The sequence below is a fragment of the Eulemur rufifrons genome, chromosome 16 (assembly GCF_041146395.1).
Source record: "Eulemur rufifrons isolate Redbay chromosome 16, OSU_ERuf_1, whole genome shotgun sequence".
NCBI classification, from domain to species: Eukaryota; Metazoa; Chordata; class Mammalia; order Primates; family Lemuridae; genus Eulemur; species Eulemur rufifrons.
Genome location: NC_090998.1, coordinates 86860396 through 86929675, shown reverse-complemented (window position 1 = coordinate 86929675; position 69280 = coordinate 86860396). Strand labels below are relative to the sequence as shown.

Below are 69280 nucleotides of genomic sequence, written 5' to 3'. Positions count from 1 at the left end.
GCAAAATCATGTTGCATTTGTAGTTTACTAGTCCCTGTTTTCCCCCTACCCAGGAAAATTAAATGGGGTTTTCAGTAAATGACTCTATCTCTTATTCTTTCCTCTTTCTGGCCAAATCCCCAAATGACAGAGGGAATTGGCCATGTGGGTGACAGATGAGACTGAAGTGATTGTCTACTGCACTCGTTCTCAGCTGGAATTGTGCATTACAGTGACCTGGGGAAAGTTTTAAAAAATCTACAAGTCTGGGTCAGGCACAGTGGCTCACACCTGTAATTCTAGCACTCCGGAAGCCCGAGGTGGGAGGATTGCCTGAGGCCAGGAGTTTGAGACCAGCCTGAGCAAGAGCAAGACCCTGTCACTACAAAAAACAGAAAAATTAGCCTGGCGTGGTGGCACGCGCCTGTAGTCCCAGCTACTCGGGAGGCTCAGGCAGGAGGATCTCTTGAGCCTAGGAGTTTGAGGTCACTGTGAGCTATGATGATGCCACTGCACTCTAGCCCAGGTGACAGTGCAAGACCCAGTCCAAAAAAAAAAAAACCCCACAAGTCTAGGGTTTCCTTTGAAGATTTTGATTTAATAAATCTAATAAGGACATGTATATATTTAAAAATATTTCCTTAAAGCCAGGCACGGTGGCATGTGCCTGTAGTCCCAGGTACTCAGGAGGCTGAGGTGGAGGATCACTTGAGCCCAGGAGTTCAAGTCCAGCTTGGGCAACATAGTGAGACACTGTCTCTAACAATAACAACAAAAAATTTCCTCAAGATTCTGCTCCATTCCTGTTTAAGAACCACTGAATAGGTAAGTATAATTTATTAATTCCCATAGCTCAAAAACTTAAGAAATCTCTAGAAGAATTGAAGTTTGATGGTTGATACTTCCTTTAACTCTCTCCTTTCTAAGAATATTACCTTGACTTTTATCTGTCTCTTTGGTAAAATCTCAAACTGTTTTAACTCTGCTCTCGCACCATAACACTTATCATCACAGAAGACTTCTGTGACCAAATGTGGGGGGAGTGGTTTCTCCCCACTACCAAGGAGCCATCAGTTCTGCAGCGGACACGGGGTGGGTGTCCTCTGATTCAGTTCTGACACTGTCTACCTGGAGACGGTCAGATCCCACAGGGTGAGGGCTCAGTCCCCAAGACTGCCCCCTCCCACCCCGACAGCAGCCGCAAGACTGTGCTTCCATTACTGGCCAATGGGCTTCAAGCTGGAGCTCCCGTGACCCCCTCGTGGGTTTGACTAATTTGCTGGAGTGGCTCGCACAGCTCAGGGACCCCCTCACTTGGGTTTACCGGTTTAGAGCAGAGGCTACTAACCATCGATACGCCCTTCAGGAACCTCCGTGTGCTCAGCTATCCGGAAGTTCCTTATTCTTTTTACTCTAAATACTTCTGCAGTGGTTTATTTTTTGAAGTCAATAACTTTTCTGAAGTTAATCATAATTGAAGTTAATATGTATGTGTATACACGCACAGAGAGAAAGCACACAGATCAAAAAGATGGATTTTTCACAAAGTGAACACCCCCAAGACATGGGCTCCTGGTGAAGACCCAGGACACGAGGACCTCGAGGAGCTTCAAGCCCCGGCCGCCCCCCATGGAGGGCTGCAGGGCCAGCCCCTCTCCTGAATTCTCGTCTGTTCTGAGCTTCGTGTGAGCAGACTCGTGTGGTACGTACGTCTGTGTCTGCCTTCTTTCCGTCGGCGACGCGCCTGCGAGGTGCGTTGATGCTGAGTGTAGCGTTCATGTTGGATCATTCTCAGCGCTGTGAAATACACCACAGTTGATTTATTCATTCCACCGTTGATAGACATTTGGGTTAGTTCCAGTTTGGCACCGTGATGAATAAAGCTGGTATGAACATTCTTTCACAAGGCTTTCGGTGGGCATATGTACGCATTCCTGTTGCGTGTAAACCTAGGAATAAATCGCTTAGTCACAGGACGTATGTGTGTCCAGCTTCCCTAGATATGACCAGAGTTTCCAAAATGTTTGTACCAATTTACGCACCCATCAGCTGCCTTGTGGCCAAACTTGATACATTCTAGCCATTTCATTTTAGTCCCTCCAGTGGGTGTATAAATTGCTAATCACTGTGATTTTAATTTGCATTTCCCTGATAATGAAGTTGAGCACTTTTTCCATATCTTTACTGACCATTTGGTTATCCTCTTTTGAGCAATGCCTGTTTAAGCCCTTTGTCCATTTTTCTATTTGGTAATCTCCCCTTGTCTCACTGGTTGCAATTAAGAGTCCTATTGCAAATGGCTTTTTCCACTCTGTGGCCTGCCTTTTCCTTTGCTTACAATGCTCCATGCTGTCCCGGACCCTGGCATCACCCAGGCTCAGGTCATAGAAGGGGCCTTTTGTAAAGTGACTCAAGGCTGCGAAGAGAACAGATGCTCTTAGCATAATAAGCTGCAGGAGGAAAAACAGCTGGAGGTGAATTTTTGCAGCGTGAATGGGCTGGTTGGCTTTATAAAAGGACCACTGTTGGACTAGACCCAAGAGGGCCTCTGCTCCTCCCTCTCCTTCCCTGGGGCCCTGACCCCCAACCCGTTCCCCACTGAGCAGCGGCAGAACCAGGTAAAGCTGTGACTAACAGCCCATGCTGGCAACTGGATGCGTCACTGTGGCATCCTTTAACTGGCCTCCTGGCGTTTGCTCTTGCCCCCTGCCCTCGGTCCTCAACAGCTCTTCTGCGCCAGCAGCCAGGGAGCAAGGTCACGTAAAAGAACATCAGAGCACATTTCTCTCACACTTAAAGCCTCCGGTGGCAACTGCTTGCACTTCGAATTCGTCACGAACAGCTTCCAGGAGTTCACATCCAGGCAGGATGTGATCTGCGGCAGACAGTGTCTCCCACCACTTTCCCGCTTCAGCCATTCGGGCCACCTGTTCCTTAAACAGCCACACGTGCTGCAGCCTCAGGGCCTTTGCACTTGCTGGCCACTCTGTCCAGGATGATGTGCCCCAACCGTTTCACAGTAGCTTCTTGTCACTCAGGCCCCATCTCAGTGCCGCCTTCCCTGGGTGTCTTCCCTGAGCCCTCTTGTCTGGCCTTCCCCAAGTCATTCCCCCTGTGCTCTGGATCATTTCCTTTATGACACTGGTCACGCTGAAATAATCCATCTTCTTATTTACTCGCTTATAGAATGTGAGACAAGAGGACTTGTCTGTGGGGTCCCCTGCTGTGTCCTCGGAGTCCCAGCAGGTGCCTGACCACAATAGGTGCCGATAACGATGGTCCCTGAAGGTCGCTGGAGTCGCCCCTGGGATCCTGTGTCGTCTCCACCAGCTGGACAGTGTGTGCTCGGCAGAGGACAGCAAAGGCTACTTGTTGGGGTTACCTATTATCTGAGTAATAAGTAAAAATAATTATGCAAAATAATGATAATTACAAAAGAAAACTATTAAGCTGGGTGATTTGGATGGGAGCAGGTGGGACGGGGGGTGCATCTCTCACTTCCCGGGGGCGGGGGGGGGGGGAGCACTTAGGCTGCGGCCAGGAGGCGCTGGTGGCCAGGACTTGGGTTACCTGAGTGGGTGGCTGCCAACTCAGAGCCGGGCAGCGCAGTCCTCTCGGAGGCCAGGCAGGAGTGAAGATGAGTGAGGTGGCTCCTGTGACAGAAGGAAGGAGAGCATCTGCGAGGAAGCATTCCTAGTCAAAACAAAGCAACCCAAAACGGGGCCAGCCAGGTTTGGAGCAGGACAGGTATGAGCGACCCAGTGGCAGTCCACTGTGCCGGCTGGAAAGCTGAAAGGTCCGGGTGCACAGCCTGAGACAGAGGACTCTGGGGTGGAACCTGACTTTACAGGTCAGTGAGCTGAGCCCAGAGAGGGGATTGGCCAGCACACAGGCCTCTGGACTCCCAGCCCCGTGCTCTTTCCTGCAAGCCTTGGGAGGAGATGGTGGCGGATGGGGTGGGGTAGGGGCAGTGAGCCGCCTGCAGGCCTGGCAGGACAGGGCAGCGGGAGGAGTGGAGTCCCCGCCAGCACTGGCCTTGTCACCAGTGAGCGGGGAGGGATGGGGCGGGGGCAGGGCCGGGGCATTAGGATTCCAGGCAGCTCCCCAATTTTCCAGCTGGGTGCCCTACCCTGCTCTCCAGCCTCCTGCCACAGCTGGTCTAATTGACAGGAGCAAGGAGGCTGCTGGAGGCTGGGGCGAGGGGAGAGGGAAGCGGGCCGGGCATGGAGGGATTGGGGAGAGAGGAGGGGGAGCAGGAGGGAGGAGGGAGCAGAGGAAGCAGCCTGTCCCCTGCAAAGGGCGGACAGTTGGCAGATGATGCAGCTGGGAGGGAATCGAGGTGCCACCCCTTGTTTGAAACAGGAGGAAGCAGGCCAGAGAGACAAGCAAAGTGACTTACCTGGGCTCCTGGGGCCAGCTGAGGCAGGGGCAGGATAGGGTGGAAGAGCCTATGTTCCTCCCAGGCCCGGGATGGGGGATGGGGTGGGGTGGGGGAGGGGGAGGGCCTTCTGGCAGCTGTTGGAGGTGGGGAAGGAGACTGGAGACCTCAGGGGTCATGGGGGGCACTGCCCAGTGGCGTGGAGCTGGGGTGACTGGAGCTCCTGGTGCCGTTGGTGGAGGGCTGGGGTGGGCCCAGAGCTGCCCGCCTCTGCCCCTCCATCCCCCGTAATTAGCGCCAATGACAGGCCTGGGGGCTCTGTTATCCCACATACACGATCTCTCTCAGCCCTGCAGTGTAGGGAGGGGGCCTGGGTCTCTCTCAAATCCTCTCAGCAACGTGGGGCTCGTTGTGGGCCCGAGTGCCCCCCTCACCCCCAGGTGGCCAGAGCTCACTGAGGCCACTGAGTCTCCTGTGGCCGCAGCCACTGTCCCCTCACTGAGCTGCACACCGTGGTGGCAGGAGGGACCTGCTTCAGGCTGCAAACTCAAGTGGCAGAAATGCAACTTCCAGGAACGAAACTTAATCTTTTCTTGGGCCCCCGCAGCGCTCCTGCCTCTTGCCCTGCTGCTCTGCCCCTTCTGGGCGCGCCCTGCCCAGGTGAAGATTCCACCATCACGGCAGGCCCTCCTTGGACCCCTCTCTCCTGGGCGTGTGTCGGTGCCAGCTGTGGGGCTCCCCTCCCACGAGCAGCCCTCTGTCCCCAGCCCAGGCAGCGCCCACACCCCGCCCCGCCAGGACCCCCGAGGCTGCCGGGTGCCACCCACGAGCACACACTGCCCCTCGCTGCTCTTGTCCCAGAGCTCACAGAGGCGTCTCTAGGGGCCCAGATCCCTGCACCCCCTTAACTCCCCACTGTCCTCAGGAAAAGCTGGCTTCCCTGGGTCCTGTGCCCAGGGGTTGGGCCCCCATCTCCTTTCTCTTGGTGCTGTTCTCTCTGACACAAGTTTTACATTTTTATTTCAAAATTCAAAAGCTGAGCCTTAACTTCTGTGGGCACAACCACACCCTGAAAGCAGTGAGTCTAGAATGTTCTGGGCTGGAGGACGCCGGAGGGTATAAGTTGGTGGTGGTGAGGGTGGGGTGTCAAAAAAGACAGCATGGGTTGCCGTGTGGGCTGGGGCAGGGTCCCTGGGGGCCTCTCGGGAACCTCCACGCATCCTTGAGCAGAATTAGGCCGGACTGCCCCAAACTGGGGCAGGTGAGAGGAATCTGGGCCGAGGGCCTGGCTGGTCCCCAGGGCTGCGCCTCGTGCGCTGGTGCCTCTCTACCGCCTGCCCCTGCGGGAGGGGCCCAGGGCAGGGCTGACGGCCACCCCCAGTCAGTCCCTGGCTCTCATGTGTGCACAGCCCTTTGCCGCCTCTTGGCTCCATTTCTGACCACAGGGCAGCTCAGTGGCAGCTCAGTGGCAGGGCTGGGATCTGTGCCCTCCTTGACGCTGGGGCGTGGCCTTTTTCCAGGTGTATCACATTGCGGGGGAGCCAGAGACCCAGCGCTGCCCATCAGAGTCACCAGCCTGGCCCGGGCCAGGGCCTGGCGCACAGGTGCTCCATAGACTTTTGCGGACCGTTTGGCTGATGACGTAAAGCACCCGGCATGTAGTAGATGCTCAGCAAACGGGAAACAAGCCAGTGGGCCTGAGCGTAAGAAGTGCGGACGCAAGTGGCTCCCAGAAGCCAGGAGCCCTGACTTGGGCAGACCTCCCAGCCCTCTGGGCTCACTTCATACCCATCTCCCCCAGGACTCCCACGTCACCCCCACCAAGAAAATGCCACCTCTCCTGGCCTCCGTGCTCTGCTGCCCACCCTTGGGGCCTCCCCTGCTCCGCCTGGGTAGAGCTCAGCTGCCTGCCTGCACGTCCTCTCCTGCTGCCCCCTCCCCAGGTGTCCCTTTAGCAGGAGGGCTGCGCCTTCCTCAGCTAGGACACAGATTGGTGGGCCCTGGGGCAGCCCCTGAGCACCCTCTCCGGGACAGCCGGTCTTGAGGAGAGAGAAGCCCAGATCGTGGGGAGGGTGGGGACAGGAGTCCTGTGCCTGTCCTGCCTTGAGATCTGGCAGGGCCGGGCCTCACCCTCTGGACCTTGCTTTCGATGTATGGCCAGGACTTGGGCTGACCAGCTCACAGACTCCCCAGGAAGGCTGCCCCTTCCTTGAAGTGGGGTCCTTGTGCCCAGCTCAGCCTCCTTTGTCCTCTCTCTCTTGTCACAGGAAGCCCTTCATCCCTTCCCTGCCCCCTGAACACACAGCGCTCTTCGTCCCCACCCCCCACCCTGGCACACCTGTCTCTGATGAGCTTGGAACCCCATTTAGGACACAGGTGTGCAGGAGGCTGCCTTCTTGCCCTCACTTGGCACTCCCACCCCCTAAGCGCTGCCCACCCCAAGAGGATAGCCCCTGCTCTCCTCCCCAGCCTGAAGTCTAGGTGCCGCACGCATGTGCGCATGTGTCTGTGGACTTCCAAGCTCAACGTGGCCCACAAGGTCCTCTGCCCTTGGCCAGTAGGCCCGGAATGAGGAGGGCATCACAGGTGGACCCCTGAGGCTGGCGCAGCCAGAAGAGGAGAGGGCTTGGAGCCCCAGGGTGGAGACCCAAGCAAGAGCCACGGTAGGAGAAGTGCTGGGGGCCAAAGTTTAGCTCAGCGTAAGGAGGGACTCTAACCTTCACAGGAGATCAGAGATGGGCAGGTGGGAGTGAGCTCCCTGGCCCTGGAGGTGTGCAAGTACAAGCTGAATAGCTGGAGGTAAGAATATTGTAGAGGGGGTTCAAATATCAGAGGGGTTGGACTGGATGGAATTTAGGGCCTCTTCAATCCCCAGATCCCAGGAATTTGGGGGGTTCTCTGTCTTAGAGTGTCAGACATTATGACTTTCCCAGGGGAATCTTGCAGATGCAAAAGGATGGATTGAGAATGACAGACTGGAGCCTCAGTGACTGTGTGAGCCTGTGTGTGCTGCCACCTACCCAATGTACAGCCTTGGGTGAGCACCTCACCCTCTAGCTCAGGTTCACCTAGGACATGGAGGTTGTGGTCCCAGGCCTCAGGCACAGTCCCAGCAACTGCCCAGTCTGTCGGGGGCTGCTGGGGCCGCAGTGATATTGAATGCAGATACGCTTAAGCAGCAGGAGGTGATGCGATCATTGTCCAGCCAGGCAACAGGGAGCCTGTGAACGTTCTTGAGTGAGGCAGTGACATCTGATCCTGAATACTTGCAGCTTCAGATCTGAAAAGGACCTTTGGGCTAGGGGTGGTAGTCAAGGCCTCCCAGAAATAATGAAGATGGGGTTGGTCCTAGAGTAGGATGCCCTGGGACGTGGGGGCAGAGAGCTGGGGTGGAGGTAGTCCGGGCGCACCCCGCCCTGCATTGCTCCGGGGGCTGGAGGGAGGGGCTGCAGATGCCCGTGGGGTGGGTCCAAGGTGCTCCACCGAACAGCGCTGCGTGTGTGCATATGTGTACACATATATGTGTGTCTTGGTGCATACAGTACATGTGTATGTGTGTCTTGGTGCGTACAGTACATGTGTATGTGTCTTGTATGCACGTGTGTGTGGTTGTGTGTTGTATGTGGTATGTGTGCGTGTGTCATGCGGCTGTGCCTCCCTGTGTACGCCTGTTTCCTGCTGTCACAGCAAGAGCACGCACAGGGGCCACAGCATCTGGCCGGGGGCAGAGGAATTCTTTATTTCCATGGCCTTCCAAGGTGATTAAGTTTCCAAACTTTTCCTTAACCATCATTTCTTCAAAATGAAAAACCAAATTGCATCTCCAAGCAGCTTGGAAATCGATTTCTTTCAAAATGAACTTTTGGAGAAGTGATTCCAAAGAGAAATAAGAGGAAGAAGGTGGGAGGAGACTGTGGGGCGGGGACAGAACAGCTGCCAGGGCCACCGGGGGCCTGGCTGGGGGAGGAAGCGGGGCAGGCAGGAGGCACCAGGCCAGCAGGCACTCTGGGTCCCCCGCTGGGCTGGCAGGAGGCGCCTTGCATCAGCCTCAGCTGGGCTGGGCTGCTCCCCTGTATGACGATCCTTCTCTGGGGGCCTGGTCTGGGAGGAGCTCCTCAGGGCAGAACAATAGCGGCTCTCCACTACAAACCCAGAAGTGATGTGGCCACCAAGTCTTGAGCCGGCCAGCTGGGCCAAGTGCTTTCCCACATTATCTCACTTAATTCTCACATCAGCCCCAGGTGGGTGTGATCATCCGTCTCAGTGATGAAGAAACTGTTATGCCAAGTGTTACAGCGCGTGGTCCCCAGGACAAACCGAGCGGCACACGGAGAGTCGGAGAAAGGTTTATTCTCCGGCGGGCTCAGAGGGGTCTCGCCACCAAATTCTGAGCCCCATCTACCCAATTTTTCCCATTTTTATTAAGTTGGGGTGATCCAAGGGGAGGGGTCTCAGGTGAGTAATGCCTGCCAGGTAATAGGTTTAGTGTCTACACCAGGTAATAGGTTTATTGTCTACACCAGGTAATAGGTTTAGTGTCTACACCAGGTAATAGGTTTATTGTCTGCACCAGGTAATAGGTTTAGTGTCTGCACCAGGTAATAGGTTTTGGTGGTCCCAATGTCCCCTTCCTCTTGCTACCAGCACAGGCACCAGGACAAGGACCAGGAACAATTTGTTCCCAAGGATCAAGGATCATAGTAGGCCAGGCCAGGAAGGCAGCCTGTCAAGACAGCAGAGGTGAGCTCTGGTGTAGAACTTCCTGGGTGCACTCAGCCAGGGCCTGGCCTGCTGTCCTGCCTGTTCCCGGCGGCTGGCCAGCGACAATGCTTTGGGGATGCGGTCAGGGCTCCTGGGTAAGTAGTGTGTGTGTGTGTGTGTGTGTGTGCACTCATACGTGCATGTGGTGGATGGGGACACAGGCCAGCCTGCCCAGTGCAGGGGGTGTCTGTCACTCAGTATTGGGAGGGGGCTATGGGCCCTGGGACTGGGCAGTGGGAGGGGTGGTGGCTGCCACCGCTGCAGTGCAAGAGCTGATTCTGACTCTCTGACCTCTGGTCCTGGCGGCCAGGTGGAAGTGGGCAGGTGCGTGTGGGCAGGTGGGTTTGAGCAGTGGGTGAGTCACGCTGTAAGGCCTGGACCCCTCCACCCACTACCCTGGCCCACCCTGTGTTTGGCACAGCCTGAGGGTGCCAGGGGTGTGAGGCAAAAACGCGCTAGGGGAGACTGGGGAAGAGCAGGGGCAGGATGGGTGGGGGGGGCTAGAGGGGGCTGGAGGGAGCTGGAGGGGCCTGAGAGGGGCTGGAGGAGCCAAAGGGGGCTTGGAGACTGGAGGGTGTGGGGGCCTGGAGGGGCCTGTGGGAGGGCCAGAAGGGGCTGAAGGGGGTTGGGGGTCTAGAGAGGCTGGGGGTGGGGGCCTGGAGAAGGCTGGAGGGGCCTGGGGGGCTGGAGGGGGCTGGAGAGGGCTGGAGGGGGCTGGGGGTGGCTGGAGGGAGCTAGAGGGGCTTGGAGTGGGCTGGTGGGCTGGAGGGGGCTGGAAGGGGCTGTGGGTGGCTGGGAGCCTGGAGGGGCCTGGAGGGGGCTGGAGGGGGCTGGGGGTGGCTGGAGGGAGCTAGAGGGCCTGGAGGGGCTGGGGTGCTGGAGGGGGCTGGAGGGGCCTGGAGGGGGCTGGGGGTGTCTGAGGGCCTGGAGGGCGCTGGCGGCTGCAGAGGGTGAGGTGAGCGCTGGAGGTCAGTGGGAGGCTGGACGGGCTGAGGGTCGCGGAGGTGGCGGGCGTGGCCAGGCCGGCTCTGGCAGCTCCCTCTAGCTCCCCGGCTGGCAGCGGGGTGGGTGTGGATCTGGGCGCTGAGCAGCGGGAGCTCTGGGGAGGGAGCAGGACGGCTTGCAGCGAGGAGGGAAGCTGGCCAAGGTGGAGGCGGAGGAGGCGTGAAACACAGACAGTGGCGCCTGGGGTGGGGGCTGAGAGAGAGACAGAAACCTCAGACTGGGGGCGGCCCGGAGGGTGCGGGTGCGGGTGCGGCGGGCGGCACGTCCTCCATGCCGTGTATCCTCACAGCAGACCCAGGAACCGGCTGGTCGGCGCCTATCTACAGTGGGGACACTGCTCAGGGAGGGCAGGGGTCACAGGGCCATCCAGTCAGCTGGGACTATGGAGCCCATGATCTGGGGGGCAGGGGAGGGTAGCAGGGAGAAGGGGACCTGGGGCCCCACCCGCCTCAGTCCTGGGCTTCCTTGGGCCAAGCAAGGAGCTCAGCCTGAGGGCAGAGCCTGCAGGTGTGGCTCAGCCCTGCCCTTGCCTCCCTGTGTGTCTCTGGCAAGTCGCTGCCCCTCTGGGGCCTCAGTCTCCCTGTCTACGAAATGGGGGAGGCCTTGGACCAGACCATTTGCCTTTCAGCCTTTGTGACTTGAACCTGAGGGGACCCTTGCCATCATTAATGGGGTGCCAAGTGGGCATGGCTAAGCTATCCCTTAGCTCCTGTGCAAAACTGGGCAACTCTCAAGCTCTCTGTGCCTCAGTTTCCCCCTTCTCTAACAGGGGCTTGAAACAGGTCTGGCACTGGGCAGTGGGGTGAATGTGGCTCCCTGCCCCCGCCATTCCCTGCTCCCCTTGCTCCTTGCTCCGAGCTCTTGGAGCCTCCTCAGGGGACATGGGCTGGCTTTGATGAAAGGCTCATTTTCCTTTCATTGTGCAGGTGACAAATTCTGCCACCAATAATCACTTGTGAAAAATCAACAGTGAAGCCCAGCGGCTCCCAGGCCCCCGGAGGAAGCTCGGAGAAATGAGTGGATTGAGTGGATTTCCGGAGGAGCTGGGTGGAAAAAACCCAGGGGCAGCTGTGGGACCTGGGAAGGAGGGGCAGGGAGGGACGGGCCACACTCGGGCTGGCACCGCAGGGGTGCGACTCCACCTGGCCCCACCCTTCTCATCACACCACAGAGACTGTGGTCCCTCTGCCTGGAAAAGCCCTCTTCCTCCCGCTGCTCCATAAGAAGATAGGGGGTTGGCTGTGGCCAGGGACTTGTTAGGGACACAGATGTGGCTAGAGAAGAGGGCAGAGAAAGGGGAGTAAGGGAGAGAGGGACAGAAGGGCCACTTCTGAAGGGCCTGAAATGCCTCAGAGAAGTCAGATCATTTATGGGACAATAGGGAGCCATGGAAGGTATCTGAGCAGGAATGGGCATGAAGATAGCTTGGTTTCACCCCCTCTTCTAGGGGCCTCTTCAGGATATGGCCTTCTAGGGGGAAGACCTGGTCAGTCTCCAGGGACCAAACCCTGATCCTGTCTGGGGGAGGCGTGTGAAGCATGCATGGAGGTGGGGGAGGTGGGGCGGCTAACACAGATAGTGTGCCACCCTGTGCCAGGTTATCTCAGGTCAGGGCTCCCACAGGGGTTGCAGGCGCAAGAGGCAGAGCCTGACTTGGGGCCCATGTCTGTCTGGCAACAGGGCCCCAGCAGCAGGAGGATCGTGGCAGTGACCTGCCTGTGGGCAGAATTCCCCTAAATGGTCTCACTGGTGCATCTTCCTCATCCTGAGGGAGGGGCTCCATCCTCACTGACCCATTTTACAGATGAGGAAACCAAAGTCCGGAATTGTCAAGGATTAGAGGTCACTGAAGAAACCAATATTTCTGGCTTCCAAACCAGTGCTTGGCACATGGCAGGTGCTTAATGAAAGGATAGGAGTCAGGATTTGAGACTTTGCATTCCTGAATCAGTTCTCTCCAAATAGTGCCGAAGAGCTCTCTCTGAGCTGGGGCTGTTCTCAGACAGTGTGAAAATCCCAGAATTAGAAGCATCTGGAAAATGTTCAACCATCTTGAAAATATGGCCCAGAGAGGCAAAGTGATATGTCCAAGGCCACACAGCACACCAGTGGCAGAGCAGGGACCAAGACCCAGATCTTCAGACTTTTCCCCTCACTTGGGGCCGAGGCTGGCGGGCACGGTGGGGGCTAGGGTGGGTAGGAAGGGCGGGCTCTGCCCAGCTGTGCTGAGCACTCCCTGGCTCCACAGCTGCTCAGGAGGGCCTGGGATGAGCAGGGGGGACAGCAAGCACCATGACAGCCAGTCACAGTGATGGGGCAGCAAGACTTCAAAGGGGACAGCAGTGGGGTGGCAGGGACTGAGCCCCCTTAAGCCCCTACCCCAACCCCACCGTGCAAGCTGCAGTCAGAGCCCACAGAGGCAGGCCTGGCCCACTCATGACTGCATTTCCGCCCTTCCCTACAGCCACTTGGAGCCACTCGGCACCCAGTTTCCATTTATACTGCTGCCTGAGGCTGCTGGTGGACAGTGGGTACCCATCCCCACCCTCCAGAGCCTTCTCCCTCGCGCTCTCCCTCTCTCTCTCCCTTTCTCTCCATTCCTCCCTCTCTCTGTCTCTGTCTCTGTCTCTCTGGCCCTCCCCATCCGCCTATCTCTCTCTCAGGCTTTAGCGTCAGACAGATGTGGTTTCAAGGTTCCAGCCTGGGCACTTCTCAGCCATGTGACCTTGGCCGTGTCCCTGTGCCTGTTGCCTCGCCCGGCCTCACTTTTCTCATCTGTGCCGTGGGGTTCAAACCTGTGGTTCTGGCCCCAAGCTTTTCCGTGTCTGCAGAGGCCCCTGAGCATTCAGCAGGTGCTCACTCAGCGGTAGCCGCCAGACGCGGAATCTGTGATAGAAATCACTGGACGCCAAGCCGCCTCCCCGCCCACCCGCCACCTGACACCCGCCTCGCTCTCTCCATCGCCACGAGCAGGCCCGGCTGGCTCCCCACTCCCTGCTATTTCTTCTCTGAGCTTCCCGGGGGGTAATAGCAGCTTCTCACCAGGGTATTTGGCTTTTTTAGGCGTCTCCTCTGCCTCTCTCTTCTCTGTGAGGATATTCTCAGGGCGCCTGCGGTGGACAGGGAAGGAGGGGAGACTCCCGAGGCGCTTGCCAGCTAAGGGGGGCACTTAGGGGTGGGTGGGAGGCCAGGTCCGGGCAGGACTTGGGCCAGGCAGTGCCCTGTTTCCAGAACAGCTCCCAGTGCGGGGCTGGGCTTAAATGCAGTAGAAGCAGCTCCGGAGTGGGCGGGGTCACAGGTCCCACCTCGAGACGGTGGGGGCATCTCCGAGCCTGTTGGGCGTTGGTCTCCCCTCCTGGAAATGGGTCCAGCCACCCATGGCCGCCTCCAGAGGAAGGGAAAGAGCTTCGCTGAGTCGCAGATGGAGGTGCCGACAAGGTGAGGGGCCGGACGATGGGGGAGGCCAGTGGAGCCCCCGGGACCCCTCTGGCTCCACAGGGGTCCCTGGGCTCTTCTGCTCTGTCCCGCCCTGAGCTCTGGGCTGGCCCAGCGCCAGCAGCCCTCCCACCACCGCTGGCTCCGCACAGCTCCTGGCGCCCTCCCTGGCAGGACCCCAGCAAGCCTGCAGGGTGGGAGGGGACACCTCTGTGTGTGTGGTGGGGAAGGTGGCAGGGGTAGCTGTGTTTTAAGTTGTAGTCAAATAGAAGTAACGTGAAAGTTACCACATTAACTTACGTATGCAAGTCAGCGGCGTTAAATACATTTCCACTGCTGTGCAGCCAGCACCACGAGCCACTTCTGGAGCTTTCTCTCCGTCCCAGACAGAAACTCTGGACTCAGGAAGCCATAAACACCCCCTCCCACCCCAGCCCCTGGTAACCACTGTTCTTTGTCTCTATGGATTTAACTGTTCCAGGTACTTCACACAAGTAGAATCGTAAAATATCTGTCCATTTGTGTCTGGCTTATTTCACTTGGCATGATCGGATGACCCTCTTTTAACATGCAGTAAACCGAGGCACAGAGAGGCTGTGGGACTTGCCAAGCCGCGCCCTTCTCTCATCCTTTGCACCCCTTCTCTGCTGTTTCCCTCCACCCTGGAGGGTCAAAGCCCTCCTGCCGCACTCCCACGTCACTGAGGGAGAGGGGCCCTGAGGCGCTACAAGCCCCCAGGGTTGAGACTCCAAGTTGGTGCTCACACATTCAGGGGAACCCCGCAGCTCTGCCAGTGAGGGGCCAGGGCTGGGCCAGTCCCCAGGTTTGATGGGGACCATGCCAGGGACCTCCATGCCTCTTTGCAGGTCTCTCTTCTGAGGCTGACCCTGTGACCAGGCCCTGCAGGCTGCCTTGGGCTATGCTGTCGTCACCCGCCCTGGGGCTCTCTGGGTAAGGGAGGGGACAGGCCCAAAGCCAGAAACATGGCCCTAGAGGCCACCTGGGGCAAAGAGGAGCCTGATATAGGACTCTGGCCTCCAGGTGACCCACACTGCCTAACACAGCCTCCACCCCCACAACCCCTACTGGTCTCCCAGGCTGTGTGTGTGTGCTTGGAGAGGGCCAGGGTGGCTCGGAAGCTCTTAGGCCATGGGAAACACATTTACTGTGCTCTTGGTATATAAGCCTGGGGACACAAAGTCAGGCCTCTGGTGAGAGACCGGAAATTGAAAGATTTTCCCTGAGCCTCACTCACCTTCTTACCCTAACACTTAAGGTCTTTTGTGATCTGGCCCAGTTCATGTGTTCACATGCAAATCCTGCCACCCGCTCACTGATCCTTCCACAGATTCAGTAGTATTCACCGGGGCGGCTATGCCCTGGCACAGCGTCGGACACTGGGGCCACAGCTGCAGCTGTGAGGACAGATGTACCCTGTCCTCTTGGAATTCCTGAGCTGGGACTCGATGGCAAAAGCCAACATTAAGCGCATAATCAGATGCTGCGTGACTGCAGACAGTGCCCAGGACTTTGGGGGCGAAGTCCGGCCTCACGAGGCACTGTGAAGCAAGCTGGATTGAGACTGGCTCCCCTGAGGGGCTGCTGTGCAGAGGGCTAGGTGAGCCCACCGGGCGAGGGCTTCCGGAAGATCCTTCCAGGCAGAGGTAACGGCATGTGAGATGGCCCAGAGGTGTCAAAGATCTCGGTGAGACTGAGGAGCCCAGAGAAGGATGGGGAGCAGCAGACATGGTGAGGCGAGAGCTGGGGGCAATGGGGGGCGGGGGGCAGGGCGTCCCGCTCAGGGCTACTTCGTATCACTCGGGGTCAGGCGAGGAAACGGAATCAGCAGAGTGAAACGAAGGGACTTACCATGGGTGGTTGGACGCACAGGTGACCAGAAGAGTTAGAAGGGGACAAGGAGGAGAGATTAGCACAGGGAGGAAGTCGCTGCTTCCCAAGGCCAGGGGGACAGAAGGAGAAGGTGGTATCACTGGACTCTCAGCACCACGGAAACAGGCTGAGTCATTCTGGCAGGAACTGGCTCCATGAAGGCGGCAGACAGAGAGCGGGAGAGACCCCCGGGCTCGGGCTTCTCCCTTCCTCCTGCCCTCCAGGCTCCCACCAGGGTCTCCCCCTGGCCAAATCCAGCTGGGAGCCCGCTGAAGTGGCAGTCCAGAAATGCAGCTCGTGAGGTCTTGGAGAAATCACTTTCTCTGAGTCTCAGTTTTCTCATCTGTTAAAGGGCCCATCACAGTGCAGGTCTGTGGTAGAGGCTGAAGCTTGGGCAAGAAGGCTGTTTCCTGTGGGGACGGGGACGGGTGCTGAGTGCTGCTGTACATCGGCATTGTGCTCAGCTTGAGGTTTGACCTGCAGAACCTGTCGCTCCCCTGCCCTGCAGAGCACCCTCGGTCCCAGGGACCCTGAGGACTCAGAAATGGGTCAGGCCCTGGCCTCTGTGTTCTCCGCTAGGCTAGGCTGTGGTTGCAGAGTGCTCAGCGCTCTCACAAAAGGCAGGCAGTGAGGACTTGCAGCTCCCAGAACGGAGAGGAGAGTACAGGGGTGGGGTGGGGGGTTGGGCCTCCAGAAGGGAGGCTGAGCCTCAGAGGCCAGGGAAGACCTCTGGGCAGAGGAAGCAGAGAGCATATTCCAAGAATCGGGAATAAGCGGGTTTGTGTGGGGATCAGGGTCATGTAGACAGAACTATAGATGATGCCAGGGAGGGGTCTGAATGCCAAGCTTCCCGGTCTGACGTGGTCCTCAAGAAGGAGAGAGACGGTGGGGCTAGCAGATGGGCAAGACCTGCTGAGGCTCAGCCCAGTATCTGGCCAGGAACAACTGGCAGTGGGGTTGGCGGCTGGAGGGGGTGAGGCAAGGGACAGGAAGGCTAGTGAAGAGGGTCTTTCTAGGTATCCCTGGACTGAAGTCATCTGGGTGCCCAGCCAGCCCCACCCCTTGGACAGGCTTTCTGGGCTGCTAGAGTGATCTCCTCCCCTGCCACAGAACACCTCCTCCCAGTTCCTGTGTGCCTTGAGCCACACTGCCACAGCCTCAGACTGGCCTCAGGCACTTGTTGCCATCTCTGGGCACCTCCTTGTCAGGACCTGAAGCTGAGAGCTGGAGGAGATCGGGAGGGGAGGGGCTTGTCACTGAGAAGAGGGCGGGTGGCTCTGCAGTGCGCAAGTGGGACGGGGTCTTGAGTGATGCTGCAACTGTGTGTGCCTGTTGGGGGCATATGTTTTTCGGGGAGAGTGATCCACTGGGGGCTTCACCTGCCATTTTCCACTACCCTCTCCCAACCTTTCGCCCATCAAGGGTTAAATTTGGATGCCACAGATGTGAGGTGGGGGGTCCCTGAAGTGGACTGGGCATCCCCTACCAACTGGGGTCCCAGGGACTGGCAGGAGGCTCAGCTGACACCCCCTGCTGCAGCCCTGCTCCTCTTTCCTGCGTCCTGCCACCCTCTGAGCAGATGCGGGTGGGCAGCAAGGTGCCCCAGCGCAGTCCGGACTGCAGGGAGGGGGAGGGGGAGGCATGAAGGAGCCGGGGCGGAGGGGGACCGAGAGAGCTAGTGAGCAGGGACGCTTTAAGGAAACTTCGTGAGCCTGTCTGCTTCACACACAGTATCTGCCTTAACCCTCACTGGCATTATTATTAAAGTTTAGTTTTGTAAATGTTTGTGTTTTATTTTATTTATTCATTGGAATTGTTAATGCATTTATACATTTCAATACTTAAAAGGTGCGTGCGTGCGTGCAATACCGAGCCTCCGTCTCCTCCCTCCTCCCCCGAGACAAGGCTCCCTCCCTGGAGACAGCCAGCTTCCCTTCCAGGGTGTCTGCACAGAGACGCGCAAACACAAGCATGGAAAAGCAAATATATACACATACATTTCCCCCTTTTAACCCGTTAAGGGGTGGCATTCCATCACTTGGGGCTTCTGATTTTTTTTTCCCACTGGAATCTAGGCTCGGAGAGGTTAAGACACTCATCTAGAGCTACACAGCAGGGGTGGAGAGGTGGGCAGAGACCGCAGTCAGCCGGCGGGGTGAAGAGAGGGGACCGGATCAGTGTCAGGAAGAGGAGGCGGGAGGAGGCGGGGAGAGCGCCGGGAGCTGGGAGGCGGCGGAGGCGGAGGCGGCGGCGGCGCGGGGCGGGCCGCGGGGGGATGGGTGGCCAGCCGGGCGCGGAGACTGGAGTGCGGGGAGGGGAAGCGGCGGAGGCGCGGGCCGGGCGGGGCTGCGGCTCCTGCTGCCCTAGCTCTCGCGGACGCAAGTGGGAGCAGGCGGCCCCCGGCGCCCGGGCCCTTCTCAACGCCCCCAGCCGTCCCTTCCGTCAGGCAGCGGGTGGGGGCCCCTTCCAGGGTGCCCGCCGCTGTCCCGCGCAAGTTCTCTGCCAGGGGCCTAGCAGGTGCTCACTCATCACCCCCCAATTTCCAGTGTCTCAGTCAGTCCTGGAAACCGGGCGGGCGACGACCGGGTGTTAGCACTGCCCTGGTCGCCTGACCCTGGGCATGCCACCTGCAAAATGGGTGTATAGTGTGTGCAGGTGGCGGGGCAGTAAGGGGGAGCCGGGGGTGTGTGTAGGGGCCGGGGAGGCTTCTCCCTCCGAGATTTTGGGGCCGTTCTGTGACGTCGCCCCCACTCCAGTTTGATGCTCCCCATCCCCCGAGTGCACTCGCGCCCCTTCCCGGCTGTTCCCGGGCGGACGCGGGTCTGGGCAGGCCCGGAGCGCCCAGGCGGGGCCGCCGCGAGCAGTCTCCGCGTCGCTGAGCTTTAATGAAGGCCCCCGCGGCGCCCGGCTAATGAGCTCAGGGCCCTGTGAGCGCCGCTCCGCTGGGTCTTTTGTGCGGCGCCGGGTCCTAGAGCGCGGCCCCCACCGACAGATCCTGGGTTCGAACCTGAGCCGAGGCTTTTCTCGTTGATCTCCGGCATGCGACATCTGTAAGCCGGGTGGAGTGGAATAAGAGAACCCCGCTTAGGATGGTGGAATCAGTAGAAAGAAGTAATCCATGCTGATGGCTTAGTTCAGTTCCAGGACTTAGTAAATGCTCAATAAATGTCTTTTATTATTATTTATTTCTGACTCCAGCTGGACTGGCAGGAGGATTCTGGAACCAGAATGGACCTTGGAGAGACCTCCTTCAAATCCCAGCAGCCCCCTGTTTATTTTTAGGGATGGAGGGGTAAATTACTCAAGGTCTACATCTAACACTGGGGAGGCAACGTGGCTCCCAGGTAGAAATTCTCTGCTCTAGATCTCTCGGCAACCCTTTCCCTCCATGACAGGGGGTGCTCCCCCCACCCGGCCACCTTCATCGTGTATTCACCTGCTTCTCTGAAATGTCCAAACTGGAAGGGCTGTTAGCCATCATCTGACCTAACTCTGGTTTGCTGTGTGACCCTAGACTGGCTGCTCACCCTCTCTGGGTCCACATCCACACCTGTCAACGGAGGGGCTGCACTAGCCCGGCAGTTCCCCAACCCCAGCCGCACAGTAGAGTCATTTGGAGAGCCTTTGGAACAATGCCAGTTCCTGGCCCCTCCTCAGACCTGGAGATCCAGAGCCTGGAGGGGAATCTGCAGCCAGCCCAACCCTGGCCCCTGACCTGTGCCTGGGAACACAGCCTCTCGGGCTCCTGACCCTGAGCCCCTCCCCGGGTCCCTCCTGAGACCCAGAGAGGGCAGATTTCCAGCAGAGCTGGAACTGAAGCCCAGCGTGTAGCAGTCTAGCCCCTGTCCCCTCTTGCAGGCTGAGGTGCAGCATCTAATGACCAGACTGTGACCAGGGTGTGAGTAGGGGTGGGGATGCAGGCAGCCGGACCCTGCCTCTGGCAGCCAGTCCCTGTGCCCTTGCCATCTAGTCCCACCCCAGGGCTGGGGGCCGGCCTCACTTTTCTGAGCCCACAGGGTAGAGCCTCTTGGATGCTCCTCACGCACTCGAGCCCTTGTGGCAGAGGGACGACAGGCAGGCAGGAGGGGCTTATCTGTCTATGGCCTTGAGGGGCTTGTGTTCTCATCCTGGCTCCCGAGGAGGAATGGTTTGGGAGAGGAACTGATTGAAATGTACTTTTCGTTTCGGGAAATTAAAGTCCTCAATTTGAGAGCGTGGCGGCAATTAGTGTTTAATCATGGGAGGATGGAGCAGGGGGGAGTATGCCCAGGCTGGGAGGACGGGTGGGCTGATTACCGGCCCTGCCTCCTGCTGGGGTGCTGAGGCCCATCCCTCCCCTTTCCCAGGACAGATTAAAGGTGTAATTTGATGAACCAATTTGTTTTCTGGAGGAGAGAAGGGGAAGCAGAAATATGATAATAGCTGGGAGCACTTGCTCCATGCCGTCCTGCAGGAGTCATCAGAGAGGGGCTGGGGGAGGAGGCAGGCCCAGGAAAGGTGGCCCCAGTGTCTTCCTTTAGGTATTGCCTTGGAGGTCTCACACACCTGAGTTCAAATCCTGGTTCTGCCATTTACCGGCTGTCTGACCTTGAGAAATCCACCTGCCTCTCTGTGCCCGCATTTGTAAATGTGCCCCATGCAGTGCCAGCACTTAGTAGGTGCTCAGTAAAGAAGAGAGGAACCTGGGGCCAGGGAGGGTGGGGCTGAGCTGGGCTTGGGGACACGGTCAGAGGGTTCTCTGTACAGCACCCTGTGTGTCCCGGCAGACAGGGCACCGTAATGGGGGACTTGCTGGCAGAAGGTGACAGCTCCACACAGTGAGCAGCAGGACCAGCTGCGTGGTGCTGGAGCTGGTCTAGCCTCTTCCTTCCAGAAGTCCTCCCAGTATCCTCAACCAGGTCAGGTCCCCCAGCGTGTCCCAACATCCCCTCAACTTCCCTTCTGCAGCTCTGTGAGTGGTGGGCACCTGCTGAGCCAGGTACACAGCAGGTACTCAATGTTGAGCACAGGGAAGAGCTGGGCAGTAGTGGCCCAGGGTGACAGGCTCTGGCTGGAGCAGGGCTGGGCCAGGGGAGGCTGGACCGTGGCAGAGAGAGCTCAGGCCTCAGTCAGACGGAGCAGGGTGGGAATCCCACCCCGTCCTGGCGGTGCCGGGGCGCGGAGCCGCCCTTCTCTAAATCTCACCTGTAATTTAACGTTTCCTGGGCTGGTTATTAAGAATAGTAGCATTTGCCTTCTGCCTCCTCTAGAGGATGAATGCCTTGGGGGAGCCTCAGCTCAGCTCCAAGGGACAGTTTTGGGTACTGGGAGGGGACAGAGATAGGGAAAGGGGCCTCACCTTTACTAAGCACGAGTCACATACCGGGCCCTGGTGTTAGGCTGTCTATGCTCTTTGACTCCTCATTACTCCCCTATAAGGCAGGGACTATGATTCCCATTTTCCAAACAGAGAAACTGAGGCTCAGAGAGGTTGCCTGGCTTGCTCAGACTCACCAGGGAGGAGCCAACTGTTGAACTCGGGGCTCTCTGACTCAGAGGCTGGGCCCTGTCCAGTCCTGGCCGGCAGTGTGGGGAGGAGGGGCCTGGAGCAGGAGGCTGCAGCTGGGCGTGGGTGGGCAGGCAGGCGAGCCCATAGATCTTGGCTAATGGTCCCTGGTGGGCCCGGAGCTAATCGGCACTGGAAGTGCCAGGCGCAGACTTGGGAAGGCAGGTGCCGGCTGCAGCGGGGCCAGGGACTCTTCTGCCCTCCCTTTCTTGGCCCCCATTCCTCAGGCCAGGGAGGAGGGTGCGGGGTGGGGGCTCAGGGAGGGGCATGTGCCCAGCTTTGCTGCTAGCTCTACAGCGGGACCTCAGCTGTCCCTTCTGCCCAGTGAGTTAATGATCCCTCCTCTCAGGGCTTGCCCTGAGCACCGAGAGCCACAATGTATGAGGATGAACCTTATACACATCAGGGGGGCAACTGGAGTGGTCACTTCCCCCCACCCCGGAAGAAAATGCTCTCTTTTGGAGGAATCCCAGGGCTTGGGGGATGCAGGCAAGTGCTCCCAGATTATGCCAGAGACTCCTTTCTCTCCTCTCCGCCCCCCACCCCCAGTAGTCCTAGGTGAGGGACCTGCACAGCCAGGCCTGAGTGGGTGGGTAGGTGGCGCTGGCTCAGCTAAGAAGTACCTGCTTCTGATTGGAGGGCTGGTTTCCATGGCGACCGATTGATTGCCCGAGCTGCAGACTCAAGGGGAATGAGCAATGGGCCTTTCTCCCAAGCTGGACTGCTCCGGCTTGCGCCTGGACGCCAAGGCAGGGGCGACACCTATATGTCCTCTTGGGGCTGAGTGGCCCCCCTAGGGAACAGGAGGGAACCTCTGCTCAGCCCAGAAGCCACTGTTGGGCACCTGCTGAGTGCAGGTCCTGAGCTCCCAATGGAACAGGGGGAGAGGGCCTAGCATTTATGAAGCATCTACTACATGAAAATGAAGCTGCTGGGACTCGAAGCTGGCCCAACAGAGTCCTGAGCCTGTGAGCTTAACCACTAGGCTACGACGCTTCTCTAGGATGTTTGTGAGGACTAGGCACGTTTATGGGGCACTGGCATGCACCCCTGGACCACCAGAATGTAACCCTGGTTGCATCAAACTCTGAGGGTGAGGGAGACACAGTCATTGCTGAGGGATTGGAAGGGTGGGGGACACAGCTGGGATGAGTTAGGCTTGGAGGGTGAAATGTTTGGGGCGGAGGTAGGGAAATAAAGACAGCCCAGGCGGGGCCCTGGCTTGGGCCAAGGCAGGGAGGTGGGAAGCCCAGGGCATGAGGCAGGAGTAAGCCCCTGCACCTGTGATGCGGACTTGAATGACAGGGTGGCAGTTGTCTCTCTGGTTTGTTAGCCACAGGTCTGTGCCAGCCACACCCTGCCTCCCATCTCACCCTGTCCCCAGGCCTATCCTCCTGCCCCCCATCTGGGTTTAGACACAGGGCTTCCTCGCCATCACTGGGGCCTGGGTGAGTCCTAGCCCTCTCTGGCCAAGTGGTCCCACCTGCCAAAGGAGAAGGTTGGCGCCGGTGGGACTGCCTCCAGGACTCCAGCGTGGGTGGCTCCCATCTCTCCTCTCCCTGCTCGTGCTCTCCCTGGATTCCTGCTTTCTCTGCAACTCCTTTGCAAACTCCCTCCCTCCCTCCTCTGGTCTGGGACATCCCTAACTCTCTCATGTGCTCTCTTCCTGCCCCTGGGGGTGATTTTGTCCTGATCCCTGTCCCAGCCCCATCTCCATCGTGAACCCCAGCCCCTGGTCCTGCCTGTTATGGCTCCTGCCCTCGCTCTGTTCCCATCCTGAGCTCTTGTACTAGCCCCTGCCCTGCCTGGCTCTGCCCAATCTTCATCCCAAACTCTGACCCCAGCGCTACCCCTCCTACCCCTGCCTCAGTCCTGCCTGCCCTGTCCCTGTCCAGACCCTCCCCAGCCCTGTCTTCATCTGAGCCTCTGCCCCGGCCTTGGGTTCCCAGATGAGCTCACGTAGGTCGTGGCCTCATTGTCATTCTGTCCACGGCAGCATCAGTCGCTGGCTGCAGGCACTGTCGGGGCGAGGGAGGGAGTGGGAGACGCTGGGGCTGCAGGTCGGGAGCTGTAGGTCTGCTCCCTGAGCCTCCTCTCTGGGCGGGAGGGCTCCGGCCAGGCTGGAAGTAGCAGCCCATTATTGAGCACCTACTGTGTGCCAGAAACTTCAGATAACAGCATAACCCTCCAGCAGCCCCCTGAGGCAGGTGTTACTCTCCACTTCACTCCAAGAGGTGAGGTGACGTGTCTATAGTAGACTTTGGCAGGATTCATTCTGGATCCATGTCCTCCTGGCCAAAGCGCCTGCTCACTGCCTTTTGCTGCGGGGTTTGGTAAATGTGGGAGTAGTTGACCCCCTACTTCAGGTGCCCCTGTAAGATCTGTAAGATCAAGGATGGCCAGGGCTCCCACGGGTGCAAATGCGGCTGGGTGAGGAGGATAAACAGGGCGGGGGAACCTGCCTGGGCACATGCCGGGAGGTCGGGACAGTTTAGGGAACACGGGCCTGGGGTTTGCGATGAGGCTGGAGCTGGACCAGAGCCACTTCCTAAAGGGCTTGAGGACTTGATGACAGGCTGGGTGGCTGGCCTTCGCAGAGCAGAACCGGGGAGGCTCTGAAAATCGTCGAGCAAGGGAGGCAGACAATTCCATCTGTATTAATTCCTTCCTTCCTTCTTTGATTCATTTCTTAAGAATTGATTAAGTGTCTTCTCTGGGCCATGCCTGCTACATGGGACTGGTGACTCGGAAATACCACTCACCGTCCTGGCCTTCGAGGGGTCACGGGCTCACCGGGAGAAACTCACGCATCTTCATAAGGGCACCGAAGTCCCACTGGTACCAGGATAGCTTTGCACGCTGGGGCAGTGGGAGGCAGGGGAGAGCTCTGGAAAGGTTTCATAGAGTCAGGGCCTAACTGGGTCTTGGGGGGTCAAGTAGAGAATGCTGGGCCCACTGGACTGGGAATAAGGAAGAAAATTCCAGGCAGAGGAATGGCTTGGCAAACACCTGGAGGCTTGATGCAACCTGTTGGGTTCTGCCAGCAGTGTGGGTGTCAGGTAAGAGAGAGGGTGGTGGTAGTTCAGTGCCTCGTGTGGCCCACTGGGGAATGTGGCCTTAGGGGAGAGGGCAGTGAGGGGCCAGGGAGGAGGCAGGTCACGCTGGCTGCGGAGTGGGAGAGGCGATGGAGAGAGCGAGAGGGAGACAGGGAGACTTGGCAGGAGATGATGGAGGTCGGAGCAGAGGGCATGGAGAAGGGGAAGACTGCAGAGTACCCACCTGTCCGTCCATCTAGAAAGCGTCTGCTGAGTGCCAGCATGTGCCAGGGACAGTGCTGGGTCCCGGCGGTTGAACCCGTCAGGCTTGGTTACTGACTGGGGAGAGGGCTAGAGGCAGGGCTGGAAGCATGGAATGAGGACCAGCAGGGCTGGGGGGCAGGAGATGAACATTTTGAGTTCGAGGTGCCCCCATCCCCGTGGCTGTGATTGCGGGGAGGGGCGGCAGCAACCGGCAGGGGCTTGGCAAAAATAAAAGTATTTCCAAGGGGGAGTGCTCCAGAGCTAACTTCTTGGGGCTTCACCAGGCTTTCCATTGAATCCTCATTTAATGGTATTCCCACTGTCCAGGTGAGGAAACTGAGGCCCAGAGACTTCAGCCGTTGTCCCATTAGTGCAGTAGTGGGCAAACATTTTCCGGAAAGGGCTAGGTAGTGAATATTTTTGGTCTCATGAGCCATACCTCTCGGCCAAACTACTCACCTCTGCCCAGGTAGTGGCGAAGCAGCCGTAGACAGTACCAGAAACGGATGGGTGAAGTTGTATCTTAATGAAACAAGGTAGATGAACACGGAAATTCAAATTTCATATAATTTTCAAGTCGGAAATATTCTTTTTCTTTCCTTAGTATTCAAAAATATAAAAAAACATGCTTAGTTCCCGGTTGTAGCAAAACAGCCAGTGGACAGGATTTGGAACTCGGGCTGTAGTTTGCCCCCCGGTGGGGACAGTTGGGCGGTGGCAGAGCTGGGGTTCAAGCTCGGCTCTGCAGGCCCGCGGACTCCCCGGCTAAATCAGCTCCAAGTGCAGCGCGCAGCGCACGGCGCACAACCTCAGCCCCCTCCAGGTGGCTTGGCCCTGTCTGCACCCTGGTCTGTCCCTTGCCGTCTGGTTCTCTCATTTTGGGGTGCACAGTGCACCGTGCTTCCAAGCGGCCAAGCGCCGGGAAGAGGCAGTGTGTGTGTGGGGAAGGCCACCCTCTCTGGATTCGCCAGCCACGCACCAGCTGGGGAGATCTGAAACCTCTCTGGGCCTCAGTTTCCCCATCTGTAAGGTGGGGCGTAGTGGAGAACCCACCTGCAGGATCGCTGTGAGGCCGCAGTGAGAACGTGCCTGGAAACGTGCGCCCCCTTTGGCTGCCTCAGTTTCCCTCCTTCCCTCCTTGTCTCTGAGCCTGGTCTACACGTGTGCCGCGGCCTGTCCCCGCCTCCCCGCTCCGTCGGCCCCTCCTTCGCGGAGAGAACGACGTCCTGGGTGTCTCCCAGTCGCCTCCCGCGCGCGGAGGGTTTCTCGAAAGCTTTTAAAAACGAGGCTTTCTCCCGGGCGGCGGGGGGAAGGTGGGGAGGGGGGCGCCCGCCTGCAGGAGCTTCCCCGGTGGGCGGCGGCCGCTCCCAGCCTTTTCAGATCTACGCTGATTATTATGGAAATCAGGCCCCGGCAGCGCGCTCAGGTGGCGGCGGCGCGGGAGCCCGCGGCGCGCGGGACGCTCTGCCAGCCAGGGGGAGATGCGCAGGGGGCGTCGCAGGCCCAGGCGCTGCCGGCACAAGCGTGGCCTGCTCTGGCCAGGGAGCCGGGGTGCCACTGTTCCCCCGCAGGGCTGATGGCCTGAGCTGCAGCCGGAGGAAGCCAGGGCGCATGGGAGCTTCGAAGCCCTGGGGTTCTTTCCGCCGAGCCCTGAGGACTTGGGGCTCGCGGGGCTGGACATTTTCAGTCCAAACAAAGGCAAAGGCTGTGGGGTTCACGCCAGAGCCCTGGAAACAGAACTGGGCACAACAAGCCCTGTTGGTAGATTTGCTGGGCGTGTACGTGTCCCCAGCACTGTGCAAGTGCACTGGTGGCTGTTCTGCTCCTGCCCTTGACTTGGACGTCATCAAGCCCATTTTATAGATGAGAGCACAGAGACTCGGGAGAGGCAAAGCTCCCACAAAGCAGCGCAGGAGAGACCCGAACGGGGTTGTCCAGCTCCCACGGCCAGTTCCTACTCCCTTGATCACCCTGTCTCCATTCTGGGGGCCTCGTCCAGCTGTGGACTGCGGTGGCCTCTCTGGAGGGGCACTGCAACATGGCTCTGTCTGGGACAGAGCTGAGGGCCCCGGTTCCTGATTGTGCCTTCTGTGGTGACCAGAGGGTCTGGGGGGAGCCAGCACTCCTCCCACCCCCCAGCCCGCAAAAATCCATTTGCTTTGTATTTGTTTGTCACCTTCTGGAGAGGGCTCCAATCTAAGCTTAAAAGTGACAGGGGAAATAAACATGGGGAAGTCAGACGGATTTGGTCATTCTGAAAGCCAGAAAAATGGCCCCAGCAGACAGGCAGGCAGCAGCCTTGGAAAAAACTCTGCAGAGAGTGAGAACCACCTTGGGATGGTTCTCTTTGCTCTGTGATGAGCCCAGGTGGCCACCAGGAAAGGCAGAGAGACCCTCAGGTGAACAGGTAAGGGCAGGAGAGGATGATTCACTCTAGAAACACATGTGCTTAACCCGCACATGGAAAAACTCCATTCCCACTCAGATATAAAAGGAGTGGAAATTTTAATAAATGCAATTCCATTCAAATTAACAAATATTTAAAAACATGAAGTTATTTAATCTACCGCTGAATAACTAACTATGTCTAACTGAACTCTCATTACAGGCTTTAGGAGTCCTTCAAGAGCTCTACGACTGCTAGTCTTGCTGATGCTCTCAATGGCTCCAATTCACAGATAGGAAACTAGGCTAAGAGAGGCTAATTGCATAACTTGCTCAAGGTTAGCCAGCTGGTGAGTAGCTGAGCGGAGACACCTGTCAGGTTCAAAGCAGGGGCATTTGACCCCTGGGACAGTCGTTCTTAAAGTGTGGTCCTGGAGCAGCGGCATCAACATGACCTGGAAACGCCTTAGAAATGCAAAGCTACGGGTCAGAGAACTACTGCTTTGGGCTCCAGGTGAGTATAGAGAAAGTTGGCACTTGCTCGTTCCGCGGAAGGCAAGTCGTGTTGGTCCGACTGTTTTGAATTATGTGTGGACAACAGGCATCCCGAACCTGAAAACTGGCCAGTGATCGTGGACAAGGTTTTCTTCAGGACGATATTTAACACAAGGTATTTATAAACGGGTAAAACTGGAAGCAATCTAAGTCTCCAGCAGGAGGGGACTGGGGAGAAAAGCTATGACTGGTTTTCAGGATGGCTCCTGTGCAGTGTTGCAGGTGAGTTTGTGAAGACGCATAACCTGGTACGATGAGAGCCCGGGCCGCCCAGGACTTTCCCAGTTTTAGCACTAGAACTGTTGCATTCCAGAAAACTCCTTGATCCCGAGCAAATGGGGACAGTTGGTCACCCTAGGGATAATTGGCATTAAAGCTGCACACCGAGCATTCTGTTCTCCCTTCTTGCGGGGAAAGTGGTAGGATGGTACTTCCTCTCCCGTTGAAGTGAGGTGGCCCTGTGACTTGCTTTGGACCATGAACTGTGAGCGTGATGCGTCACGTCCAGACAGTCCTCTTGGCAGCCCACGCCAGGATGGCGCCTCCTCAGCCTGGGTCCTTGAGTGACTGTGATAAGCAGAGGACCCCCATCTAACAGCACCCCCCGCTGGACATACGGTGTGAGCAAGACATGACCTCTTGTTACATGTGAGGCTCTTGAGATTTTGGGGGCTATTTGTTACCACAGAGTAACTTAACCTTCCCTGACTGGTACACATGGGGACAACTGGATTCTATGGCATTAAGGCAGACACAGGTCACAAGATTGTATTTGTAGTATCATTGCAGAGAGGTGGCACGTAAAGCATATAGACGTGCTGGAAATATTCTGAGATGTTCGTAGTATCTACTTGAGGAATTCTGGCTCTGAGTTTTTTCTTCCTCTTCACTGCGTTTTCCAATTTTGTACAATGAGTATGTTTTAATGTTTTTTAATTGGAGACATTCTACTAAAAATAATTTCTTTGCATCAAAGGTAGATTCTCTCTGGGCTCTTATTTATTAACTGAAAATCCCTGGGGGAGGGAGAAAGAGAGGAGAGTCAAGCTTTAGCCACAAAGGATCAAAGGGGCTGGAAAGGTCACAGAGCTAATCCTCCACTTCTGCTGGAGCCACCCTGCCAGTTGCTGGGTCCTCCTGGCCTTAGCAACTCGATCAGATGCCACTTCTTGGCCGTGGGACTCTGGGCAAGTCACAAACTCTCTGGGTCTCCAGATCCTCACTTGTTAAATGGGAATAATCCTGTCTGCCTTGTGGGCTGCTGGGAGGATGAGCGGAGATGGAGGACGTTCAATCGATGTTGGTGCCTTCTGCCTCGGTCTTCCTCATGGAGCCCCCGTGTTGGGTGACCTGGGGCATGTGCCTTAGCTTCCGTGGGCTTCAGTTTGCTCATGAAGGAATGGGAAGGTGACTTTACAGGTCCAGGTGTCCCTGGATGGGGCTGGAGGTCCCTATGCAGAAGCAGAAGAGGCGGAAAAGGAGAGGGCTTATAGGCCTTGGAGTCCAGTCGCAGAGCAAAAGCCTACACCCTTCCTGGAGTCTGGCAGCCCCAGACCACGAAGCCAGCTCTCCAAAAGCCAAACTGAGAACACTTAAGACTGGAACAAAATCAGGTGCCGATTCTCCTTTAGAGGTTCCGGGGCTGGCACACCTGTTTTTTTGAAACCTCTGGAGTCTTAAAGTAGCCCTGGGAGCTGGAGTGGTCAGGGAGGGCTTCCTGCAGGAGGAGGGCTGCCAACTGCTCCTGAAAGGATGGGATGGACAGCCTCTGTTACCTTTGGTGGTTCTGTCCAGAGCCCTCCCTCTCAGCCACCCCTCACCCCCAAGGGAGACTCCATCAAGAATATAATAGTGACAGCTAATATCTGCTGTGGGCTGTGGTAGACCAGGCTGGCTGAATTCACTAGCAGTCCGTACAACGCCACTTTGGGGCAGGACCAGGGGAGACTCAGCCAGGAGAAGAGTTCACTGGAGTCGGGTGGGGTGGAGGGCTGGATACTGCAGGTGCCCTTTGCTTCTCCAGGGTGAAGCAGCCACAGGTCACATCCCTTCCAGTCCACAGGGCCACCCGGATGACCCTGTTTCCTTGCTGGGCTCTTGAAGATCTGTCCTATCTCCAGGGCAACCATGTGTCTTGGGGTGTGTGGGGCAGTCCCGGTTTGCCCCTGTCATCCCAGCAGCCCCTCAAATCCAGCATTCCAGCACTCTCAGAAAGGTCCTATTTGGGACAGCGAGTTTGTGGCCACCCTAAATCTATACAGGTTTCAGGTCAGACGGCCTTGGCTCCATGCCGGCTCAGGCCCTTCTTGGCCGGGTCGCTGGGAGCCTCGGCGTCCTTATCTGTGAAGTGGGGCCAGTCCTACCCACCGTGGAGGGTGTCAGGAGGGTGGAAGCAGCGTTGGCAGATGGCCTGGCGTTCCCAGTGCTCCGTGGTGGGCAGCTTTGGCCATGACATGTCGACGCTAGGCGTGGCGGGGCGTGGGCAGGGGTGTCCAGGTCAAGTGTGGAGCACTGGGTCTTTGTGGGCTAGTTCCGAGGGTTACCTGCTGCTGAGAATCCCAAGAGAGAATAAAAAGGGACCTCGAAGGTTAAGTGTCTCATTTGGGGGCCAAGGTGCCTGGTTTCCCACTCTGGTCACAGACCCAGCCCAGCACTGCAGGCCCGGGAGAAGCCAGGTGGGTTTGGGAGGGGCAGGGACTTCTGTGACCCATGGAAGTTTCCACCGCTTCCTCCAGAGCAGGCCCAAGGTTCCAGTAGCCCCCTGCCTTCCAGCCATGCCTCAGGTCACCCTGGAGACTCTGGGACCGTGACTGCTGGTGGGAGCCCTGGCGGGAGTCACCACCCACAGCTTAGAGCTGAGGAAATGAGGTCCCGAGACGGCGGAGGGTCTGGCCCGGAGCCACACAGCTGGGATCGGAACCCAGGACTGCAGCAGACACCAGGACTCAGGTGCTTGCCAATATACCACTGGGCCGGGACTGGGTGACCAAGGGGCAGGGAGGGGCCAATAGGGCGAAGGGACAGAGGGGCATGTGGGAAAGGGGGAGGGGGAGGGGAGGCCGAGATGAGAGGGTGCAGAAGGGGGAGGTAGGGAGGACCTTCTACCCAGCCTGGGGCCCTCGTCTAACTTGGAGGTGAAGACTTTTCCCCGGGGTCACTCAGTGCGGTGACCTGTTCCCCTCCTCTCTGCCCCACACCCTCCCTCCCACCTGCCTTCGCTGGGCCGTGAGGGACTGCCCTCACCTCCTCTGACCCTACAAGCCTCTTTCCTCTTCCTCCCCTCCCAGGTACTCTGCTCCTGCCCAGCCCCCGCAGCCCTCCCTCCCCTCCCCCAGCCCTGTGGCTGCCCCTCTATCCCCTAATCCCATCCCGGGCATTTCTAGCCACAGGGCTCTCTTCCGCTTTGAACTCTACCCCGCCTCCATTGCCATCCTGGTGGAGGCTGCCGTGGGCTGGCCAGTCTGGTCCTGCTTCTGCTCCTTTCCAAGTCCTGCTGTTCCAGGTGGGCCCCCTCCAGGCCCCCCACAGAGTTCAGTGCTCCCCAAATGTGCCAAACTGCTGTTTGGGGGCCCCATGCATTTCCCTGAGCCATCCCTCACAGCAGCAATGCCCACCCCACTGCCTGGCAGATGTTTGCCCCACACCCTCTCCTCTCTTCTGCTCCCCGGACCCCTCAAGCCCCCTTCCCTCATCCCTGCTGTAGCCCCCCAGTGCTTTCCCCACGGTGAGGTCATTTCGCTCTCCTGTGTCTGCCCCGCCTCTGGCCTGCAGCCTCTGATTCATCCAGTTCCTCCGGAAGCCCAGCGCCTGGAACCGGACTGGAAGAGCATGTTCTCCCCCAACGAGGCCCTGTGGACTCTGGCTTCTCTCCTGCAGTCAGTGGATTTGGATTGTAGGCAGAGGAGGCTGCGCTCTGCTGTCTAGACGCTGAATGGGAACAACACTGCCAGGCAGGGAGGGGGAGGTGGGGCCTGGCTTGGTGGGGATGAGTCCCCCAGTGAATGTGGGTCCAGAGAGGGTTAGCCACTTGTCCAAGATCACACAGCAGTTTGGGGCAAGGCCAGAATTTCTACCCAGATGCATCTCAGTCTGAGGCCCAGCCATTCTGGGTGAAGCCTGCAGGGGTTGTGGGCGTGCAGGCCAGAGTGGCTGGGTCTCCGGCGCCCCTCAGAGCCAGGCTCTCAGGCCACTCGGGGGTGGTCGGTCCTCTCATTACTGGAAAGGAGGGGCTTGAGGCTGGCAGTGCCCTGGTTGGGGGAGGCCTGTCTTTGATTCTTTGATGCTCACACTTTCGGACCCCTGGGGAAGGAACGCCTGAGTCATCGCTGAGCCGGCAAACATATTTAGCTCCTTTCATCGTCCCTAATAAATCAATTTCTCCAGGTCTTTCACACCTGCCGCCTGACTCGGGCTGCCCGCCCCCCATCTCCTGCCCCCTGGCATCCGGGCAGGGCCCCAGTGCCAGCTCTGGGTGCCAGGCCTCAGGATGGAGGGGCTCCTCCTCCCAGGTGCCTGGCAGGGATCCACCTTGCCTTCTCAGAGGCCCTTGCCCCCTCCTACCCCGACCCAGGCGTCTGTGCCAAGCTTGCCCGCCCTCAGGCTGGGATGGCTCTGTTCGGCAGCCACATTGCTGGATGCCCCGTCAGGGCTTCGTGCGGTCGGAGCTGCAGCCTCAGAGATGCAGGGATTGCAGCGTCGCACACGCAGCTCAGCCTCTGCCAGGCCATCGTCGGGCTCCCTCAACCTTGCACCTCTTTGGCCCACTGAGGTTTGTGTTTGGGGCCCAGGGGAGTCGCAGAAATACCTGGCCTTGTCCTGCCTCCTACTGGCCCACTGGCTGGAAGGCCCAGACCCCCACTTGGCTTACATTTCATGAGCGCCTCTTCCAAGAAGCCTTCCCAGATCTCCCCCACCTACTGCTCATGTGAATCTTTCCTCCCTCAGTAGCCCCAGCCCATTTGTATCTCCATGAAAGCAGGTACGCAGTCTGCCTTGTAGCAAAAATAATAGTGGCGCTTAACCCTAAATAGCTGCCCAACACTGCTCTAAGCATTCTGCATATGTTTAATCATTTCCATCTTTTCGATGGGAAATCTGAGGCCCGGAGAGCTTAGGAAACTTGCTTAAGAACAGGGTAGAGTTGGGCCTCAAACCTAGGCCCTTTGGGCAGCCGTCACCACTGCCCCCTGGGCCCTCTCACAGTACCTGGCTTTCGTGGCACCTGCTCACCCCGTCCCCCATCCCTCCCAGGGCTGGAGCTGCATTATACCCATGCCTGAGACCCCCTTGCACGTGGAAGTCCCCACTAAGGGTTCATGCCATGGAGCTCACCCGGCCCAACCCCTCAGGGAGGAAAATCACACCCAGAGAAGGCAAACAGCTAGTTCAGACCCCCTCGGCCAGAAATGGAGACAGCCCGCGTCTTCAGACCCCAGGACCCCGTCCAGGCCCTGCCCGGATGACTGCTCTGCACGAGGGGAGGGGGAGGCTCGTGCTCGTCTGTGTCCGTGGGTCCCTCGGGCTGCTCGAGCCCGCAGGCCCCAGTGGACCAGGAGCTCCCATCCCCAAGATGCCCAGGCCAGGGCTCCACTCCCCACAGAGGCCCCCATCCCTGCAAGGGGCAGTTGGTCCAGGCTGGCCCCAGTCTGGCGGCAGCATGGGAACCTCTCATCCACGTGTGATGGGAGCCCCCTGCTGTCCAGAGCGAGGAGTGGCAGAATGGCGGACGGGGGCAGAGGCTGTCCCGGGAGGGATAAGGGGGCCAGGGAGTCACACTCAGTTCCCGGCCTTGTGATGCAGCCCCACCTGCCTCTCCAGCCACTGCTCCAGCCCCAGCGGCACCCACATTCTCACAGTTCCCTGGGCCTCCAGACATGCGAGCCTGCTGATGCTTAGGCCCAGAGAGCCTTTTATCAGCTAACTTCAATTGAGCCAGCTACTATTATGCACCCACTGTGTGCCAGGCGCTGAGCAAGTGCACAGTCTGACCCACGAGGAGCTCACAGTCCAGAGGTGAGTTCGCGGCGTTGTCAGGTGTCCTTTCCATGGCCTGGCTGCCAGCACTCAAGCACCCTCCTCTGAGAAGCCTCCCTGGGTTGCCCCTCTGCCCGGCCCAGCCCTGCACTGCTCGTCTGCCCACTCTGTTACAGCACGTGTCAGCCGGGCTGTGACTGGCCATTCACAGCTGTCTCCCTGACTAGACTTGAGCTCCTCTCGAGGGCAAGGGCTCTGTGCGGGAGCTTGGTGCGCAGTGGCAGCTCAGCAGGCACGGGCCCGATGGAGGAAGGTATGGAAAGTCGACCAGTTCGGCTCCTTGTGGTCTTCAAGGGGTGACTCCAGTGGTGGAATCTCAGGCAGGGGGCGGGGTGAGGGTGTGGGGGTGACCGTGGTGCACTGGCACCTAGGCTGCAGCTAGGCTGCCTAGAGTCCTAGAATTCAGGACCACTAGAATGTGAGCCCCATGCAGGCAGGCCTTCTGTCTTGCTCTGCAAGTGCCTGGAACAGTGCCTGGCATACAGCAGGTGCTCAATAAATATTTGTGGGAAGTACAAATAAATGAGGATCACAGAATTCAAGCTCCTCTGTAATCCCCCAAATGATCATTGAAGAAGGTGGTGTTGGCATTCCTCCAGAGACAGGGAACTTACTACCTATCTCCTGGGGCAGCAGCTCTTTCTATCTTTATTTATTTATTTTAATTCAAAATATTAAGATGGTACAAATGTTTTAGGTTACATGGATTGCTTTTGTAATGCTTAAGTCCCAGCTATAGGTGTGTCTTTCTATCTTTAGACAGTGGTGCCTGCTGGAAAGTTCTTTTGCCTTTCCCTGGGCTTGGCAGAACCTGCTAACCCTGCCCCTGCTCTGAAGGAGCCCTGTTGGAAGTCCAGCCCCTGGGATTTCTGTCCAGCATGGCGGCCAGTGTCCTGAGAATGAGGCTCCAGGGCCTTGGGAATGCCCACGCCTCCCTCGCTGGCTCTCCTGCCTCGGCTGGGAAAGGGACGAAGGTGAAGGCCAGGCTGGGGTCAAGGATGGCAGACTTGGTCACGGAGAGGACAGAGCCCCACTCCCAGGTACGATCCTAAGCTTTATTTTCTCTTCTGAGTGACTCCTAGAACAGCCGCTCATGCCTAGAAAATCACCGATCTCACTCGCTCCATGGCGGGGGAAGCCGAGGACCAGAGAGGGGAAAGGAGTAGATTAAAGTCACACAGCCGGTGTGTGCCAGAGGCAGGAGGGGACCTCTGATCCCCTGACCCCCAGCCCAGTGTTCCTTTCATGACCCCCGGCTGCCCCTCCACAGGCCAAATGAGGCGGCAGAGATGGGCCTCAGCTTACAGGCTGACATGAATCTGTGGAAATCCTCAACTGTCCAGCAAGGCCTCCTTCTGTGGGCACCAAGCCAGACCTTCTCCAGTGCAATATCACTACCAGGTACTTGCACACCTCCAGAGATGGGGATCTCACTGCTTTACAAGGCAGCTACTCCATCCTGACCCCGTGGAAGGTATGCACATGCCTGGCGAGCTGCGGTTCCTCCTGGGGAGTCCACCTGCTCCCGCTCACTTGCCACTCAGGCTGGCAGTGGGGCAGAGGCAACCCCATTTCCTGTTCCAATGCCAAGGAATTTCCCTCTAGGGGCTCCCTGGAGCCTGTGTGAGAGGGCGAGAAGTGCTTCCAGCTAGTGGAATCTTCCCCGAGGCTGGGCCTCCCTGGACATGGAGCCGGCTGCCCGTGTATGGAAAGTCAGCCCCGCTCTGATGCTGCCGCAGATGGCCTCGAGATGCCGGGACCCACTGGGCTGCCCCTCACCACTGAGGCACTGCTGGTCCTGCTCCAGCGGAGCCATGGCCGAGACTCTGCCTCTCCACGCACGAGCCCTGTGTCACTTGTTGGCTCAACCGCTGCCTCCAGGCAGCCCTCCTGGTAACCACAGCCTGCAAAGCTCTCTCTTCTTGGCTTCTTGGTTGTAGCGCCCATCCTGCTTGAGTCCCATCCGTCTGGGACACTCTCTGTCATTTCCTTGAGGGCTCCCGCTTGCTCCTCTTCCCCAAATGGACATCGTTGAGGGTGGAGCCCCCTCTGCTCTCCTCTTCCCAGCAGCCTCCAGCCCAGAGTTTCCCGGGCTCAGTGAGCAAGTGCTGCATTTCCAGCCGGACGCTGGGTCCAGAGCTAGCAGGAGCCAGGACGTTTCTAGCCCAAACACTGCAGTCTTGCAAGATCCAGAGAGAGGGACCATGATGTGGCAGAGAGCATACAGTGAGTCAGAGGCAGAGCTGGGACAGACTGAGCGGTCTGGGCTCCCAGTCCAGTGCTCCTGTTGTCTCTCTGGAGTCCCGTCCGTGGGTCTGAGCTGTGTGTGTGCAGGCGTGTGTGTGTGTGTGTTTGTGCTGAGCCCTGTGTGTGTGTGTCCAACCCTGACCTGAGGACAAGGGACGAGCTGGCAGAGATACCCTCCGAGCAGGAGGAGGAACAGGAGGGCAGGAGCACCCAGGGACCCCTGGCCCCTACTGCTTTGAGGGCCGACAGCACTTCCGAGTGCAGGGAGCTATTTCAGAGATGAGGACTCTGATGTCCAGAGAGAAGACGGGTGCTGGGTTCTGGGGCTGCTTTCTCTTCACTTGCTTTTCTCCCTCTTACTGTAGTGGACTTAGGGCGGGGGCCTGGGGGCCTTTCTTGGCTGCGGCTGCGTGCCCAGGGCCAGGGTGCCTCCCTGCCAGGCTCTGAGCCCCCTGAGGTTCCCACTACCCTCCTGGGCTCTGCCTCCCCCTCTACAGTCAGCCCGAAGTAATGTGGGGAGAGGGAGGATGTCTGCGGCCAGGAAAGCGTGCGCTGCTGCGGAAGGTGGGTCTCCAGGTACCTGCCCGGGTCACAGGTTCCCAGGACACCTGGCCCCAGCACCACCTCCAGGAAGCTCACTGCTTGCTGGCAATCTTCTTCTTCCGAGCGGAGACCAGGTCGTAGAAGGGGACGCGGGTGATGCTGGCTCTGGAATGAGAGTAGGAGAAAAGATTTCAGGGCTGGACTGGCCATCAAGGGGGTCTGGTCTCCCAGGGCTGGAATCAGGGGCATGAGGCTCCCAGGGACGTGTCCTCCTGCTCTGCCACAGCGGAAAGGCCAGGTGACCCCAGCAAGGGCTGAGCCCTGCTGAGTGCAGCCTCACCGGCCTAGCTCAGCGTCCCGTGGGCACTGGGAAGGGTGAGGCCTTGGGCCAGGAGCTGAGAGTCTTGGCAATTCTACCCCAAAGCGTCCCTGGACCCCTCTCCTGGCTCCCATCGGAGACCCTCTGGAGGAGGGGAAAGAGCATGGGGTGGGGCCAGCAGGCTTCCCTGCCAGGCCCCACTCTGTTCCCCCTGGCTGTGTGGCCCTGGGCAAGTCCCTCCCCTCTCTGAGCCTCAGTTTCCTCATCTGTAAAATGGAGATGAGAATGGGTCTGGCTCACGGGGCTGCTGCAAGGCCTGGGTGAAAAGACCCTGCAAGTGTCTGGGACACAGCCCCCGGCCCAGCGGCCGCGCCTGTCTTCCTCTGGCCGAGGGGTCTTTCCCTCACCAATGTCTCTGGCTGGCGCAGAGTCAAGCCTGAGCAGGTTTGTCATCTTGCTCCTTCCCAGGTGCCCTTTCCCTGCTTTTCTCCCCATCAGCATCTCTCACCTGGACTGTGATGACAACAATGTCCCTCCATCATCCACCGAGATGGTGGCACTTTGGAAGCAGCCCCTACACTGTGGCCTTCCTCACCTGGCCACCCCTCCCCTATTTACCAGTCTGTGGCTCCCCAGGGCCCCCAGGAGAAATCAAAGCTTGTTGCCATGGCAACCACGGCCTTGCCATCCTCTGCAGCCTCAGCCCCCACACTGCCCGACCTCACCTGGACTCTGGGATGCTGTCCAGGTGGGCCACCTGCCGACTGGCCCTCTTGTCCTTGTCCACACTGGCCCTTCCGCCTGGAAAGCCCTGGCCTCCACCTCCACCAGGCCCTTCCCAAGGCCACTTTGGGGAGTGATGCCAACAAGGGCATCGTTCACGAGCACTTTCTGCACTCCAGGTGCCACGCAAGAGCCGTCCATGCAACACCTCGCTAGGCTCTCCCTCCACTGTGTCCCCACAGGAAGTGCCCATGGAATGTGGGTGGCAGGGGTTTGCAGCCCAGAAACCCGAGGGAGAGTCCTGAGTCAGCGCCCTTTACAGATAGGGGGACAAGACCCAAGAGAAGCAGGGGGTTCTGGCAGGTGACAGGAGGCCATCCCCATGGCCTGGGCAGCCCTTACCGGATGGCCGCGATCCACTGGTCGCGCTCCTCGGCGCTGGAGGCCGAGATCCGGTAGGACTCGTGCTTGCCCTCCACCACTTTGCCGTCGCCGTCGGTCTTGCAGGCCTTTATCTTCTGGCCCCGGCAGCCGGGGCTGTAGAGCTCCAGGCAGAACTGCGGGGAGTGGCGGGTGAGGGCGGAGCAGGGGGGACAGGGGGCACGCGCCTGGCTTTCCGGGAGGCTCAGGGAGGACCAGACACTGGGCCAGACAAGCAGCCGGTGTCCTCGCTGCAGGACGCCCCCCCCCCCTGCTCTCTGTGACAGGCGGAGGGGCAGGAGCTGCCACCTGCATTGAGCACTGACAATGTGCCGGGCTCGACCTAAATCCACCATCCTCCCCAAAATCCCCGTGTGACAGGCGGGGACACTGAGGCTCAGAAAGGAGAGGTGACTTACTTGAAGTCATCCAGCCAGTGTCAGAGTCAAGCTCGAGAGACAACTGAGGACGACCATGCCCTTCGGTTGACATGGACCCCTCCCCACGATCCACGGCCCCAGCAGGGGGAGGAAGGGCAGCCCGAGCCATGCAGAAGGCGTGGCGGGCACAGTCCAGCTGCCGGCAGAGCCCGGCCCAGCCGCCCTGTCCCCTGCCCTGTGTAGGAAGCTCCCCAGCACCTCTGGCCTGGCCCCCACCCAAGACATACTGGCTTCTTGGGGTCGTCCACCTTCTGCACCGAGAGGTTCTCCAGGGGTATGATTCCCCGTGGCTCCTTGTCCTACGGGGAGAGGGAAGGAAGGTCAGGGTCAGCAATGGAGCCTTGGGGCCCAGGGCAGGGAGCGAACTTGTGGGGCTCCCCAAACCCAAAGAGGAGTGTGCCCATCTTCCAAGACTTGTCCAGCTGTGGGGGTGGGGCCGGGCAGCATGAGCCGAGCTCTGGCTGGGGATTAGAAGATCTGGCTTTAAGCCTGGGCTCTGCCTTGGCCCTTGGCCCAGCCTTTCCTCCTCTTGCACCTCAATTTTCCTCTTCTGTAAAATGGGCATGAGGTGGACTGAATGATCTCAAAGTGTTCCAAGCTCCGTTAGTCGGCTGCTTAGTGGGACTTGGGAGGGGGGCAGGGCAGGGGGGCAGGGACCCCTGCTCACGGTGGTGAACTCGAAGTAGTAGAGGCAGTTGTCGGTCAGGATGAACCAGCGCCGTTTCCACGTCTTCACGCGGCCCCCTGCGAAGGCCAATAGGTAGCAGGTTAGTCCTCCTCCCGGGCCGCTGACATCCCTCCAGGGAACAGCAGGGCCAGGATGCTTCCCCTGGGCCCCCACCTGAGCCCCCTACCCACTGCAATTTCCCCCACACCCATCCCTTCCTCACACAAAAGCCTTAGCAGCTCTCGTCGCCCCCAGGCCTCCCCGGAGCTGGCATTCGGGGCTCCTCCCTGGTCAGGTCCTGGGCACAGCGGCTGGCTGCCCCCTGCTCTTTCCAGCTGCCATCACCCCAGGTCCGTCCCTTCGCCTGCTCCCTGCCTGGCCCAGTGCTAAGCATTTCATCTTGGATGTGCCAGGCTCTGTCCTAGAGGTTTGCAATAGTATTTACTGACTCATCTTCATAACTACCTGCGAGGAGGGGACCGTGGTCAGCCCCATCTTACAGATGAGGAGACTGAGCCTGGGGAGGTTAAGTCATCTGCCCAATGTCTGGCAGCAGAGCTGGGATTTGGACACTAGTGTCCTTGTTCCAGAGCCCCACTTGCTATATATTTAACCCTCGAAGGGATCACTGTCCCCATGTTACAGCTGCAGAAATGGAGGCCGAGGCACCTGACCATCAGCATCCGGGCGGAGGAGCTGGGGTTTGAACCAGGGCCGCACGAATGAGGCCCGTCTCCTGCCCAAGTCAGCGTGTGTGACTCAGAGCAGGCGGGTGGGCAGGACAGGAGGCCGAGTGGTCTGCGGAGATAGGCCGTGGAGTGGGTGAGGAGAGATGCCGCGGTTGGGGGCGTTTGGGTGCAGGGGCAGGACTGGCACGACCTTGGCACACAGTAGGTGCTGGAGCTCTGCACGGAGGGAGCTTGCCCAGGCTGAGGCCCCTGCTTCGACATGGGGCATCTTTGCTTGCCTGCCTTGGAGGCACTGTCTGTCCCTGGCTGGGCTGTCCCTGCTGGAGAGGCTTCCGGGAGTGTGTGTGGAGGAGGCAGGGGCAGATGGCTGGACGCCGGGGTTCCCCTGCTGGACTCCGCTGTGCTCCTGCCCCCGCTGCTCTCTGCGGGGTGGAGGCCCTCCCTGCCCCCTGCTAGCTTGAGGCGAGGCTCCCCTGAGCCACATCCTGCTGCCCTTCCTCCCCTCCCTCAGGGACACCCCACCCTCTGTGCCCCTAAAGCTGTCATTTGCTGGCCGTGTGGCCTTGGGCAGATGGCCTGGCTTCACAGAGCCTTGGCTTCCTTGGAAAGGCCGCCCAGAGCCCGGCTGTCCTAGGGACCAGCACCCTGCCTGCACTTAGTAGGTTCTAACAAATGGTACTTCCCTGTAGGACTCCTGTCCCCACCCCTGGGGAGAGAAACAGAACTGCAGTTGGGGGGCTTGTCTGTGGCTCTGTCTGCCTCTCCAGCGCCCCCACATGGCTCAGCCCCCTCCCTCCCTGCCCTCTCCCTTCCCTGGATGGATGCGTGAGTGCGCGCGCGTGTGTGTGTGTGTGTGTGTGTGTGTGCGCGCGTGTGCGTGCGTGTGTCGGGGCGTGTGCCTGGCGGCCTCTCACCCAGCTTGAGCAGCCAGCCCTCCCGGTCCGGGTTGAAGAAGGTGTGAGTGAGGTCGTTGCCGTCGTCCTCAGGGATGGAGAAGGGCTCACTCTTGATGCTGTCGAAGAGGTTCTGTCCCGAGAGAAGGGGGAGGACCTGGCTGTGAGTCACCTGAGTCCAGGGCCTGGGCCTGGCCCGTGTGGCCTCAAGAAGGTCGCTCCCCCTCTGGGAAAACTCTTTTGTCACTGGTTACCGGTTAGCTCCTCGTGGCCCCTGGGGCCTTCTTTCAGAACCCTCCCTAGGTCCCCAGGCCCATTGTGCTTCGCCTTCTGCTTGGGCCTGGCCTGGCCACCCCCCACGTCGTGCCTCCCCCTGCGCTACCTACCGTAGAGCAGAGTGAGCAGGGCAGGCGCCTCAGACGCGTGTGTTCACACGCATGCACACACGCACACGTGCACAGGCACGCACAGCGGCCAGAGTGAGCACCTCCTTGGGCAGAGGCCATGGGAGGAGGGGCCCTCGCTTCTGCTCAGCTGCGGGAGCAGAGACTTCCAGATACACCTGGGTTTTTTGGCTGCTCCATGTTGAGAAGCCCGTTTGAAGGAGAGGCCCAAGGTGGGATGCTGAGTGGCTCTCGAAGGCCCCTCTCCTCTGAAATAACCTCTACTATGGAAATTATTTGCCAGCTTTTCCAGCACTTTTACCATAATTTTGATAAGGTTCATCTGTGCTTCCTTAAACCCTAGATGGCTGCCACGGACAAACCTATGCTGAGGCCTAGGTCACTTCCTGTTGCTAATAATTGGTATGGGAGTTTGGCAAAAGGCCAGTCTTTTAGGTATAATTCCACCATCCTATCTCCATTATTTTAAAAGGCAGAGGACCTTTCGCCAGATAGCATAAGGATGAGTCCTCTGGATGGGCAGGGGCGGGGCGTGGGGAGTTCCCAGAAAGCAGACTTTAGCTCTCCATGGAAGCCTTTCTGGCAGTACGAGCTGGCGAAACGTGGAAGGAGCAACCTTGTAGGGTAATGAGCTCTTTGTCACTGGAGATATGCAAGCCAGGGATGGGACCCCCCTGTGGGCAAGGTGTGGATGCTGGTGCCGGATCACGCCTGTGTGCTTTGACTCTCCTGCCAGGAGGCATTGTGTTCCATGATCAACCTGCCCAGATTTCCAAGTGTTTGGGAAAACATTCTCAACTGTCTGCTTAGGAAAACCAGACGCAATGTTGTTTAAGATAATGAAATCATTTCTTTTGTTGCATTTGCATGTGCTGCTGTTCTGATGGTTTCTTTGAGATTTTAAATGAAATTGTCACAAGTATTGTTTGATGCTCCCAGAGTGTTAGAAATGGTGCTTGCTGCTTCTTTAAATTCCTTTCTAGCCCGAGAGAGCCTCAGGGTCTGGAGTGAGGGACAGGCCGGAAGCGGGTTTCCCTGAGCTCAGCCTGGCGGTGGTGGTGTGGAGGTGGGGACGAGGGGGACCAGTTCTCTTTTGGGAGTCCCCACACCCTGCTCCTGGCCAGGCCCAGCCTCGCCCTGGGAACTCCCAGGTGGCTCTGGCTGGTTGAACAAGGGCCTGGGGCAGGAAGACCCAGCAGCAAAGCTATCAGCACAGACGAATGTTTGGAAGGAGGTGTGTGGGGGGAGCTGTTAGGCGGGGGGCCTCAGCCCCCACAAAACCCACAGGAGGACCCGGCAGCTCCTGTGGTCACCATATCAGCCTGCACATTCCGCCCCACAAGAAAACGGCTCAGCTCGCCCACGTTTCCTGTACCTTGTAAACACCAGCCTGCCCTGTACGAAAGTGCTCAGCTGTTCCTGGCTGGGAGGACGTGCAGAATTACAAGGGCCCCTTCCAGTGGCTCTGCTGGCGTTGTCTCTCTCTGTCCCCCACCTCCTCAGTTTTCCTCTGGGGGGGTCACCGCCCCTCTACTTTCTGTCTAGATTGCTGGGGGGTGGGAGGGGGTTGCCACTCACCATCCGCCACCTCCAGGCCCCACGAGGGGGCGAATGACTCATGTCTGGCTGATCAGAGCATTTCTTCCTGCTCACCGTGGTTCAGGGAGGGACACGTAGCTCAAGCCAGCCAATGAGCCCTAACCCCGGGACTTTAGTTGAAACTGCCAAGAAGGACTGCTAAGCAGACTGGAAGCCTGGGCCACCTCTGCCACGCCTGGGCAGAGCTTGTTGAAGAGGGAAACCAACACGGAGGAGGGCGTCGCTTAGAGAGAGAATGACTGGATTGAGCCCTGATGTCCCTGAGCACCTGGATCTAGCCGAGCCTGAAGCCAACCTGGCTGCAGGCAAATGGATCTCTGATCTTTTCAGTGGCATGAGTTGAGCTCCCCTAGGCAGGGAGTAACCGGCAGCTGGGAAACGCAGCAAACCCTCCATCCCCAAATCTTGTGTCTGGTCTCTGCAGAGGGAAGGGCTCAGGACCCCTCACAAACTGTGAGACCCTGGCCAGCTACTTCTCTTGGAGCTCTCCTTAACGAGAACATAAAGTACTTAGGACTGTGCCCAGCACACGGGCCATTCTGACCGAGAGGCTTGGACAAGGACCCATGAGGTCCAGGGCTGCCTACAGCAGAAGATGCCCAGAAATGGGAGAATGTTCTCCTGCCCAGGCCTCAGTTTCTCCACCTGTAACTCCAGAGGGTGGAGTTCTTAGCCCCCTTGCCTCCTTCCCCTCTTCCCCCCCAGCTCCCTCTCCCAGCAGCTCTCCCAGGGTGGGCGATTCCTCTTCTAGCTTTTCTCAGGTGCCTGCCAAATGCCAGGTGCTTGACTACTTCTCCGGAAAACACTGTGAGGTCAGCATGATCAGCCCACTTCTCAGATGAGGAAACTGAGGCTCACACCCGAGGTTGTGCAGCTATAAAGGCAGAGCTGGGCTTGGGTTTCCCATCCTGTGACTCCAGACCCTGCACCTTTGCCCGAGCCTCTGGGGCACTGTGTCCTGGCCCCATCTGGACGGCCAGGGCAAGACCCGCTCAACCTGCCTGTCCCGCCACTGCCACCAAGCGCCCCTCCACAGCCTTTCCCAGCTCCCACACCGCCGTGGTCCTTGTGCCCTTGGGATGACCTCTCTTTATGTAACATAGCTGTGTAAATTCAATTTTGTAATTTAGGCCACTTAAAAGCATTATGTGTCCTCACGTGCTGGCCCAAGCTGGAGTCACTTCATGGAGAATCCCGCCAAGAAGTGAATGCGGAATATCTGAAGGTGCTTCAAGCTGAGTCCTTGCTCTACATATGGGGACAATGAGGCCCAGAGAAGGCGAGAAGACCCCCAAATCCACGCAGCCACCTGTGAAAGTTGTGGACGGCACGAAGCAGGCCTGTGTGGTTCCGACTATGCCCTGGGAAGCTTCAGGATTAATCCGCCGTGCCACCTGCACCGGGCACTTTGCCAAACACCTTCCATTTCCACACCAGCCCTGTGAGCTGGGAGCCAGAGGGGTCAAGCCACTTCCCTAATGTCACACAAGCGGAAAGCGGGTGGCCAGGGCTGGATGTGGCTCTGACCGGCATGCTGTTCTTTCCCCTCCAGCCTGGCTCTCCAGGCTGCCGAGGAGGATAATAGGCCCTTCCTAGACCTCCCAGGCAGGGTTTGAAGCTAAATTGGGACAATAGAAGCCACAAGTTCTGTACAGATGTAGCGCACTGTTATTAACAAAAGGCTTGAATTGGGAAAATACCCAAGGCGGTTCTGAAGAAGGCCCACTGGGGCAGGACTATGCCAGGGAGGAATTAACCCATAGCCTGCCAGACGAGGTGTGCCCAGCATGGCTCCAAGAGGACCCCGAATGGGGTGAGTTAGCGATTCTCAAAGGTCTTTTATGTTTCAGGCATTTTACTAAGTGCTGGGCTTTTTTCATTATTAATTGTTCTTAATAGTGACATTAGCCACATTTAGAGCCTGTACGATGTACCTGGCACAGGCTCTGCCCTTTGCATTTTAAAAATTACTACCCACTGCCGTTCTCTGACACAGGCATTATTGTCCCCATCCTCCTGGTGGAGGGAGCAGTGGCTCAGACCCCAGTGAGTCATTGCCCAAGGTCACCGGGCAGACAAACGGCGGGGCTGGGACTTGACCTGAGCCCCAGCCAGCTCTCAAGCCCTCATCCTTACGTAGTGGCTCCTTCATAGCAAACTTCCTCTCTTGGGGCCGGAGTGGCCGTGGGCTAGGGCTGAGACAGTTCTCAGACTTACGGGTACCAGAGTCATTCCAGACCCAGGCTCCAGCCCAGCCTTGAGGCAGAAGGTATACACACGGCGCTGAGCTGGGAGGGTGGCGTTCATGCCCCTCCCCGCCTCCCCGCTGGGCTCCGACTACAGAGGGCACTGAAGCTCTCTTGAGATCTCAACGTCTCCAGTCCTTGAAATGAACTGTGCGTTCATTTTTGCTAAGCAAGGCTCTGAATCCCTCCCTCCTGTGACCACAGATTGCTCCAGGCTCTGTTCTGTCAGCAGAAAACAGGTAAACTGTCCTTAGACACCCTGGCCCTGCCCTGCCACCCATCGCTGTCTGCACATACCCTTACCTCACCAGCCACACTGGGTGACCCTCCTCTCCCCTCCCAGCCAGGCCAGGCCTGGGTTCTGACTGTTTCTTCTTTCTGGAATATCCTTTGCCTGTTCTCCTTTGGGGATGCTCCTGTGCAACCTTTAAGGCCCAGCTCAGAAATCACCTCCTCTGTGGAGTCTTCCAGGATGGCACCCTTCCCCTGCCACTGGGAGAACAATAGTGTCTTGTGCGTCCCCACAGCTACGCTCCCATAGCCAGCATGGCGTGAATCATGCCGAGGTGTAATGCACATGCATTGACATACCGTCTTCCCACCAGACCCTGAACTTGGTCAGAGCAGCACTTGTGGTCGATCTATCCCTGGGTCACCTGTGCCGGGCACAGGGTCTGGCACAGTGGGTGGGGGCTACTGGGCAAGGAGACAGGAGGCTGGGGTCCTGTTTGGCTCCCGCGCTAACGCAGGGCCTGTGGAAGACCTCGGTGTCCTCCTCTCTAAAGGAGTGAGGCGTTTGAGCAGGCTCAGGATTTTCAGCCGTGACATGCTGAGAGTCTAAGGATCTGGGATTCCAAGAAATAGACCTGGGCTGCATGAGGTACCCGTTTTGGAAGGTGTGGACGATGGTGCCCAGCGTCTCCCACAGGCCTAAATCTGGGAGGGCCTCCGGGGTGGGCTGTCTCCAGACACCCTGTGCAAGGTAGGGGCCGCTCTTGGGAAGGCCTGTGTCAGGACCAACCTCTCTGTGACGGTCCCTCTCAAGACAGCTGCCAACCTGGCTGGCCCATCGCGGCCGAGTCCTCTCTTGGAGTGGCCTATCTTAGAGGAGCCCCTCTTGGCCATGCATCTGGGGACAGCCCCGCCTGGATGCCCCGGGACTGGGCTGCGCGGGCTGGGCCCCTCTTACCCGAAGCTGCTCCTCCGGCAGGTCGCTGCCGTTGTTGATGCCACGGTTCATGGACACGAAGCGCTCGAAAGGCGGCCTGTCCCGCACGTTGGGGTTGTGGAGGCTGGTGTTGAGCATGATGATGGAGAAAGACAGCACGTAGCAGGTGTCTGTGGAGGGGCCGCGTGTCACAGTCCTGGCCCTGGCCACTCTCCCCGTCTAGGGGCAGAGAATCTGCCGCTGCAGGCCCTCAAGGTCAACTCTGTCCCTTGGCTTGGCATTGGAGGCCTGGCCTCACCTCCCACTCTCGCTGGACCCCTGCTCCAAACAAACCTCAGTGGTCCCATCCCCCACTTTCCCTCCTGCTGCGCCGCCCGACTTTCCTCCTCTGCCAGCTTCAATCCCCCTCTTCCTCCGCCCCAGCTCCGGGCCTCCTCCCGCAGAGCCCTTCCGGCCCCTGCCCACTCTGTTTTCTGCCTCCTCGGAACTCGAGAACTCTCGTTGTTGGCAGCACTGTTCAGGGATTAGCCACGTGCTGCTTTGTCATCGTGGTGGCACTGGGCGGGGGACCCTGAGCTGAGCTGGTGCTCCTGTCCCGTTATTCAGACGGCCACGTGCTGGGGAGTGAGGCTGGGCTGAGGGTTTGGGGTGAGGTGGCTGCTGGTTCGACTGCATCCAGAGCCAGGGAAGTGCCCCCCGCCCCGACCTTCAGATCCCCCGTCTGTGGCATTCAGAGGTTAATCTTGGAAGTAGCTCCTGTCTCCCTATTCTAGAACATCGATGATTCTGCCTCTGATAACTGTGGCACGTGACTGTTGGTGGTCACCCTGTGCTGAGCTCTTTACGCCCCACGACCATCCTATGAAACAGGTACTGTTACCACGCCCATTATATGGATGAGGAAACTGAGGACCCAGGAGGTTAAGTTACATGCCCAAGGTCTCAAAATTAAGAAGTAATTGGACCATAATTCAAATCTGGTGCTTTACAAATTCCTTCCTTCCTATCTACAGATATTTATTGAGTACCTACTCCATGCTGAGGGCCTGGGAGCCACTGGTGATGGATCTGATATGGTCCCTGCCCCTGTGGGGCATTTGGACTTGTGGAGCTGACAGGTAATACATGAGCAAACACGAAATTAACATGTAACTACCAAGTAGGGCAAACGCTCTATCGGATTTGTCTGTGGGTACAGCCAAGAGGTGGCGTGGCCGGGGACAAGTCACTTCGTCTCTCTGAGGCTGTAATTCTATGCTTCAAGAAGGGAGGAGGCTACTCCTGACCTCTCAGAGCGGATGTACGGACTCAGTGACTTTGCACCTGGGAAGCACTTAGCACACAGGGACTGCTTGATAAACAGAACGGTTGTTATTGGCTGTTATGGTAACTCTAGATCCAGAGAAGAGGCCAGGACAAGTTGGTTTTGATGGTCTCTCACCCACCCCGTCCTCTGGGTGTCTCTGCTTGGGCATTTGGTTAGCCCTGGGAGAGAGGGGTATGCAGAACTGACCTTTGTTGATCTCCTTCTATGCCCCTTTGCACCCTATACCATGCCCTGGCTGATTCATGGCTTCTGGGCTTTTGTTCAAACTGAAACTCCTGCCAGTAAGTCCCCTTTTCCCCTTAACCTCCTGGAGAACTCCTATTCATTCTTCAAAAACCCTATTCAGACCCCACTGCCTCCAATAAGCAATTCTGGACCTGCTGATTCCTCTACCCTTGCCCCCAGACAGGGGTTCTGTTGTCTTAGCATCCCATGCCATCATTTCCTCCTCTCCCAAGGACCATGTCCTGAGGCAGCCCTGCCAGACAAGCACCCAGCAGGGGGCCCGGCATGGAGTTGGCATTCAGTGAGGGCTTGTGAAGGGATCTGGGCTCCCAGCATCTGGGTGCTTGGGGGAAGCCTGAGGGGTCTGTGAGATCTGTGCCTGGCAGTGCTGAAGGGGTCCCGGAACCCTGGGTCCCACCCCACTCCCAGCACCTGTGGACTGGAAGACGCCCGGGTTGCAGAGGCAGTATCGAGTGGCAAAGGTCTCCATCATCCGGTCAATCTTCTGCGCCTCCCCGGGCAGCCGGAAGCTCCACAGGAACTGCCTGGGGGAGGAACAGGCCATGGGCAGGGGAGGAGGGGGGCTCTTGGTGGGTCCCCAGACAAGCTGCTCTGCCTCTCCCAGGCCTAGTCTCCTTATCCTGTGAGTGGGAGGATCTGCAACTGTCACTAGGCTCACGGGGAGGGGTCTGTGGGATTTGCACGTGTGCGTACCAGGCGCGCAGGAGGTAGCCAGGAAATGCCTTCTCTTGTGGAATACGGGACAAGCATGTGCTCCCCTCTGCCCTTCTGAATCCCAGCGCCGACTGCGGCCCAGGCGGCCTCAGCCCATAAGGAGGCCTCGGCCCTCCTTGGGTTTGCGGCTGCCTGGTCTGGCGCCCAGGCCCTGGGATCCGGCTGTGCGGCTCTGGCGAGTGTCTTCCCCCGGCTGGACCTCTCTGTCTTAGAACCTAAGCTTCTCTCCAGCTCTGGAAGTTGAACACAGCTTCAAGCTAAGTTCCCTGAGGGCAAGGGCTGTGCCTGTTCCCCTCACATCTCTTCCTGGGCCTCACACAGGCCTGGACACCTAGGACTGCTCAGTAATCCCTCAATCACTGCTGAATAAGTGATTGAGTGAATGAATGAATGAATACAAGAGACTACGAAGTCACCTCCCCTCTCCCTTAAAGAGGATGGGACTTGGAGGGCAGGCCGCACTACCTGGATGGTGGTAGCTTCTTCCTTCTCTGTCTTGCAAACTCCTACTCACCCTTCAAAGCCCACACCAGATGCCCCTTCTTGGGAGCTGAGTTTCCAGGCATTACTAGCAGCAGCAAGACTTATTAGGTATTTACTATGTATCAGTTCTAAACACTTTCTCATGTAGTCCTCACAACACTATGAAGTTGGAATTATTATCCGCATTTTACAGATGAGGAAACTGAGGCACGAAGCAGTATTATTGTGACCTGCTCCAGGTCACTCAGGGGGAGAGTGGCAGAGCTGGGATTTGAACCGTGTAGTCTGGCTCCAGAGTTTGTGCTCCTAACTGATACACTGTACTGCCTCCGTAGTTATAAAAATAAGAGTACAACAGCGGTATCCTAATTAGAAAATAAGTAATAATAAATGTTATACATACTAAGCTGCATGAATGAAATAAATAAAGCAAGCACTAATCCAAAAAGTAGTAGAATTATGGTAAAAAGTAATAATGATTATAATGATTAAATATCATCATAATGATATTAATAATACCAGTAGCAGTAGCAGTGGGCCAGGCCCTGTTCCAGGCAGTCTACCTCGGCCCTGGGACGCAGGGACTGTCACTGATTCATTTTTGCTGCTCACTGCCTCCTCTTTGCTCCCAGCCCTTTGTGCAGTCAGCTGTATGGGTCGTGATGCTCCCAGCCCCCTGCTGTGCCGCCCTCAGGGCCGGGTCCCTGCCCCCCACACTGCTCACCTGAGGGCCTGGACGAGGTTGAGGTTGGCGAACTCGTGGCAGTCCACGAAGGCCTGCAGGACCTGCAGGTTGACGGAGTCCCTGCGGAGGGGACAGAAGGGAGGGCGGGACACTCGGGCACTTGCTGGCACCCACCTCCTGGAGGGGGTTGAGGTGGGGGAGGGAGAGGAGACGAGAGACGTCTGTCCTTCCGTGGTCCAGCCACCATCTGGTCTCCTCACAACCGTCCCACCCATGTCACACCCCGAGGGCACACCCGGGTCCTCCCACGCAGGCAGGCATCTCACACCCCTTCACGGCCCGCCGGCACCAAGCGGGCCACGAGCGAGCTCTGGCTTCGAAGTGGCCTGCCCTGAGTCAAGTCCTTCCTCGTTACTTCCTACCTGGGTGACCCCGCTCAAGCCACTGGACCTCCCCAAGCCTCAGTTTCCTCATCTGTACAATGGGGAGAACCAGGCCTCCCCATTTCCTGCCGCTTCCCAGCTCTTCAATGGGGCAGGGCTGCCCTTCTTGCCTCCTGCATTCCCTGCTCGCCCAGGAAGGGAACTGTGTCTCTGGGGAGCTTGGGAGGATTACTGGCTCCTGGCCCAGCTCTACCCTTTTCTCCTACAGCCCACCTCATCCACCAGCCAGACGGTGGTCTCAGACCACTCTCCCACCCAGAGCCCTCCCACGGGTCCCCACCTTGCTGCCTACTACTTCCTCCCACTCTTGCCCCCTTCCAGTCTCGTTAACTTGCTGTTTCTTGAGCCTGCTTCTGCCCCAGGGCCTTTGCACTTGCTGTTCCTGAACGGCTCTTCCCCAGTGTTTGCATTGCTCACTCCTTCAACTCCTTTAAGTTTCAGCCAAACATCACCTTCTCCGTGAGGCCCTTCCTGTCCATGCTATTTAAAATCACAGCCCTACCCATAGTTCCCAGCACTTCTGACCCCTCTTCCCAGCTTTATTCGTATCCCTAGAGCTTATCCTTTTCTAACATATTTTGCATATATTGAGATCGGTCTTCCCCATTAGGAGGTACCTCCCTGAGGGCAGGAGCTTGTCTGCCCTGTTCACTGGTGTACATCCGGGGCTTAGGACAATGCCTGGAATACAGTAGACACTAAACAATATTTATTTATTGAATACATGAATGAATGCATGAAGGCAGATGGGCTTTGGCTTAGAATCTGGAGAGGGTGAGCAGTTAGCCCCCTCAAGCCCTAGGAGTTACGACTTTCCTGACATAATTCAGACTCCCACGCACCGGCACACCCTCACTTCCTGCCTCCCTGAGGCCCCGCCCCCTTACCTCTCCCCCAGGTAGGTGCCAATGGCTGTCTTGTTGAGGCCCTCGCCCTTGTACAGGAACCGGGCGATGTCCTGGACGTCGGGGGTCAGCAGCTTGTGCTCAGTGAGATACTGGATGCCCTGGAGGGGGACACAGAGCCCGTGAGCAGCCCCTGCACAGCGGCAGGCCTGGGGGGAGGGAGGGGGGGAGGGAGCCCCCGTGGCCAGAGCCCTGGGGCCGGCATTCTGGCACTGGCACAACTTGTTCTGGGGAGCTGTGTCCCCTCCTTAATAGGAGCTGCCTCTGTGAAGTGCTGAGCTCCCCATCACTGGAGGCGTGCAAAGAAAGCTGGGCTTCCTGCAATGAGCCAGGTTCATGCCAGGTGCTCCCCAGGGTCCCCATTCAGTCTGACATTCTTTGATTATATGCTTCAATGATTCTATGAATTCATAATTCTAAGATTCAGTGATTCAGCCATTCCTTTTGTTCCCCTAGAACTCATATTATTTAAAAATAGTGTTTCGTTCTTTCACACAAGTAATCTATGTCTATTGTATAAAAGATAGAAAAAACAGCTAAATCAAAAGGGGAGGAAATTACCCCAGGCCTGCACTCAGAGGTAGACACTTTCTATTGTGTGTCCTTCCTCCCCTCGCTATATGACAATGAGAGCAGACCACGCCTGCCACACTGGAACCTGCGTTTCGGATTTGGCAATTTCGCAAACATGTCTCCTCACTAGCCAGGCACTCACAGTCCATCACCCTGATTTTAGGGGTGGGAGGGGTCGGCCCCTGGTTTTCTGTAGTGATTCCTCCCGTCCCACTGCCGGAGGTGGGTGCAGACTGTGGGGCGCTCGGAGTGACTGGCAGAGGGCACGGGGGACCCCCAGTGGCCCCCCACGAGCCGGGGTGGGAGTGTGAGCTATTGCGAGTGTGTGGGTGGGTCTGTGTGGATGGGGGTGGGGTCTGCGGGTCTGTGGCCCTGGGAGGTGGCCCGCTGTGGCTCTGGGCCTGCGATGGGGAAGGGGCGGCCCCTGAGCCACAGCAGTCAATTTCCAGAGCCCCAGCCTGGCACTGCCCACTGGCTGCCCTGGCCCCACCTTGGCGGTGGCTTCCTCCTGCCTCTGCCCTGCAGGAGAGGGAGCCCACCCGCCACCGGGCAGGGTGAGGGGTGGGGGCCGGGGTGGGGAGCAGGGTCACCCAGCCCTGAGCCCAGAGCTCCGTGCCAGCAGAGGGGTGAGGGGTGGCCCTGAAGCCTGGCTCTCCCCCAGCACATGGCCGCAAGACACTTCCGGAGCCCGAGCCCCAGATCTAAGGGCCTCGCTGCCCAAAGCCCTGTTCACAGAGGAGAAACGGAGGCCCAGAGTGGGGAGGTACTGGCTCAAGTGCGTGGACACCACAGACCCCCCGTCCTCCTGGCTGCCACCTCGTGCCCCAGGGCTGCTATGCTGTGGAGTGGACAGAGCCCCGGCCACAGCTGGCCATGGGACAGGGTGCGCAGCCCTGCTGGGCCGCAGTGTTCTCCTCTGCGGGGTCGCTGTGCCAGTCCAGGGGAGCGAGAGGACGTTGCGGAGGTGTCCGGCATGCAGCCTCCCCACCCCCCGGCCCAGGCCCCCACGACCGCCCACCTTGGTGGGGTCCATGTTGAACTTCTTGCGCCCGATGCACAGCTCCTCCTTCTGGGCCATGCGGCTGCAGACACGAGGATGTCAGCCCGGACTGCCCCAGACCCCGGGGCACCCCCCACCCCCAGGGGCCCACTCCCAGCGGGAGCCCATATTCCCACAGGCCTCCAAGTGGGGTCCTGGGCCCTCCACGGGGGCCACCTGGGGGGGCGAGAGAAACGCAGGCTCTGGGCTCCTCCCCCGACTCCTCCGATGGGCCCGGCAGGAGCACTTAGCAGCTCTCAGGAGAGGAGCCCAGAGTTGCTGTCAGGGAGAACTTAGAGGGGCCCCGTGCAAGAAAACGGGAGGCTGGGGGCGAGAGCACAGGCTCTGGAGCCAGGCTCGTGCGCACGTGGTTACCGCTGTGGCCGGAACAGGCAGGCTGGAGACACAGGGCCCTGCGTGTGCGCACGTGTGAGCGGGCAAGGAGGGGGCTGGGGAGGTGGAGATCTAAGGGGCGCAGGGACAGGGTGGGGACACCAGATGTAGGAGTCAGCGCTCTGGGGCCCTAGGGGATTGTGTAGGAACCAGCCTCCTTGTTGCACAAATGGGGAAACTGAGCCCAGAGAGGGGCGGGACCAGCCCCCGGTCACGGAACCAGTGGGAACCCTCCCAAAGCAGGAGCGGGTGGATGACGCCCTGTGAGTGGTGAGCGGGGAGGTGGTCCCGCCCTGGCCCCACCCCTGCCATGTGAGGCCTGGGCTGCCTCATCCTTGTCCTTGGGGCCGAGCTTCCCTTCCCCACCCCCACCCCCATCCCAGGACGCTGTGGCCAGCGATCCGGCAGGGGCTGGGCCGGGGGCCAGGGTGAGACTTTGGGTGGAGGGGATGGGAGGACGGGTGTCTCTCAAGAGAGGGTCAGTCTGGAAGCAAGGACCAGCTTTGACTGGGCATGGGGACAGGGCCGCCCTGCTCCTGTCTCACTGCTGCCTCCTCCTCCTGGGCCGATCCCCAATGTCACCAGACCTGGGGGCCTAGGCATGGTCCCTGCTCCTTCATGGAGTGCAACATGCTCGGGAAGCAACCATAGCAGCTTCCCTGGGCCCCCCAAGCCCCTCACCTCTCCTCCGCGCTCTCGAAGCAGTCGATTTGGGCAAACACATCCGCGATCTCATCCTTCAGCTTCTGTGGAGTGGCAGAGGGCAGAGGGTGCGATCGGGAGGGGTTATATGACCCTCCCATAGCAGCCACTCACACCCCTGGGTGAGACTCCTGACCTGGCCCCTCCCTGACCTCTGTCCTGGCCCCCAGTCTGAGGCACCCTCGGCCTGACAGATCCCCTCCCCAGACGTCTCCTACCCTCAAAGTCCCACCCAAACCATTGCCTCTGTCTGCGCCCGTCCCTCCACTGGCTCTTGTCTTGGGGGCGGGAGTCCGAGGCCCCCACCCCTTACCCAGTCTTCCAACCTCTCCCCTCTGCAGCAGGAAGTCTCCTGCCTCTAGTCAAGCCCACTGGACACGCCTGCTCCCACCCGCTGGCGTCTCTCTGGAGCACAGCGTGGAGCCTGCCCCCGTCCTGCGAGACGCCTCCCAGGCTCCCTGCTGCCCCCCATTTCCACCATCAGGCCCCAGCTGGTCTCTGGCCTCCCTCCATCTACTCCTAGGTGCTGAAATGCACCAGGTACTATGGGGAGACCAGGGCACAGGCAGGGCAGGCCCTTTTCTCGGGGACGTTGCAATTCCTGTGGCAGTTACAGAAGAGGACGCTGAAGCACAGAGAGGTGGCACAACACGCCAGTGTAGGACTCCACCCCAAGTCTCTTTCCTCTTGACTCTGGAGGAAGCACCTGGTGGCAGAGGGGACCCCCTGACCCCTCTCCCTGTAACCACCACCACAGGGCGGAGGGGGAGAGGGGCAGCTGGTCCAGCCCCCTCTGCAGGGCAGTGGCATGAGCACCTGACAAGTGCCCCCAAGAGGCACCCCAGCCCCTCCCTCCTCAGGGCTCAGGGCCAGCTCGGGGCCAGGGCACTTACATCTGAGCCCCGTCCACTCCTGTCCATGCCACCTTGGCTGAGTCACGGAGCGGCTTCCCCACAAGTAAAATGGGGATTCATTCACAAGTACTAACTAAGCACCTATTATGCTCCACTAGTGGGCTGGGGCTGCAGTGGGGGTTGGGGGCAGGCAGACCTGGCCCTGCTCTCATGGGGCGCACAGGCTAGTGGCGCTGGGCACATGAGTGGCTGAAGGGAACAACTTGCAGAACATGGCAGAGCAGTGGTGTAGAAAGAGCCCGGCATGGAGCAGAGCTCAGCAAAGGACAAGCTGGCGAATGATTTTGTGCCTTCCTCCCTCACTGGACTCCTGTGCGTGTGGGAGTGGGGACACAGCACCTGTAGCCAGGGTGGTCAGGGCAGCCTCCAGGAGGAGGTGGCATTAGAGCTGACAATAACATAATGAGAGGAGACACGAAGGGGGCTGGGAGAGTCCAGGTTGGCGGGAACTGCATGTGCAAAGGCCCTGGGGCAGGACGGAGCAAGGCAGTTCCAGGAGAAGGGCCCAGGCCTGCCTCAGAGGATTGCTGAGAACCAGATGAGCTGATGGCTAGGAAACTGACAGCTGAACTCCTGACCAAGTGGTCCACAATTTAAGGGGATGAGGCCTGGCTGAGGCCACACAGCTGGGGTTAGCACCTGCCATGGGATGAGGCTGGTAAAGGCCCGAGTGGGGCTTGGCACATAGTAGGTGCTTTGTTGGATCGCTGCCCTCCCTCCCCCACTGACGGGTCCTCGGGACTCTGTGGTCTCCCTGCTCTCCTGCTGCTGGGGCTGGGCTGGGGCTGGGCTGGGGCTGGGCTGGGGCTGGGGCTGGGCTGGGGCTGGGCTGGGGCTGGCTGTGGCCGGGGGCTGGCTGTGCTCTCTGGCCAGGCTGCGTCGGGAGCGGGTGGGGAGGCGTGCGAGCGTGCGGGTGTGAGCGTCTGTGGACACGGCGCGTGCACCTGCGCACTCACCTGGATGTCCTCCAGAAGCTGCTTCCGGTGCCACTTGATGCGCTGCAGCTCCTCCGCCTCCCCGCTGCTCAGCTCCACCGGGTCTGCAGAGAGAAGAACCGGCTTTCTCCTGCCTCACTGGCTCCAGCCGCAAGTCAGGCTCTGCCTTCCCGAGGGTGCTCTTCCCTCCGGCCACCCAGGACTCGCCCGCCCCCTTCCCTGGGGCAGCCCCTCCCCCTCCCTTCCTGTCCTGCTTGCTCTTTCTCCCACCGACCCCCCCACGGAGACCCCCAAGTATCTGGTTCACGTGCATCTTCTCTGTCCCTCCCAGCGGGCCCTCAGCTCCACGGGCGGAGCGTTCACCTGTTTTGCTCTTTTGCTCACTGCTGCGTCCCAGCACCGAGGACGAGCCTGGCACGTTAGCACTCGGGGAAGTACTTGCTGCAGGCATTCCTTCTTCCCTGGAACTTGAATCTACTCCTTCACTGGCTCCATGCTTATCATTCATTCACTTACTCACTTGCACAACCAGGAAGTGGCACACCATTGGCCCCACACCCCATTGGCCAGGATGTGCTCACATGGCCACACCTAGCTGCAAGGGAGGCTGGGAAATGAACCCGTAGTACAGGGTCCTGGTGTTTTTAGGTGGAAAGGCTGGATTTTGGGGGACAGTTTACAGTCCCTGCCACCAGATACTGAGGCTCAGAAAGGTGAGGTGACCCAACCAAGGTCTCGCAAGGACAAGGTTACTGAGCTAGGACGGGACCTTGGATTGGGCTGACTACAAAGCCTGTGCTCTTTCATCTTCACCTGGAAATGAGCTAAATGGGGTGTGTGTGGTGGCATTCTGTGCAAAGTGCTATGACGGTTCCCACACCGGGTCAGCTGTGCCAACTCCACTCCGCGTTGTGGCGTCTGTTCCATCCACAGCACTCTCCTGGTCAAAATCCCCATGGACTCCCTGTTAGTCAGAGAAGAAGTCCTCACCCTGGCCCCGGGGCCTCCACCATCTCCCCAGCATCTGCAGCCAGCCTCATCCCCTGCCACTGTCAACCAGCGCCTCCTAGTCCAGCCTGCCGGCTCCTCGCCGCCCCTGAAACGTCCAATGCTCAGCCCCGCTTCCCCACCTTGCCCAGGCGTTCCTCCACCCTGGGGTGTCTTGTCCCGTCTGCCCACCCAGCCCCTCCCCGACCTGCGCGCCCCAGCTCTAGGAAGTGCCTGGTCACATTTCTTCAAGGTTCTACAAGGTTCGTCAGCTCCCCCACGAACTCAGAGAGGAGGCCAGGTGCCTCCGTGCGCTACGTCTGAGGCGAAGCCTTGTGCTGAGCTGCCAGGGGCCGAGCGAGAAGGAGCCTGGGTCCCCAAGCGGTGGTCTGGGGAAGAGTCATCAAATTCATCTCGACCACCCGCCCATTTGGACTTCTCCAGGAGAGGAAAATGAGTTTTGAGAGTGTCTCAGTCGCTGTTACTCTGTCTGAGTCTGTCGCAGCAGCTGAGCCCAAGACAAAACTCATACAGTGTCCTTATCTACGAAACGTGAGCACCGCCGTCCCTCAGAGGGCGGCCAGGCAAACACCCGGCAAGAATGCAGCGTTCGGTAAGGGGCCAACATGCGTGCAGTGTTTGCTATGCGGTGCCATCGGCTCCTCCTCAGGACCAAGGCGCCCATTCCTGCTGCCGGCTCACAGCTGAGACCCTCCCCGGTCGCTCACCTGGGAGCCCAGGACACGCCTCCTCAGGGCAGCCACTGCAATAAAGAGCCAAGGCCCTTGCCTAGCTTTCGGACCTGACCCAGTTTTCACGTCCAGAACTATTGACTGAAGGAGAGCCCGGGTCCCCAGAAGGAAGGGTCCTGCAATACGATGGCAAGGACGCGTGGCAGTGACTCTCTGGCCCTTCCCTCAAACACCTGTGGCCTTTTACTCCGGTGACCGCACGCCGGGGAAAGGGCGACATCCAAACGTTTTGAGGACTGCTGGACACAGGATCCGAGTTGACACTGACACTTGAGACCGAGGCGTCTCCAAGGCCCCATGAGCATGGGGGTGTACTGAGGCCAGGTGACAAACGAGTCCTGGCCCGGTCCCGCTCACTAGAGGTCTCCTGGGTCACGGCCACGTCCTGGTCTGCAGGTGTGTAACTGGAACGGACATACTTGGTTCCTGGCCCCACACTGGTACCTCGGCTCGTGGGCTCAGGGCCCCACTGTAGTGGGGAAGGCTACTGGGAGTTCCACGAACCGCCTCGTCCCTCCCGCAGCTACGAGAGCAAATCAAAAACAATACTGTAACCTCCAGGGAATGGCAGGTGCGAGTGCCACCCTTGGCACCTGAAGGAGGAGGCGTGGTGGCCCTCATCACATCCCCAAGCGCTTCCGCAGGCTGGAGGGTGGCAGCAGGCCGCCATGAACTAAGCCAGGGAGCCCCCTGCAGCTGCCGCGGCACACGCGGTCCCTTTGCTGGAGCCCCTGGGCACGCCCGGCACCCGGCGTGATCGTCCGCCTGGCAAACTGGTTGCCTTCCGTCTGTCGGGAAGGAGGGTCAGAAATCGCCTGCGCCCACGCAGGATGCAGGGTGAACCCGACAGGCTTGCCCCAGGGTCCCGTGAACTCTCCTGCCCTCTGTCATAACACCGTCTGGAGACCCAGACATCGCACTGGTCCCCCATATCGGTGACAGCAAGTGAATCGAGCCAGATGGGAGAGAGGTGGCCCTGGTGAGACACAGGCGCTCCAGAGAGTGGGAGGTGACTCTTGCAACGATTCAGAGGCTTGCCACATCCGCAAGCTTTTAGGTGGTCCCATCCGTTCTGGGACCTCCCTTCCGAAGTAAAGGACAAGTGTTTCCCTGTTGCATCTTCCGTCACTTAGAAGGAAGCATAAGCACTCTGTAGGCCTCTTGGAGTTCCGAGGCAGCATATTCCAGCCCTGGGGGTGCTGTTCCAACCCGTTCCCTGAGTGACACACAGGGCTGCCAGCTTTCAGCGGGCCCAGGGCAGCGCAGGGCTCTAGCATGTCTGGGCGAGGGCCAGGCCACCCGATAGAAATACGAGGCGCTAGCGGTATGCCCATGCGTAGTTCATGGGGGCCCCAGCGGGAGACTGGCAGTGCCAGCCCCTGGGGTTTGGGAGCAAGGCCATGTCCTTGCAGCAGACAATTATGCACTATGCAGAAGACAGTTCCTGGAATGCCCCTGGGCCCTGGGAGAGACAGAGGCCTGCCCGTGCAACACCAGGAAACCAAGCTGCCAAGATGCGTCTGTCTGAACCACCAAGTCACGAGGTCAAGCAAGCCCAGCAGCAATCCTTTGTAAGGTGAGCCCAGCAGCAATCCTTTGTAAGTGGCTCACCCAGGAGCAGGCATGAGCAAAGCCACAGGGCTCCAGTAGGCTCCATGGACAGGTGGCCCAGGCCCTCGTGTCACCCACCGCCATCGCACCAGGGCCTGTTCCTCAGCTCACACCGTGTCTGCGTGGGTGGGCCCCTCCTGATCTGACGACAGGGGAAAATGCCCAAGTTTGGCTGCAGGATGGGCTGGCTTGGTGTTTGAACGCAAGTAAAAACTAAGCAGCTATTGAACTGCAGCCCTGCTCAAAGGTGTCCCTGAAGGACAGTGGGGAGAGGAGGTCCCGCAGTGGGCAGAACTGCGAGCAGTGGGACTATACGTGCATTCACGTGCAGTAGGGACTGGCCTGGCTTCTCAGGCAGAGGCCACAAAGAAGGCAGGTTGCAAGGTTAGAGGTCTGGACAGGAGGCACGTGGGTGACCCTGAGGGAGTGGCACAAAGTGTGGAGCTTTTTGTGAAGCGTGTTAGTGTCCCTCAGCAAGCGTCCGGCACAGGAGAGGCACTAAAGCAGTGAGCCAGCGGGGCAACTCGGCCCACCGATGGCAGCCTCTGCTGGTAAGAGCGGGTGCATGGATGGGGGAGCCCGGAGGGGGCCCTGTGGGGACCTGCTCACCGAGGCCCCCTACCTGCTGCCACCGTACAATGTCCACTCTGCCAGCAACAGAGCCCGACGCTGAGCCCATCATTTCTCTAGAAGACCAACCAAGAACTTAGTGGCAAAGTGATCCCATCGGACCCCTTCTATTCTGCAAAAGTCAGCGACTCGTCTCGATTGGCATCCACACGTGTTCCGGTATGTTTACCTTCCCTGCCCACAGAGCCTCAGCCAGCACCACTATCCCAGGGCTTCGAGAATGTTTGACCCACCAACACAGCACACCACCCAGCACGACATCAGACAATGACAACGGTGCCACGAAGGGAGCGTGTGGCCGTGGGATCTGCCGTTCGTCTCTCCCATTTCACCACGGGAAGATGCCGGCCCGGTGGAGCGATGGGGAGTCTTCGGAAGGTGCAGCTGCAGTGTCAGCTTGGCGGTAATGTCCTGCTTGGATGGGGCACCATCTACCCGGCGTCACCATCCACACCAAATCAATGGCCACCATAGGCCACTCTCTCCAGCAGGGAGTCCACACGGGGCCAGGAAGCAGGGGCTGGGAGCAGGGTGGCTCCACACGCCACTCCTCCTGGCCACCCACGGGTGGCCTTTCTGCGCCTGCAACTCTGAGCTCTGCAAACCTAGAGGTCCTGTTTCCGGGGGAGGGGGCAGGTGGCACTTACACCAGGGGACCAAGCAAGAGCCTCATTAAACTTTAAGCTCACAAACACCTGCTCCATGCCGGCAGCTCTGCATAAATGATGTTTAATCCTCGCAACTCTCTGAAGTAGATATTTTCCAGTGTAACACACTGAGGCTCAGCAAGGTGAGGCGACTTGCCCCAGGTCACACAGCCAGGACGAGGCAGTGCTGGGATCCAAACACCGGTTTGCTGACACTCCAGCCTCTGTCCCAGGAGAGGGTTCTCAAGCTGTTGGGACGTGCAGGGACAGAAGGTGTGAGCGGCCATCCCCGTGGAGACAAGAACGGCAGCGGGGCAGCCGCCGGCACTCCTCGCCGGGAGGAAGCAGGGAGGGCGGCTGAGGCCCATCCTTGGAGAAAACCAGTCACCTCTAGTTGACTTGGAGGTGAATGATCAGATTCTTTGGTTTTGCTGCTGGCTGGGGCCTGTGTCTCGAGGGCCTGTTTCTGGCCGGGCACAGCTGCCGGGGGAGGCCAGGCGCAGACAGGCTGCCTGTCCAGAGAAGCCAGGGTGGGCTCTGGCATCTGTGTGGACGCTCCGCATGCACGTGGTCAGGAGGTGAGTGTGGGGCCCCATGACTCAGCCCTAGGCCGACACCCCTCTCTCCCCACGGGGTCTCCTTAGCTCCTGCCTCCTCCCATGGGCCAGGGACTCTCACACATCCTCAGTTCCAGCCCCTCGTCTGAACTTCAGATCCGACAACCCCCCACGTGCTACCATCACCGCTCTTGTCATTGTGGCCAGAATTGAACCCCTAAGAGTCTCCGCTCCACGCAGCCCCCTTCCTGAGTTCCTGAGCTCTGGAAATGGCCCCCACGCCCCCCAGGAGGCACCTGACACCCACCTGTCTCTCACCCCTTGGGTCTCCTCCATGAACAAGTCCCGTCTATTTTCCTTCCGTTTCCACGGCCCCACCCTCATTCTGACCATTGTCACTTTGCTCCGGGGACTGCAATGCCTCCCTGGCTTCTCCACCTGCTCCAGTCCAGCCTCCCACAGCATCCCATTGTCTGGGGACAAGTCCCCCAGACCCACCCCGCCCCAGGACTGAGTTCTGCTCAGCCTCCCTGGCCGCCCTTGCTTCCCTGCCCTGAGCTCTGGCCCTCCAGTGGCCTTTGCACAGGCTGTTCCCTGTGCCCGGGATGCTCTTCCTTTTCCTCTTTGCCTCGCAGCTCCTGCTGACCCTCTGGCTCTCCTCCCAGCTGCCCACCTGGGCCCGTGGGGACACTGTCCCCTCCACCGCCTCCTTCCCATTCCCCAAGCATTGCTGGGATCGAGCCCTGCCATTGGTTAAGAAAGGGCATGCTGGGTGCGCACCTACTGTGTGACAGGCCCAGTGTGCTCCCGGCTGTCCCATCCACTCCCAACACCTCTGGAAGGAAGGCATTTCTCATGTCATTCTACAGATGAGGCATCTGATGCTCAGATAGGTTAAGTGCCCTGCCCCAGGTGACATAGCTGGAAGGTGGCAGAGCTGGGATTCACATCTGGGCCCAGCTGGGGCTCTGAGGTCACAGCCCTGATGTTGATCTTCCAAAGCCAGATGTCTCCACACAAATCATCAAACCCAGCAGACACTAAACCTGAATGTTCTCACATGGTGGCATGTTTGAGAATGAAGACAAGATGCAGAATGTCCCTTACAGTCAGACCCCTCTGCCCCCCTGAAAAGCCAATATCGTAGAGCTGTGGAAACTGAGGCACAGGTGTGGTTGGAAACACACAGCAACACAGCTCCCCCGGGCAGTGGGGTGCGTGGGAATACTGAGGGGGTGCCTGTGTTTGTACTTCGTACAGCTGCTTTTTCCCTTGTGGTTGACAAGTATATCATAAATTCTCTCAGCCCACTGTCCCCTTCTGTTGGGGTCCATCCTGTCCCCAACAGGTGGCAACCGGCCAAGTGCTTCTGAACCTACGTAACTGTGCCGATGGCCCTGGCCTGCTGTAGCCGACACGGTGCACGTGGCGGGCACCACGCCTTCCGACCCTGCATCTGACTACTTGTTAAATATCAGATAGTCTCCCCACTGCAGAGCTGAGGACACCGAGGTTCAGGGAGGGTGACAAGGACACAGCCTGGGAGTGGCCACTTCTGATTCTAAGCCCGGTGATGACGGAGTTTCAGGCACTGGTGGAGGCTCATGGAGGTGGGTTGTTGGTAATAATAGTAATGCACACAAAATAATAAAATTAGTATTGCCAGCCCCAAGGACCTCCATTTAGTCCCCACTTAGGTCTGGGCCTCTCACACCCCACCAAGGCCCATCTGGACCCGGACGTCTCTGTGCCCGCAGGCGGTGGCAGCCCTGGCACCCGGGCCTGGCCGCGGGCGTGATGCCCCCGACCTCTCCCCAGCTCCTCCCACTTCCCCTTTGCCCTTCCTCTTTCCCGTCGTATTTTTAGAAATCTCTGCGCTTGCAGCCCTGCTTCCAGGACAGCTGGCCTCACTTCCCCTTTCCAGGGCAGCAAGACGACGCCATCTTGGGGCCCTAGAAAAGGAGGCCCCTCAAGTGTCAGTGTGAGGGACGCTGGGGCAAACGGGGTGTGGGTGGAGCGCTTCCCACCCCAGTCCCAGACGCCCTACAGGTACCCCGTGTGGCTTCCTCTCCCCCTGCTGAGCTGCCTCTATTTTTAACTGCGTCTGCACCAGGCCAGTGCCTCCCTTTGGTCACGTTGGGGCTTTGTCACCTGGACCTCTCGCCTCCCCGCAGGCCCTGGGGGAGGGGACTTTACCTGCTTCCGGACACATGACCAAGGCAGGAAGAGGAGGGCAGCCCTGGGACAATCTTTGCCACCGTCCTGTCCATTATCAAGGTGGGAAAACTGAGGCCCACAGAAGGAAGAGATTCACCATAACCGCTGGCAGGTCGAAGCGGAGCTGGAACCTCTCCAAATCCCTGTGCGTCCTCCCCAGTTACCCAGGCCAAGCCAGCATGACAAATTGGAACTCAGAGAGGGGAAGTCACCTGGCCATGGAGAGGCTCCAATTAAAATCCAGTCTGGATAAGAGGGGAATAACCCTCCCTCCCTCTTTCCCCTCTACCTCCTCCAGGAAGTCTTCCCAGATCTCCCTGCCCTGGTGGGAAAAGCCACTTACTCCCATCTCCAGGTCTGTTTGCACATCTGGGTCAGGTTCTGTAGGATCTGTCTCCCCACCCCCGCACCCCACCTCCAACATCGCACTGTCTCCCCCTGTCTCCATCTCACCCCCCACATCCCAGACCAGTGCTCCCCGCAGGCTGAGGCCCACGGTGGGGTCACTGCTGTCCCCAGCATTGTGCAGCACACCGGAGGACTGTTCACAGAATGAATGAGAAGACGAATTGCTCAATGGGAGACCCCAAATCTCCCAACAAACTGCCTGTGCTGACCCCATTTCATCCATTCCGCCCCCGTGGCAGCCTGAAGCAAAGCAGAGCCCCTCCTCCACCCCACCCCACCCCACCCACCCCACCGGCCCCAGGCCCCTCCCCTGCACTCTGCACAGCCCAGGCTCAACCTGGGGCTCTTTCTCCGCTCAGCTTCTTGTTCCTACTCTGCCACTGACTGGCTGTCTGGCCTTGAGCAAGTCAGTCCTTGCTTCCGGTTCACCTCTGTGAGCCTCAGTTTCCTTATCTGCACCGCGGAGACAGCCACCCCTGCATCCCCAGTGTGTCAGGACACAAAGAACAAAGCGTTCATGGTGGACAGACAGATGGCGGGGGAGGGGGTTACTCCTCAGCAGGTGCTCCCACTGCCTTGCTGCACCCTCTCGTCTGTGGGGTAACCTTGAGCCGGGTACCGCCCCTTGCTGGGTCTCCCTTCGCCTTCAGTTGCCCCCAGATGTGTTCACTGAGCCTGTCCAGTATGGGAGCCACCTGTCCCCAAAAGCCCACAGGAGAAGCGGGGACAGGGTGAGAGCACTGGACAGGGAGTCTGAAGATGGGGTGTGGTCCTGCCTCTGCCTTGGGGAGATTTTCCCTTCTTGGCTTCCTTTTCCCATCTGCAAGTGGGCAGCTGTTGAAATGGATTGGTGGTTCTCTAACTGTGTTCCCTGGAGCCCACGGCCTCCCCCCTCTGGGGGTAAGGGGACGCCCAGTGGGCAGGGTCAGGTTCTCCTCGGTGGGTGTTATTGAAGAAAGGGCGTTTTGCTGGACAAGGTTGCAGTCACCTGGACCTGGGAAGCCGGACGGTTCCTATCAGGCCTTATGTTCTGGAATTCGAGGCAATTCTGGAACATTCTGAAACTCCAGTGCAGAAACTTGGCCCCTCTTCTGACCCTTCTCTCTGTCTCCTAGAAACACGACCTGTCCTATTCTCTCCCCCCAGCAACTGTGCAGCCTCCTCTCTCCTCTCTGTCCCCAGACTCATGGCCCTGGTTACTCTGCTGGCTCTGAGGGTGTCCTCAGCCTCCCCAAGGCCACTCCAACCCCTAAAGGCCAGAAAGGGGCCTCAGGACCCTTGAACCGTCAAGACAGGCATCACTGTCACCAACATCACAACATTGTCATCTTTATCACAACAAGTAAATTTTCTCAGTGCCACCTCTGAGCCTTTGCACTGGCTGTTCCTTCTGCCTGGAATGTTAGTTCCCCGGAAACCACCATAGGTCACTCCCTCCCCCGCTTCAGGTCTCTGCTCAAAGGGCACCTCCTCCTGCAGCCTCTCGCCGCTCCCCGCCACCTTGCTTATCCTGCTTTACTTTTCTCCATCCTACTTGCCACCAACAGACACATGACATGACATTACAGTTCCTGCCGTCTCCCCCACTGCAGCACAGCTCGGCAGGGCGGGCAGGGTGCTGCTTTGCTGGCTGCTCTGCACCAGCCTCTGGGACACAACTGCACACCCAGCCTGAGCTCGTACATGTCTGTAGCTTGCGCTGCGTTTCCCACTGTGTCTGTCCATGTGCACATCTATTCCTTGCAGGACCCTGTGAGGCCGGCACCATTGTCCCCATTCTACAGGAGAGAATGCTGAGGCCCAGAGAGGTTGGCCCCGGGTGCTTACCTGGGTGGCACAGGTCCATCTGAAGCCCTCAGGGGAAAGGTGGCCTGTGCTCCCGTTGTCCCACTGACCCAGCTGCTGCTCGGGCTGGCCAGGCAGGGGTGCGTCACCTTGACTGTAAGAGGCCCCTTCCTGCTCGCCCCGCCCAGTCCTCTGTGGGGAGGAAGTAAATCCTGGCCGGCTGGGGTCTCATGCACAGGCTCTTGACACAGCAGCACTTCCTAAAAACTGGCAGTTTCGAGCAGCAGGGACCTTAGCAATCGGGGCGTGAGCAAGGGAGGAACAGAGACGAGAGGCAGCTGGGGAGAGGGGAGGGGCCGATAAGAAGAGCAAGACAGTGAGACAGAGAGAAACACGCCCGCACACACATGCACACGCACACGCGCACACATGCACATGCACACGCGCACACGCACACATGCACATGCACACGCGCACACGCACACATGCACACATGCACACGTGCACATGCACATGCACACGCGCGCACATGCACACGCGCACACATGCACACACGCACATGCACACACACATGCACACGCACATACATGCACATGCACACGCGCACACATGCACACACGCACATGCACGCACGCACATGCACACGCACACACATGCACATGCACACGCGCACACACGCACATGCACGCACACACATGCACACACACATGCACATGAACACACATGCACACACACACATGTGCACACACCGAGGAAGACAGTCACTGATGAACCTTCTCCAGGGGACCATGGGCGTTTACCCAGCCACCTCCCCACATATAAGCCAAAGGATCACCCAGCTTGGGCAGTCCTGTATATTCCGCCCCACAAGCTCGCTTTCAACTCCCACATGAGAAAAAGACAAATTAATTCAGTGCTGGGAAGGGCTTTACTTCCTTTCAAAGAAATATCTGGCTTTTTCCCTGTCTAGTGACCAGTCGGGTAATACGTTCAGTCTTTCTTTTCCCATAGGCTGCCAGGAAACTCCCTGTCAAACGTGAAGCTCACCCACGGCTGTTCTACTATGCCATAAGGACTCCGGGGCCAGACTCAGCTGTTTGGCTCCCAGCTCTGCCCTCAGGACTGTGTGGACTTGGGCCAGTCACTTATCCGCAGTGAGCCTCGTTTTGCTGGCCTGTGATCGAGGACGGACAGTGCTCACCTCAGGGTACGGAAAAATAGAGTGAGATGACACGTGGGAGATGCTTGGGACAGAGTAGGTGCTCAGTAAACACTTTCTTCCTCGGTTAAAATTAAAAATGTTATTGCTTGTGCCTTTTCTGGCAGATTGATTCAAATCCTTTACGGAAAAAGGTGTGGTGTAAAGAAATGGCTGTAAAATAAATGCCCATTCACTGTAACCTCATGGCACACATTGGTCTGTTCTTCTGTTTTTGTTTTTGTGGTTTTTTGTGGGTTTTTTTTTTTTTTTTTTTTTTTGAGACACAGTCTTGCTTTGTTGCCCGGACTAGAGTGAGTGCCGTGGCGTCAGCCTAGCTCACAGCAACCTCAAACTCCTGGGCTTAAGCGATCCTCCTGCCTGAGCCTCCCAAGTAGCTGGGACTACAGGCATGCGCCACCATGCCCAGCTAATTTTTTCTATATATATTTTAGTTGGCCAGATAATTTCTTTCTATTTTTAGTAGAGTCGGGGTCTCGCTCTTGCTCAGGCTGGTCTCGAACTCCTGACCTCGAGCGATCCACCCGCCTCGGCCTCCCAGAGTGCTAGGATTACAGGCGTGAGCCACCGCGCCCGGCTGGTGGTCTGTTCTTCTGTTTCCCCCTCTGTCTGGAGGCCCTGGGAGCGCAAGGCCACCTTTGTGTCCTGGTATCTGGAAAAGTGCTGGGGGCACAGTGGGTGTGGGAGTGTAGCGTGAATGGATGAAGGGCACACAGAGTGACGGTGTGCTTGAGCAAGAACTGGCCACGTCCGCTCTTCCGCACTGATGCTGCCGCTCCGCTGGGGTGCGAGGGGAGAGGTCTTTCTTCCTCCCTGGAGGCCGAGCTGGCTTGGAGTCCTGGCCAGGAGGCAGAAATGATGTTCCTTGACTTTCGAGGCTGAGCTTTAAAAGGTCTTGCAGCTCCCACTCTTGCCCTCGGCCCCCGACCCTGCTGCCACCAGGCACAGGGCAGAGCAGAGCTGCAGACCTCCACGCTGGCTATTTTCGGTAAGTTTTTATCTTTTTAGTTTCTCTTATTTTTGTTATACCCATGATCCCAGATTATATTGATTAACATGGAACCTTATCTTGAACACAGAACTGAGAGTATGTGTGTTCACATACAGCGGGGGTCAGGGGCCCGGACGCTGGAGCTAGACTGCCTGGGTTCACGTCCCGACCCTGCCACTCTGCCCCATCTCACCATGTTCTTAGGAGATTGACTTAACCTTCCTGAGCCTGATCTGCAAAATGGGTATAATAGCAGTGCTTACCTCATATTGTTGGTGTGGGGATTAAATGAGTTCAGCCATGTCAAGCATGTCTGAGCAGTGCTTGGCATGCCGTGGGTGTCTGACAACTGCTAGCTATTAGAGATGCCTAGAGCCGGGGTTGCCAGCCTGAATGCCCACAGGGATCAGACAGGTAAGTGAATGAGGGAAGTGGGCCCACCTAGGGACACGACAGGGAATGGCGGGGACTGTGGGAAAATGGAGAGACTTGTCTTACATGAGCAGGCAGCTGGTCCTCAGCTTTAGCCGACTGCCACGTGAAGGGACAGCACAGGATGGCTGGATTTATAAATTTTTGTGTGACAGTAACAATCAATTAGTTTGGCAAAATTGCAAAATGCTGAGTTGGAGAACACGGTTAAGGCCCTCAAAACGGGCTGGATCTGGGCCATGGCTCACGTGTTCGCAGCCTCTGGCGGAAACAGATGATGAAAGGACATTCACCACAATGGGGACAGACACTGTCTCTGTGCTCTGGGATTTAAGGTGATTTGAACCTTTTTCATATGTTCTATGTGTTTAGATGTTTTATTTGACAACATCAGCAACGAAAGAGAGAACAGGAGCTTTAGGGAAACGAGGCCGGGGAGCATGGGCAGCGAAGGCGGAGAGGGTGACAGCCAGGTCCACCGTGCTTGGGGCAGCCCAGAAAGACAGTCTCCACGTGTTCACGGCGACCTGCCTTAACCTGAAGCAGGGGCTGAGCAGAGTGCGGCCAAGCTCATTCTCCACAACAGAGTTCCATGCAGGGGACCCCTTCTTGGCTGAGAAGCCCTGGACTTGGGTCCAAATGCCAACTCTCCCTGTGGGCCTGGGGCCGTGGCTTCACCCTCTGAGTTTGCTTCCTACGCGCAAACGGAAGGTAATGATGACTCCTCTGTACTGTATAGAGGAAGAGATCACAAAAGCAAAACACGTGAAGAACGTAGCCCAGCATTTAGCCTCATAGGTGTGCTGCACACAGCGTGGGTGTCTGAGACGTGGCCCTTCCGGCTGGCCACGGACGTGCCTGCTTGAGGGGTCTCTAAGTGCTTCCACACAGGCATGAGACTCAGGCGGTGGGATTTCAAATAGAGGGAACATTTTAGGTGACAGCCAATATTTCACACTAAGTAGACGGCCAGGAGTGGTGAGTGCAAACTCCGTGCCAAGCTGAATGCTGAGGGCTGGGGACGGAAGATTAAACAGCTACCTCCAGCACTCTGTGATAAGCCCAGGGGACGGCGAGGCCCTTAGCCCACCCAGTGAGGGCCTCACTGTCTGGAGTCTTGGATATCTGGTCCGAGGACGGGAAGAACACGATTGACCGCTGTGAGGGAGCAGGCGGGAGGACGGTGTTCCTGCCTGAAGGAACAGCAGGTGCAAAGGCTCAGAGGCTGGAGATGGGATGGGGGTGGGACGTGGCACAGTCTGGGCTGGACCTCATTCTGTCTGGGGTCTCTCCCTCTCCTGTCCCACCCCGGGCCTCACCCCTCCACTCAGCTGCTCCCTGACCCCATTTCCCCTTTCCAACCAGGCCGCGGCGGTTTCAGGAACTGGCCCCTGTCTCCCAGCGACAGGAAGGCACACTCACGCATCAAGTGCATGTGTGCATGCCGTGGGCACTAAGGAGGGGGCCCCAGGCTGGCTGCAGTGGGGGCCTGGAGGGAGCAGAAGGTCTCTCGTGGGCCCAGGAGGCAGGGTTGTGGGGTGCGAGGGGCTGAGGTCCCAGAGAAGCTGGAGGCAGTGTCCTGCTGTGTCACACCTCCCTCGAGGTCACCAGACACTGCTGCAGTTCCAGGCATGCCATACTGACTCGATGGTGCTCACATAGGCTCCCCTCGTCCCCTTGGGTCCGGGTGGGCCGGTGCTCACATCAGGATGCAAGGGAACCTGGGCGACGGAGCCCCTGCCGTTTGCAGCATCAGGGGTGGGGAGGTGGGGAGGAGGGGGCTGCTAGTAGGACTGTAGGGGCCAGCCTGTGGGGCCCTGGAGGGGCTGCCACGGGACCAGGACCGAGGGGGGCAGCGGAGAGGCAGGAGGGAACCCAGGTGTGGTTGGGAAGCAGTGGGCAGAGACCCCGCCTGCTGGGAGGTGAGTGTCAGCAGCAGGGAGGGTGGGGGTTGGCAGCGGCCAGGCAGGGGGTAGGTGGGGAGGTGAGGAAGTGGAGGGAGTGCGGGGGGTAGTGGGGGGACAGGTGGGTCCCCCAGAGCCCAAGGAGTGGGGTTGGAGAG

General features: G+C 58.5%; 1 protein-coding gene across 1 annotated transcript; it reads right to left on the bottom strand.

The window, feature by feature from the left end:
- Nucleotides 1-33990: 33990 nt before the first annotated feature.
- CYTH4 (cytohesin 4) lies at nt 33991-64671 on the bottom strand. The gene is made up of 13 exons (XM_069489584.1): nt 64619-64671; nt 55004-55086; nt 53113-53177; nt 52018-52081; nt 50409-50527; nt 49118-49198; nt 47608-47720; nt 45645-45793; nt 40228-40339; nt 38625-38701; nt 38185-38256; nt 37500-37654; nt 33991-36220 (listed from the first exon to the last, which is right to left on the bottom strand). The coding sequence occupies exons 1-13, from the start codon at nt 64635-64637 to the stop codon at nt 36148-36150; spliced, it is 1182 nt and encodes a 393-aa protein (XP_069345685.1). The 5' UTR covers nt 64638-64671; the 3' UTR covers nt 33991-36147.
- Between the last annotated feature and the right edge of the window lie 4609 nt (nt 64672-69280).

What these genes read in the sequence shown, in the direction of transcription:
- CYTH4 (XM_069489584.1), bottom strand. An exon ending in ACTACTTCGAGTTCACCACC is followed by an intron (nt 38,257 to 38,624) that starts GTGAGCAGGGGT and finishes CTCTCCCCGTAG; the next exon opens with GACAAGGAGCCACGGGGAAT. An exon ending in TGGACGACCCCAAGAAGCCA is followed by an intron (nt 37,655 to 38,184) that starts GTATGTCTTGGG and finishes CACTCCCCGCAG; the next exon opens with TTCTGCCTGGAGCTCTACAG.